The sequence below is a fragment of the Hakea prostrata genome, chromosome 3, assembly GCF_041222555.1.
Source record: "Hakea prostrata isolate BN-2017 chromosome 3, UWA_Hpros_2, whole genome shotgun sequence".
Lineage (NCBI taxonomy): Eukaryota > Viridiplantae > Streptophyta > Magnoliopsida > Proteales > Proteaceae > Hakea > Hakea prostrata.
This window is the reverse complement of record NC_142602.1, coordinates 53,359,608-53,431,696: the sequence shown is the minus strand read 5'-3', so window position 1 is coordinate 53,431,696 and position 72,089 is coordinate 53,359,608. Positions and strand designations below refer to the sequence as shown.

Genomic DNA, 72,089 nt, shown 5'->3' with positions numbered 1-72,089 from the left:
CACTCATTTATGCAGTGGTTACCAAAATATATAACCCTATATTTTGTATCCACCCTAAAAGTAATTTTCCAGTTTTGTCCTTGGGCATATAATTATATTAATAACTAATAAACCCTAACAGATATTAATAGTAAATCTAAGAAGAGGAGCGAAGGACGAAACGAAAAACTGAAACAGGGAATTAGGGATAGGGTAAAGGTAAAGTGTTTTAATTGTAAATTACATTTATATCCCTTAATTTGGTATTGTACCAATTTGGTACGATTTCAGTACAAACCGACGAAATGAGTACTTGAAACAGGAACCGTACCGAAGAAATTCGGTTTCGATAAGTACAGTACCGAATTTCGAACAGTGCGATTTTAAACGGAACGATTAAACTTTTTCGGTACGGTTAAACGGTTTCGGCACGCAATTGACACCCTTAACGTAAGCTGGCCTAGATAAAACTTAGATGTCACCAAAAAATTTATATATATTTGATCCTATATATATCCCAGTTAGTCCATTTGACTCTACACCAACATAGGTGGTCTATTGGAGAATGCTTTTGAGCTAGAATTTTTCCCTTTTTAATTAACTTGGAACATGGTTGTTTTGCCTTTCTTGTTGACTAATACTTATTTACACTCTTTGAATTCCAAAAAAAAAAAAACTTATTTACAAAATGGATGTCAAACACTAGAGACGAGAACATGTAAAGTACTTGCTCCAAAAGAATAAAAGAATGTACAGAAAACCAAGAAAAGGAATGGTTATATTAAAGTCGAAGAGTTGTAGCAATTAAGGACAAACTTTTTTTTTTTTTTTTTTTTTTTTTTTTTTTGTGGGGTAAGAATTCAAGACAAACTTCATGAGAGTAGCTTGAGGTGGTATGATCATGTCCAATAACGACCTATGGATGCACTTATAATGAAAAGCAACAATTTTCTTCTGTTTTTTTGGTGAAAAACAAATTTAATGATCAGATGAACAAATACTGTTAGAAAACATACAAAGTATACGATTTACTTAATATTGAACTCCAAAACTTAATTATAATGTTCTTGTTCAATCATGCAAAAGACTAGATAAGACACTTACCTCCAGCGATGGAAATTTGTTTTTGGAAGACAATTGCAAGTTCTGTTGAGAGGTTGTTATAATCACAATATTTTGTCAGAGCTGAAACGTACCAGAGGTACTTTCTTTAAGGTATTTAGACACCCTAATTTGTGCAATACGGGTACCCAATGTATCTTCACCCCCAAGATCAGTCAGCCCAAACCTTTAAGGTTGCACCCTTGAAAGGTTACTTAAGGTGTAATCAAATTTTGTTCATTGCTTAACTGAATAACAATAGGAAGGGGGAGAGAGAGAGAAAGATGATGTGAAAATTCATTAAAAATGAGCTCGAAAATGAGTTTATATAGAGCTCCAAAGGTTGTAGTGAAAGGGTAAGGTCATCTCCCTTTGTGAGGATACCTATTCAACTCAACTCTTTACAGAAGGTACCTATTCAGTTGACCTCCCTAAGGGAAAGTGCTTCTCTAATAGCATCTCCACACTTCCACTCAGTAGTGGGCTTTTCAGATTAGGGACCATGATAAAATGGGCCTTCCGGATCAAGTCCCCAAGTCTCAAGTCCCAAGTCATATAAATTATTAATATTAATTAATATATAGCTATATAACCATGGCTGAGTCACACCAGGGTTTAGGCTTGGGTCGCGTTGCACAAGGTTCGATCCTTAGCTCCAAAAATATATTATATAGATCCTTACTATGTACAAACAAGATAATCAGCTCTTTTCTACCCGATGTGGGACTAAAGTTTTGTTATAGAAATCATAAGATAAAAGACATGATTAAAACATATATTTAAATTAAAAAAAAATAATGATATACATAAAGTTTTAAATATATTTCCAACAAGTTCCTCTTAATGAAGGGGTCGTGGGTTTGACTCTCGCAGAGGCATATTAATATCCCCATCCTCCGGCTTAATAAAGCCCTTTGTACCAAAAATAAAAAACTTATGATGTTTTTGACTAATGCATCGATTTTTTATTTTTATTTTTTGCTTTACTTATTATTAAATTTTTTTTCATTTTTTCATTTTTTTTTTCATTTTACTTTTGATACAGGAGGTTTCAATTTTGTAAAGTAATCATATGAGTCAAAATCCACTGCCCACAAGGGTAAAGGATTATGCTCCCCTCAAACCAAAATATAATCCTTTATTTTTATTTTTTTTTTCTTTTCATTTTGATGTGAATTTTTTTTCTTACAAGGATGCTATGCACAGATAAAAATCTATATTCCGCGTGGGTTTGTATTTGCATACAGGATTATTCATATTCAAAAATATGTGTTTCTAGAAAATTCAAATTTGTAAGTTAGTTGGGTTGGGATATGGATTTTTCAATTTTATATAGATATCCATTCTGGTGCAATCATAAAAATATGATTAAAAAAAATCATGTATAATATAATAAATAAACTTACAAATTAAATAAAAAAGGAAAAAAAATCATAAGGATATCAATAGGATTGTATATCGTTGACCAAAAAAAAAAAAAGGATTGTATATCAACGTTATTACTTTGTTTTCCCATTTTTGGGTACAAAAGCAATTTTTCTTATTTTTTTTATACATTAAAGTGCTGAAATTAAGTTTGGTTATATACTTATATAGCAAAAAAAAAACCAATTCTGTAAATATATATATATATATATATATATATATATATATATATATATATATATATATATATATATATATATATATAGGATTTCTTCCCCCTTCCCCTCTCTGTATCATCTTGTAATGGTTGTAACAATGCTGTAACAATGTCCTTCACCACAAAAGATCCAAATCTACCCCTGGTATCAGAGCCATTAAGGCGTGGTGTATGATTAGAACAACTCCGGTGTAACCCAAGCTTTCTTCGTGTAAGTCCGGTTACCCTCACCAATGCTCCGGTTACCCTTCTCCTTGTAATCTTATCTTTTCATCAATGCATTCTCATTTTCATCTATGCATGAAAGGGATGGCTCTGCCGACCTTTCTTTTATTTTTCTTGCATCATTTGCATATGGTCGAATTATCGCCTAAATTTCTTTCTGTTACGCATTTATTTTCATTATTGCTTTAAAATTCTTTATTTTTCTTGTATCATTTTCTTATGGTCGGTTATACCACCTAAGATTTTCTTTTAATTCTGTTATGCATTTCCTACTTATCATTTCTTTCATTCCTTTACCTTTTGTCCTATAATTTTCCTTCCGCATATTTTTCATTATGCCAAATATTGTTCATATTTTGTTCCATTCTTTTTAGTTTGGTATATTGATGGCTGGATTTTCCGCCTGTTGACTTACTGTTTTGTTTATATGCTTTTGAAATCCATACTTTTATTTTCTTTCTTTTAATTTTCTTCCTAATAGTTTGGCTAGGGTATCCGAGAAGTAAAAAAGACCGTCATGGTATGATTCCTAGAGGTGAGGCAGAAGGTGTGTAAATCCTCTTTTGTGCTAGGTCTTAGTGACGGGTGAAGACTTCTCTAAGTGGACCCCTTTCTTTTAGGTCGGAAAGAGAGAGCTTGAAAAAAATGAGTGTGTTTTCCCGAAGCATGTCTTCAACAACTGTGAACCAGCAGGAGACCAATTTGGCTTCCAATATCCTTAACCAAGAAGAATTGAATAATGACTTTGACCAATCCTTGGCAGAATGGAGTATGCCCAGAGTACCCAAAAAAGAGATTTACCAACAATCGATCTTCGGTTTTAGAGAAACCATTAAGACCGTTGAACAAACAATTCGTGTTTCTTCCGAATTGGAAGAAATCCCTCTTCTGCAGAAGCAAACAATTCTCAACCTTAAACAACAGTATAATTACATCCATTTTGGATGTGTCCAAATAGCAATTAAGCCTCTCCACCGTGAAGGGTTAAACACTTCCCTCATTTTGGCCCTTAGAGACCAAAGATTTACTCAATTTCAGGATTCCCTGTTAGAAGCGGTCAAGACAAGTCTTTGTCGAGGACCAATCTTCTTTAACCATTTCCCAAATCTAACAATATCCCTTGATGATAAAAACATTTTGGATTCATTAGTTGTTAACCTCCAAACTAGTGGTTACGACATGAAGCCTGGATCCATACCAATTTCCTTAGTTTACAGAATTCAATACAAGGTTATGAAATCTATAGCCCCTAAGGCCCTTAAGAAATCCACCAGAGGACGAACGGAGTTCTTTGAAGGCTTTGATTGCCAATCAAGAACGATTCAACCCAAGTACGTTCGTTGGGAAGAGGTTAGTTTTCCCGCACAATGGACCTTTCAGGCTGTGCAGCCTCAGGTCAGACCTGCCTCTACCATTGCATCAATAACCCAAGACCAATCTGGTCTGGTAACAATGTCTTTTGACCGAATGAACCTCTCCAGTAGGTTACAAGGTGAATCCTCACAGTCTATCAAATATCATCAACCATCCAGAGCTTCCTGCTCAAGCATTCCTTCGGACTCTTGTAGTCTAAGGTCTGAACCTACTATCGTGCTCAAAGAACCTTGTTACCAACAACCAAATTACCCATGGTGTTTACACCAAGGGAGACCAATATGAACAACTCGAGGACAGCCAAGCTGACCCGTGGTCACCGACTCCTTCGGCTATGGAAGTTCCCCCCAGGAATTCTTCATTAATGATGATTATGTCTGATCGACCTTTCTCGATCGATAAAGATTTGCTCCGGCAAGACTTTAGTAGCCCTGACAATGCCCTTAGGAAAGATTGGTTTAACGATAAATTTAACCTTTCTGAAAAAATTCAGATTCGTGATGCTTGGTATCATGACATGGAACAATACAAAATTAACATGAGATTCTTTGTCTGGTTTGCCTCTTATGCTGAGGAACATCAGATAGATTATCCATGGAATAATAGAACCATAAATCAAACAATTTACCCTTTCAAGAATTGCCTCGACAACAGAACCAACGAAACAATAACCTCTGACCATCCCCCAGAGGACCAAATCATATTAAAAATTGAAAGTATAGATGCTTTAGCTGCCCCTTTTAAAAACAAAGAAGGCCTTAAAGATGGAAGTCTTAAAAATATTGAACAATTAAGCAGATCTGAAATGCTTAACAAGATTGAATCCCGTTTAAGCAACCTCATCATTCTTGATACTACTGCAACACCTGCAGAAGCTTCTGCCTCCAATACCATTCACCGGATCAAAACGATTCAGGATGCATTTGATTCTAGATCTGATTCAAGTGTGCCCATCACTGAGTCATCCCATGAAATCAATACTGATAACACCAATACCTATCATTACCCTCGAATAACAAATAGCTTTTGTAAGTATAAAGATAAGTATCGGAAACGACACAAACCCTTTACACCTTACAATCGAAACAACAATACCAAAGCCTTAAACAATAAGCATACCAAGCCATTAAACAATACCATCAATATGATCCAAAATAAGGACATTACTACTCATAATCCTCACCATACTACACACACCCAGGATTTAGACGATCAAACTTTGCAAACAACAACTAATGACCTCAAGAGTGAAGTTAAACTGCTCAAAAGGGAACTTGTCTTCCTTAAAAAGCAACTTCCTAACAATCCCACCAATACTACCCTGCCTTGTGTCCCTAATCCGAACCAACTTATCAATAACATCCATTCCCAACAATGGCATGTTGAGGTTAATCTCATCATCAATAAATCATTTAAACTTTCAACCATTGCCTTAGTGGATACTGGTGCAGCCTCCAATTGTATCAAAGAAGGACTTGTCCCTACCCAATATTATGAGAAAACCACCCATAGACTTTCTGGTGCCAATGGCCAAAGTCTAGGTGTCAACTATAAATTGTCAAATGTCCATATTTGCACCAATCAAATATGTCTTCGACAAGTCTTTATCCTTGTCAAAGATATCATCACCAATGTCATCCTTGGACAACCATTCCTAGAAATGATTAAACCCTTCACTGTGTCTAACAAGGGGATTTCAACCAAAATCCAAGGTAAACAAATTTTCTTTGCTTTCTTACGAGAATCTCAAGCTCGTGAAATAAGCCAAATCAATCATATCCAAGCCAAAGAACACCAGCTCCAATTTCTACAAAATGAAATCACCTACAAACGTACTGAAGAGCGTTTGTCTCAACCATTTATCCAAAAACAAATCCAACATTTCAAAAATATCTTTGAAAAGGAGCTCTGTTCTGAATTTCCTGATGCCTTTTGGCATCGAAAGCAACACATTGTCAGACTACCTTACATCAAAGGCTTTTCTGAAGCTCAAATACCAACAAAAGCCCGTGTTGTTCAGATGACTCACGAGTTACAGGAGGCATGTAGAACCGAAATCAATGATTTATTACGTAAAAGGCTGATCGGCCCCAGTAAATCCCCCTGGAGTTGTGCAGTGATGAACACATTTATGTGTGAAATCTTAGGGCATAAAGCATGCATTTTATACACTTAGAGTGGAGTTACCTTGGGTTTTATGTTGTTTTTGCAGATTTTAGGACTTTTCAAGATTTAAGCAAATATTTGGAGTTTTGGGCTTGAATCATGCTATTTTACACGTCAAGAAGTCCATTCAAATTCTCAAATGCGAAAATGGGCCTGATCTGGAGCATGATGGGCTAGAGATGTGTGATTACGGGCCAAATCCGAAATATTGAAGAGATAAAGAAGGCAAATTTGATCTACGGCTGAGATTTTAAATCAAATCTACAGAGATATTATTGAGAGAGTCCAGATGGAAAAGAGTCCTTGCATACCTCAATATCTTATTTTCTATTTGGGATTTGATTAAAGAAAGAAAAAGAGGAAAAAGAATTATTTTCAGATAAGGATGAAGCAAAAATCCCGTTTTTGAATGCCTCTGTCCAGTTTCGATCAAACCCTTCATCGAACGGTCATCCGATGTCCGATCGTGCTGATTTTTGGAGGAGAGCTTCACGACTACTTAAACCTCAAATCCAACGGTGGGATTATGCATCTGATCTCTCTAAGTCGGCGCGATTAGTACGTCAAAACCCTAATTGGATGAGTCAGATAGAAACCCTGAGTTTTATTCAAATTCAGCCGTGCTTCATATCTCATGTAAACTCTATAAAAGGAGATCATATTCCATCAAAGGAGAACGTGTCTTAGAGCTTAGTAGAAGCATTCTTTCTTCTCTCTTCAGTTTATTTATGTTTTCTCTAGTTTTCTTTGCTTGCATTAGTGAGATTTAAATTTCTAGATTCAATGTTTAGGTTTAATCTTTTTATGTAATGCAATTCAAGTTCAAACTTCAAGTTCAAGATTCAATTTTTTTATATTCGTTTTTCTCTGGGTCTAGCAATTGCAGATTTAGATCATTCTAGATCTAGATCTGGTTGTTAGGGTTGGTTGAGATTCGAATCGTTTGTTCAATTCGCAAGTAAGTAACCTTCTTTATTAATCTTCTCTCCTCCCTCCATTCCCGCTTCTATCTACCCCTCTATATTCTTAATTTAGGATTTACTTTCAGCATTATTTATTATTCTGCCTATTCATTCATAATCTCGGACCACATAACCGGAGCAAGCCTACAGTCGTGCCTCTGCTTCTGGTGACGGGTGGTGTTGCATCTGCATTTTAGTTATTTCCTTTTCCTTTTATTGCTTTGTTTATTGCTTTGTTATTTACTTTCGTTATTTACTTTATGTTATTTACTTTCGCCTATTCATTCATAATCTCGGACCACATAACCGGAGCAAGCCTACGATCGTGCCTCCGCTTCCGGTGACGGGTGGTGTTGCATCTGCATTTTCCTGTCTTTTATTTATGCATTGATTGTGTTTAATTTATTGTTCGTTTCAATTCGATTGCATTAGATATATAGATTAGGATCGTTTAGTTTAGTTAATTAGTTAAAAAAAAAAATTGAATCATTCCACTCTCGCATTACTATTAAGAAGTTCAAATTCTAAGTGGCATATCTCCCTGAGATCGACCCGTTAGCTACACGATACCGTGCGCTTGCGGTTACTTTTAAAATTCACAAACATGCAGCATTTTATGTCAATGGTCCAGCTGAACAAGAGAGGGGTACCCCTCGACTTGTTATCAATTACCAACCTTTGAACGAGGTTCTCGAATGGATTCGGTATCCTATTCCAAACAAAAAGAACCTCCTTCAAAAAATACACCAAGCAACCATCTTCTCCAAGTTTGATATGAAGTCTGGATTTTGGCAAATCCAAGTTCACGAACAAGATAGGTACAAGACCGCTTTTACTGTTCCCTTTGGTCATTACGAATGGAAAGTAATGCCCTTTGGCCTTAAAAATGCCCCAAGTGAATTTCAGAATATTATGAACAACATCCTCAATCCTTACCAACACTTCACTCTGGTCTACATCGATGATGTCCTCGTGTATTCCAAATCCATTGAAGAACATATCAAACATTTAAACAAATTTCATCAAATCATGAAAAATAATGGATTAGTCATTTCTCTAAGGAAAATGGAACTATTCCAAACAAAGATCCGATTTTTAGGTCACAACATTCACCAGGGAACCATTGTCCCCATTGACAGGTCTTTAGCCTTTGCCGACAAATTCCCTGATCTTATCCTTGACAAAACCCAACTGCAGAGATTCTTGGGAGCCTTGAACTATGTTAGGGATTTCATCCCACAAATTGGATCCCATTGTGAGCCGCTTTATTCTCGGCTCAAGAAAAATCCAACGCCGCGGTCACCGAACCATACCAAGGCTGTCCAAACCATCAAACACCTGGTCAAGGCTATACCATGTCTTAGCCTTGCCAATCCTGACCTTCCCAAAGTCGTTGAAACTGATGCTTCTGAACTAGGTTACGGAGGTATCCTCAAACAGACTGATCAAGGGAAAGAAGTACTTGTCCAATACACCTCTGGAGTCTGGAATCCGGCCCAGAAAAATTACAGTACTATTAAAAAAGAAATTTTATCCATTGTTTTATGCATTCAAAAATTTGAAACGGATTTACTTAATCAGAAATTTTTAGTACGTGTTGATTGTAGTGCTGCAAAACAAGTATTGAAAAAAGATGTTCAAAACATTGCTTCAAAACAGATTTTTGCTCGCTGGCAAGCATTATTGTCCAGTTTTGATTTTGACATTGAGCATATCAAAGGAGAATTCAATTCCATCCCTGACTTCCTAACCCGTGAATTCTTACAGGGATGCAAAACTACCAATACTCCATCTTTCGATACCATCCAATAAATCCCCTCTTTGACCGGGACTGTTTAACGATTGTCTTTTCCACCATTCTTGAGAAATGTTAACCATCAGACATCTTCGCAAGTGGGCTCGTATCTATGAAGCCCGTATTAATGAAACCTCCCAGGAGATTCAGCGAATCCTTGCAAGAACTGGTTGGTCCAATTTTGATCTTGGTAATTATCAACGTCTTGTTTCTGATCTCATCCGATGTCGTCGGCTCCTAAGCCAAACACGGAACCGATTAAGGATGTATACTGCATAACTCTTTATCATTCAAGGCCTTCTGCCTGAACAATCCTTCCAGTTCCCAGGATGCGAAGATGGGAAACCGTTAACCATAACGGCATCAAAGAATGGTCCGTAAGCCGTGACGGTAATATCGGCACCCTTTTTCCCAGGGTAAAATATGGGTTACCGTTACTATTCCGGCCCCTGAATAGTCCGACGTGTCCGTCGTAAAAAAGGGCAACCGGTTCATCATTCTGGTTTAAGAATGGTCCAGCCAATATCCGGCTTGGTCAAATTGGATAAAATCAACCAGCCAAAACCCGGCTCAGCCAAATTGGGTTAAACAAATTGAACCAGACCAATAGGGAAAACAATGTCGATGACACATGGAATGCCCTGGAATGGTTCATCATCTATAATTTCTACATCCAACGGTGCAAGATGAAGATTTGCATCCAATGGTGTAAAACAAGCTTACCAAATCATGGCAACATCAACGGTGCAAGATGAAGATCTGCATCCAATGGTGTAAAACAAGCTTATCAAATCAATGCAACATCAAGGGTCAAGAATCAAGCCTCCAATCGGACGGTCAAGGTTGAAAGGAATCTTATCCCACCAACCTTATCTTCACTTTATCCTTGAAGATTGCTAGCAATCCAAAACGAATTAATCATGGCCATCAATCTGGATTTCATGGCATCCGACGGATGACCTTCTTCTACAAAGACCCTCCTTCTTCTATAAATTGAAGGGTGCTCTCAAAGGAGAGGAGGTTGCTTTCTTTGCAAGATTAGAGAGTTCAGAGGAGTGCTCCTCTAGGAATAGGATTTCTTCCCCCTTCCCCTCTCTGTATCATCTTGTAATGGTTGTAACAATGCTGTAACAATGTCCTTCACCACAAAAGATCCAAATCTACCCCTGGTATATATATATATGATTTCTTTTTTAGTTTTAGAAGTGGTGAGAAAGATATCCAGACCTTGGGCCTTGTATCTATCATGGCATCAAACAAAATTAATTGGAAGGCAAAAATCTATATAGCCGACCCATTTAGTTGGGACAAAACTTAATGTTGTTGTAGGGTTTTAAAATAGGAGGTCATGTTTTTATATTAAAAAGACAAGAATGCCCCTCTACCTTTTTAAGAGAAGAATATTTTTTTTGTGAGATTCTCAAAGTTGGTTCAAAACTATGCCAAATTGATGGTTTGTTTAAAAAATGAAAAAAAAAAAAGGGATAATTACTATTGCCCCCTTATACTTTGATTTTATTACTGTATCCCCTGTACTTTTCAAAATTACTAATCCAACATTTAACTTTGTCTACTATTACTATTGCCCCCTACCGTTAAGTTCCGTTAGTTTACTGATGATGTGGCATTTTTATATTTTTTCAAAAACTCCAAAAATATCCTTATACTTATCTCTTTACTTATTTACCATTTTATCAAGTTACAGTAGTACCTTTAATTAACTGAGGAGAAAAAACTAACTATAATCTATTTTGTTCTAAAAAAAAAACCACCAAATAAAGAAATAATGATTGAATAAAACTCAAATAGAAACCAAAGATGAAGGAAAATTGAATTCAACTCAAATTGGAAACTGAATCACCTAAAATATTTTCAAAATAAATGAAGTTTAGTGAATGTGGGAAACCAAATTGGATTTTCATTTTGATTTTGCTCATTTCTTTAATTCAAAATATATGAAATTTAGTAAAAGTATGAAAATGAAGCTTAGTGAAGGCGGGAAACTAAATCGGATTTAGATTTTGCCTAGTTTTTTAATTCAAAATAAAATGAAGTATAGCGGATGTGGGAAACAAATCGGATTTGAATTTTGCCCATTTCATTAATTCAAAATAAATGAAGTTAACCATAAAATTGGCATTTAATCTAATTTTTATAAATGGGATAGTATTATCTTTTGATTTCTTAATTTTAATGAAGGATAAATTAGACATTACATATTCAAACTTAACGGCTACTTAACACTATTATAAGGAAGAGGGGCAACAGCAATTTCGTAAAGAACATGATTTTATTAGTAATAAAGTCAAATTACAGGGGCAATAGTAATTATCTAAAAAAAAACATGAAATATACGGCTACTTAACACTATTATAAAGAAGAGGGGCAACAACAATTTAGTAAATAACATGATTTTATTAGTAATAAAGTCAAATTACAAGGGCAATAGTAATTATCTAAAAAAAAAACATGAAATATATGGCTACTTAACACTATTATAAGGAAGAGGGGCAACAGTAATTTCGTAAAGAACATGATTTTATTAGTAATAAAGTCAAATTACAAGGGCAATAGTAATTATCAAAAAAAAAAACATGAAATATACGGATTATACATACATAATTTGGACTTTCTGCCCCCTGCCCCCCTCAAAAAAAAAAAAAAAAAAGAAAAAAAAAAAACAAGAAACAAGAAACAGGAACCTTGTCATACGAGCCAATATAATTTATGATACAAGACCCCATGGATTCGTAAACTTTTACCTTCTTCAGATTTTTCTATTACAAATGATTTTTGTATTACAAATGTCCTCTTGTACCTGACTTACTTCAAATAGGAGAAAAAGACAAAGAAAAAAAGACTACTGAAACTTTTTATTAGTTAAAAATTTACCTAAAAAAACAATTGTTGCAACCCAATATGGAAAACGAAACGGTCTTCCTCCCTTGGTTTCTTTCTTAAAGTCAGAACAGAAACAGTGAGGTTAAAACAGGGCAACAAGGGAATTTAGAAAATGCATTAGAGATTGAATTATCACTTTAACACCGTTACTCTTAACGATAGAGGTATGTTCGATACATACTTGGAAACATAAAGGAGGTAAATATAATAGAAAAAAAAAATTTAAGAATGTAAAAATAATTGTTTGCAAATCCAAGGAATATATATGCAATTTGCTCTACAAATAAATTCTCGCCTTGTTCAATTCTCTATCAAAACAAACAATGAGACCAGAATATTTCTACTGAATGGTTGAAAATCCATATTCAATTCATCTTCATATCAAACATTTGTCAATCCAATCCGCTTGCATCCCTAATTGTGGCAAATTTCCCTTCCACATCAGACACAAATATTCAAATCCAACATATCAAACAAACTAGCCTTTTTTCTAACCTCAACCTTCTTAGACTCCTAAGTTTCCTTCCCACCGAGAAAGAAATATATAAATACAGTATCCTTCCACCCACAGTGATGGAGAATTTCTTGCTTATGTGTTTGCCTGTTTGGAAATCATGGAATGGCTACAAGGAAAGTATAATATCAACTTCATATGATAGAGTGTAAAGTAATAATGATACTAGATGTGCAAGTTAATCCTACCCATCCTATAAATGTGCTTGTCAGCCTCTTATGCAGAGGCAGTAAGAGAGACTGAGAATGTCTTGGATTCGAACCTCCATCCCTTCCATACCTTCCCCCACCCCCCTCCAATCCCCTCCTAGGCCGATAGGCCCCCAGTCCTAACCGGCCTGATGATGACCGGAAAAAAGAATCCTACCCACTGCAGATGGAGAAAACTTTTTCCCAAATATAACTGAACAGCAATGTACATATGACTAACCTAGTAACTTTGAGCTATTTGGAGCATGCAAATTGAACCCAAACACCAGGATTGACCAAGAAGGCAAGGTTAAGGGAAAAAAGTTTCAAAAAGGGATAAGAAAATGATGGCAAAATTAGAAGAAAAGGAATATAGAACAAAAATGGCTATAAAATAAAGTGAGGTGCAACACCTTCTGTTAGAATCCTTCTATACATCCCAACCATCTTTCCGACCACCAAAATCCCATTTCCGATTAGCCAGACTCCCATACATCTCTGAGAACTTGAGAACACAGTTGCTTCTTATTTGGTAGTGCATCTGTGTGTTCCGGCTGATTGCCGCCCCAGAGAACTTTGATGTGTCAACTGCCCATGCTGGCTTCACATACTCCACTGTCCTTGATGAGCTTGCATTTGCATACAAGAAATTCATAAGCACATCTTCACAGTTGAAATACTTATCTACCACCTCTCTCCCTGGTTTTGCTTCTTCACTCCAGTACCTCTCAAATGCTACTTTGCTATCAATAAATGCAGCTCCTGTCAATATCATGTTATAACCCCTGCGAGTACGGGCATACTTCTCGTCCCTGTACTTTAATGGACTCCCATTGATAAGACGTGGGTAGAACCCAACTATCCTATCAGGATTCTCCCGCCACGCCCTGAACCCTCGTTCAATGTCATCACATGTCATCATAATGTCATCATCAAGCTCAAGAACAGCACGTGTTTTTATCAATGGATCAACCCTGAATCGATTGTTCAGTGAGTTCTGCTGCTCTCTTCTGATCCTGACTGGCACAACAGAGTCCAAGTCACTTAGCTCAGGAGGTTGCCCTTTATTCCACACCACGACAATCTCTCTTACTGCTGAACACCTTGAATAATGTTTCACGTACATTTTCAAATTCCAGAGACGAGCATCATAAGTCATTGTTACTAGTGTAAACTGTGAATAGGAACCCTTATATGGGTAAGAGTCTTCTGCACCATTGCCACCATATAGGTATTTAACCCCAATGCACATTAGTACCATCCCTATCACAGATATTAGCAAGAGGACACATTTTCCAGCACATGTATTTGGCTTTATCCGGCCTCTGACCAATGTAATTGTCCTGTTCACCCGAGTACAGAATCGCCTCAACTTGGACGAGAATAAATGTGAGCGCTCCCACTCCCAGGCAGAGAAGGAATCACTTCTCTTCACGGAACTATGTCGACACCAGCTGAGGGGCAAAATACACTTTACGGCACCCAACAACACCCCGACTAGTACGATGAGAATAACCACAGTTGCAAATGCAACATAACCGAGGATTAATCTATGAACAGAATCTCCAGAAGGAACCCGATCACCATCCATGACACCAACCCACTCTCCTGAGCTTAGTTGTTGCACATCTAAGTGATGGTAACGAGCACCATTCCAAGCATTTCGACCCTTCTTAGCCTCTTCTGTGCCTAGTGGAACTTCAACTTCCTTGTATTCATCCTTAGTAAGAATCTCCACTTGGAATACACGCACTCGCCGCCCATATGTTTCACCACAATCTTGACCAATGCGGTACAGATTTCCATCATATATAAATGGCCTGCCACCATTCCGAGCACCAAAGCTCTTGTTTGTGTTGTAAATAGGGTTCTGCTTGTGGGGTTTCCAAGGACCTAGAGGTGAGCTACCATACCAAATTTCCAATTGCCCATTCTTCTTGGCACCAAAACCACTGTGATCTGATCCAAAAAGCCAGTAATGTCCATTATAGTTTACAACAATAGCATCTACCAGAGGTCTCTTCATGATAACCTTGTCCAGCGTCCAATGCAGAGGAAAGTTAATTGCTCGATAGAGACGGAGTTCCCCTTTCTGACTGCTCTCAGGCATCATGTATATCTGTCAATACAAAATCTAAGTGCTAAGGTTCTCGAGAGTTGGAAGAAAGACAGAGGGAGGGGGGGAAAAAGGAGAGGGAAAGAGAGAGAGTTTGACTGTAGAAGAGCCAGGCAACTAAGACAAATAATCTTACTTGATCATGATAGCCGAAAACATACGGATAAGAGAGATGCCAATCCTCATCCAAAGCAATGCCCAATTGCTGCCATGATGCACCTTTATCAATACTTTTTGCAACCCCAATGTCTCCTTGCAAGGTGACAGAGTTCTTGGTCTCATAAAACAGATAAAGATTGTCCCCCTGGTCACATTGGCAGATAAGTTACAGAACTGTTACGAAATGTACAGAAAAAACACAAGAACTTATATAAATACATTAAGCTGATCCTTTCATAAGATTACAGACTTCACATCTGTAAAGATACAAGACTGGAAGGTTGATGATAAGGAAGAATAAAAGCAATAGTTTATGAGTTTTTCATCTAATTTGTTAATGTAGAAAAGGAAAAAAGGCTTACTGAGAGTGAAATTCAGTATTTCTTTTTCCTTATTTTCTTTCTATTAAGAAAACCTTCTATCCATAAATAGATCTTTTTGACTGATAAGCCAAGAAAAAAACACGGAGTAATACCCTTGCCAATTTGTTTCAAACTTAGTCCCATTCTGGACTCTTTTCCCATCATTCCATTTTTTTTTAAGTCAGGGTGGACAGCAAGGAATTTGAGCAAAATATGATTTGCTGTAGTTTCAGTCTGAGAGCTAACATGTTCCTGATGAACGAAAATTGCTTAGGAATGGAATAGTTACTGAGCCTATGTGGGAAAAACAGAATGTATGGAAAAGGGTAGAGGAAAAACATGGAAGATACAACACACGAGAAAGCTTTCTCTATATGTGAATTCCATTTCTGTTGATTTGACCAATAACATTTCTGTGGTATTTCCAGCCACTCACTTACATCAGCTAAAATTTTAACAGACATTTCTTCAAAATTCTATGGCAACTATGGTCTCATTAACATTCATTTTGTCAGTTTTAAAGGTAAAAACCATGGGAAATGCATGCATACACACTCAAGCACACGTTATTCATGTCAATTCTAAATCTCTCAACGAAAAAATTGAACAAAACATGGGGGGTTAAAAAAGAAAGAGAAGGGCATGGGAGAAGATACAAGAAATTCAGTAATTAAAACGAAATCACAGTTTAAATGTCTTTAAAAACCATTGAGGCAAGAATAAAAAATCAAGCCAAAGATTTCGTAAACAACCTATACAACAAATTCCAATGAGCAGCTTCTCAAAGTAAAGGGTCCATCAATAAATTTGATGAGGCTAGACAACTATATGTACCATGAAGGGCTTGAACAGATGAGTTTCTACCATGCACTATGGGGCTTGATTTGTTTAAGATAAAAAAGGGTGTTCCAAGTGCACAAGGTTCCTGCTGTTGTATGGGCTGCGAAGGATCATCGCATATGTAGCCTTATCCCTGGTTTTGCTGAAAAGCTGTTCTAGGCTTGAATTTTACATTTAAAGATCATTGACGGTCAAACAGGAATAGCAGAAAACAATAAGGACATTTGAAAATTACTAATCAATTAACCCCTTCAAACACAAAACCAAGCATATTATCTACTTAGCCTTTTTATTTTTATTTTTTAAATTTTAATTGGTACATGATTAATCCTTCACCCAAAACCCCCTGAAGCAAACCCCCACAACATAAGGAACCTGCATCCGGTCTCCACTATCAACAACTGGAGATCTTCTCACAAAGCCAAGGGCGATACTCTAGATCATCTACATACCAAGCAAAGGAAAAATAACCATTTTTAAACACATCATCAGTCTGCTTGGGTTCAGTACAGAACACCTCAGACGCACAATAACCAACAGTAGGATAAAACTTGCAGTTCTGTGAAAATTCCAGAGCTTGTAAGAGAGAGGCAAAGCCCTAATAAGAAGAAGATTCAAGGGGCTCTAGGGCAAATAAAAAAAGGAATACAAAGGGGTCGTAGGTTTTTTTTTTTTTTTGGGTGGATGGGGAGGGGGATGAAACAATAAATTCATTAACCAAATGGGAATAGGGGGAAGGGAAAGAAAACAAAGCGAGCCAAAGGAAAGAAAGAAAGGCACGAAGCCTTACATGAAACTACTACAACAAACCTAGTCCCAATGAAATGGGGTGGACCACATGGATTCTTGCCTTCCAATTGGCTTTGTTTAAGGCCATACTAGATATAAGGCCTAAGCTATGCATATCCTTTCTCACCACTTCTCTTAAGGTCATAGGTCTGCCCCTAGCTCTTCTAATTCTTTCAACATGGATTAAATCACTTCTTCGTATAGAGGCATTTACAAGCCTCCGTTGAACGTCACTGTGCCACCTCAAATGACTTTCTCAAAACTTATCACTTATCAAAGCTACTCCTAGGCCAGCTCCAATATGATCATTCCTTATCTTAGAAGCCTCACAAGAAACTAGAACCACAATAATAGGCAAATGGACCAAAACCCAAGGCCAGTTGAGGTGAACAAGGTTGAGCCCCCCCCCCCTCTTCTCCCTATAATTGGTACCAAAAACCAAACCCAAAAGGCCCAATCCAAAGTTGGCTAAATGCCCTAGGATCATTTTTCCAGCCCTTTTGGGGCTTAAGAAGGGTATGGTTGGAATCCCCTCGATCCAAGGGTCATGGATCTATCTTTATTTATTTATTTATTATTATTTGGGTTAGTGTTTTGTGAACTATGACAAAGTCCCATACCATGTAAGACTTTAAGTTAGAGTCTGATAAGACCCCAAATACAGAAAATTAATAATGGACTTTTATTAAATATTGAACTAGAACAGAACACACTACCAGCAGTAGGACCTACACTACCTAAGAGCAATAGCCCTCTCCCTTACTTCCCTGATAACTCCAAAAGCCTGCTTAACCTACTCTCCCTTCTCTTACTAATAGTAAATACTTACCTATAATATCCCTCAATAGAATCACCCCAAATCCATTTCTGGGATCATAGTATTAGGCTACATTGAGGAGAGAGAGAGAGAATTAGGGTTGATTAGGGGTTATAAATAGGAGGTAAGATGTTAGGAGGAGTTAAGGATTATTTATGTGAGTGTTTGGGCAGCCGTAGGCTGAGGGGCAATAGTGTGTTGTGGGGGTGACTGGCACCATTGTTAAGCTACTATATTCGGGTACTTAACAAATTGAGGCAGTCTATATTTCTCAACTGTTTGCTTCCATTCTTGGCTGTTGTGCAGCAGATCTTGGATCTCTCTTGCCCGCCTTGCGAGTATAGACTCGTGAGATAAGAGGTCTATTAATACTCCCCTCCAATAGTTTCACCTTGTCCTCAAGGTGAAAATCTGGAAAGTGGTACTGCATCTCATCAAAATCTTCCCACGTACTCTCTCAAGGGGGAAGCCCTTTCCACTAAATCAAAACTTCCAACACCCCTTGAACAGAGAAGCGAATGTGGACTAAGTTTTCTGGTGTGAGTTGCAACTCGCCGTTCTCTCGCAAACATGAGGAAAGGGGTTGTGAAGCAATGTGTTGTACAACTGCTGGTTTCAACTGCGAAACATGAAACACAAGGTGGATTCGAGACTCATCCGGTAATCGTAAACGATAGGCAGCTGGTCCCACTTGCTCCATGATTTGGTATGGCCCGTAAAAACAATGACTAAGTTTTTCATTTGGTCGCTTGGCAAGTTTCTAAAAATGATAAAATGATAAGCTTAAGGAAAACCTAATCCCCAACTTGATAATGCACCTCCCAGTGATGGGGATCTGCTGAAGCTCGCATCCAATCTTGGGCCACCCAGATGTTAGATTTGAGAACACCTAGTACACAATTTCGCTCACGAAGGAACACATCAACATCATCGACCTTGGACCGGCCATCCTCCCATCGCAAAAGAGAAGGTGGATCATGGCCATACACAATCTGGAATGGAGTCATTTTAGTGGCCGAATGAAATGTCATGTTGTACCAATACTCCGCCCACGGTAGCCAATTAATCCAATCCTTCGGTTGGCGAGCGCAGAAACAGCGTAAGTAAACTTCAAGGTTGCGATTTACCACCTCTGTTTGGCCATCCATTTGAGAATGGTAGGCACTACCATACTTCAGGTGGGTGCCCGCTAATTTTAATAGCTCCATCCAAAAGTTACAAAGAAAAACACGATCTTGATCAAAAACAATGGATCGCGAAAATCCATGCAACCGGATAACTTCCTTACTGAATGAGACAACCACATCCTTCGCGGAGTAAGGGTGCGAAAGAGCAAGGAAATGAGCGTATTTTGAGAGACAATCAACTACTACCAGCAGTTTATCCCTGCCTCTAGTCTTGGGTAACCCTCCAATAAAATCCATACTAATATCCTCCCAAATGCATTCCGGAATTGGCAGCGGTTGAAGGAGACCAGCGGGCTTCATAGCTAGATATTTACTGCGCTAACAAGCATCACAACTAGCCACAAATTCGCAACAGCCTTCATTCCTACCCAGTACACCACAGCCGCCAATCGCTTATAGGTCCTGAAAAACCCTGAATGCCCACCAAATGGGTAGAATGATACTCCGACAGTAATTTGGGAATTAATGGGGATCCTTCGGGGATGACTAACCTGTTTTTATATAGTAATGTTCCTTGTTTACGCTGATAGCTGGGGTAGTCTTGGGATCCCTTCATCAAGGCTTGAATAATCTTCTGGTGATGGTCTGAGGCATGTTTGAGGCATGTACTTCAGCGTCTAAACCCTCACTTTCCTATCAGATTGCTGCTGTCAGAGAAAAACTGCATATCTCCCTCTGACTGTCGTGAGAGAGTGTCGGCGCCTTTGTTCTCGCTACTTGGACAATACAGAATCTCAAAATCAAACCCCAACAGCCTCATGACCCACTTCTGTTGATCGATAGCCACAATACGCTGATCCAACAAATATTTCAGACTTTTTTATTAGTTCGTACTTTGAAATGTCTCCCCATCAAGTAGTGACGCCATTTCTGGATAGCAAGCACTATTGCCATTAGTTCTTTTTCATATACGGATTTGGTTTGTGCTCGAGGTGACAACACCTGGCTCCAGCAAGCAATTGGATGGCCTTCTTGCATCAAAACTACACCTAACCCAAATCTTGAAGCATCAATCTCCACCCAAAACTCCTTTGCGAAATCGGGCATAACTAACACAGGGACGGTCGTCATGGCTGTCTTCAGGGCGTTAAACGCCATTGTTGCTTCGTCACTCCAGTGAAATGCATCTTTCTTCAATAAGTTAGTGAGCGGAGCATCAATCTTGCCATAATCTTTGACAAATCTGCTGTAATACCCGGTTAACCCTAAAAACCCTCTTAGGGCTTTAAGATTCTGTGGCTGAAGCCACTCCTCCATATACTTGAATTTCCCATAGATCCGCTGCTACTCCGTCTTTAGAGATGATGTGCCCTAAATACTCCAGTGTAGCAACCCCAAACATGCATTTTTTTTCAGTTTACGACGAGGTTGTGCTGCGTTAGTAGTGTAAAGGTGGTTCGTAAATGACCCACATGTTCCTCCATGGTCCTACTATACACCAAAAAATCGTCAAAGAACACCAAAATAAATCTTTGCAAATGCTCACGAAATACCTCGTTCATAGGTGATTGGAACGTGGCCGAAGCATTTGAGAGCCCAAATGGCATCCCAAGGAATTCGTAATGCCCGTTATGGGTACAAAAAGCCGTCTTTTCCTCATCATCTTCCTCCATTATGATCTGGTGGTAGCCTGCTTTCAAATCAAGTTCGATGAACATTGTGGCCCCTCCTAACTCATCCACAGTTCATCAATTACGGGAATAGAGAACTTGTCAGGAACCTAAGTTTATTTAAGGCATGATAATCCACGCAAAATCTCCATCCTCCATCCTTCTTCCGAACCAGAAATACCGGACTGGAGTAAGGACTCACACTAGGCCATATCAATCCTGCAGTTAACATTTCATGTACTAACCTTTCGACCTCGTTCTTTTAAGAGTGTGGGTAACAATAGGGCCGAATATTAGACAGTGTACTTCCCTCGGCTAGCCGTATCCTATGGTCCTGTTTCCTCCTTGGCGGCAACCCCGTTGGTTCCTCGAACAGTTGTGTGAATTCTTTTAATAAGTTCAATACAGCCACACTCTTTTGTCTTTCCTTATCTTTGCATTTCGGGCATTGAGGTTGTAGCCAGTATCCATCACCACCTGCCCAGACGAACTGTAACACCCTTTTCAATGTTGTTTCCAGTCTCAGTAAAGTCGGATCCCCACACAGTTTTACGGGTCGTCCATGCCACTCAAAACTCATGGTTCTCAAATGCCAATTACTTCTTACCTCACCTAGTGTCTACAACCATTCTACACCCAAGATTATGTCAATACTACCCAAATTGAAGGGGTAAAAATTTTGTACAAAGGTCTCACCGCCCAAGTGAATTGGAACCTGTCAACAAACTCCAGTCCCTTTGTTAATCATGCCATCCCCCAAGGCTACCTGAAAATTTGTTTTTTGTACCTCCTATCCCAAAGGCTCCACCAACTCATGAGCAACGAAATTGTGCGTTGCGCCACAATCAATCAGAACAATGACGTCGTAGCCGTGGATCTGCCTTGTCACTTTCAAAGTATGTGGGGATTCGATTTCTACCAGAGAAGTATGCGAAAGTTCCATCTCAAGCACAGGTTCTATTTCGACTGCTCCACTTTCACCGTTGTTCACTCCTACCGTCGCTACAATATCTGGTTCATCGTCATCTTGTAGTAGCAGTAACCTTAGTTGCTTTAGGGGACATCGATGGCCTTTGGTATACGGAGCGTCGCACCAAAAGCATACTCCTTGTCCATTTTTTCTTTAATTTCTTCCTGGGACAGCCACCGCGATCGTCCGAAGCTTCCTGTCGCCATAGGAGTTGCAGATCGAGTCTGAGAGGAAGAAGAAGAAGGTTCGAACTTCTGGGTTGGTCAAGCCGGAATGTTGAGTCCCTAGTTCATTCCGGTCCCTTGAGTCGTAGTGGTTCCTTGACCCATGCCGGTTCCTTTATAATTGGTGTTGGGTGGGCCCAAGTTAATATAACGTTGATTTGAGTTTTGGACTATTTGAGTGGGCTGGGCCCAATAAGATTTCTTAAGTTTTCCAGCCCAATTCTTTGCCTCTACTGCTTGGGCCAGATCCATTATTTGGCCCAAATTAGTGGGTCCAAATAATTGAACCTCATCTCTCACGTCCTCATTTAACCCAGCCAAGAACACACCTTTCAGCCATTCTTCGTCTACAGCTCCGGTAGCCGTCGTAAGAGACTCAAACCCGTCTCTGTAAGCTGCAAACGACCCAACCTGCTTGTGGGTGATCAATGCCTCTTGAGAAGTCTTCAGTTGCCCAGAACTAAAATGCTGGATCAACGCCTCTTTCAATCTCCTCCATGATAGTAACGGTTGGTGCAACTCGCAAAAACGAATCCACCACAACGCTGTTCCTTCAAAGCACAAGGTGGCGGTTTGAAGATTCGCTCCATTGCTCAATTTGTACAAGTCGAAATACCTTTCTGCTCTCGCAGTCATCTCCCAGAAAAATCGGCATTTCAAGTTGCCTAGGAAAGAATTCTTTCGATTTTTCTGTTTCACCCATTCTCTCACCGTGATAGGGTGTTCCTTCGATCTCAGTCATCTCTGCTGTTTGAGAATCGACTGATTTCCCTTTTAAGAACATAAACCTCAATTCTTCTCTGAATTCGTCATTGGCCTTTTCCCCTTTTTCTATCTGATGTGGTAAGGCCCCTACTTGACCTTGAATCTCTTTAACAATGACTTTTAATTCTTCTACCCTCTGTTCCATTCTGCTTTTTACCATTTCCCTGACATCGTTTGGCTCTAATACCAAATTGATAAGACCCCGAATATAGCAGATTAACAATGGTGGAATGACACACAAAAGTAGTAGTAATAATGGACTTTTTATTAAATACTGAACTAGAACAGAACACACTACCAGCAGTAGGTGAACCTACACTACCCGAGAGCAATAGCCCTCTCCCTTACTTTCCTGATAACTCCAAAAGCTTGCTTAACCTACTCTCCCTTCTCTTACTAATAGTAAATACTTACCTATAATATCCCTCAATAGAATCACTCCAAATCCATTTCTATAAGGCAGTCTGTATCTCAACAGAATCACCCCAAATTTATTCCTATAAGGCAGTCTATATTTCTCAACTGATTCCTTCCATTCTTGGCTGCTGTGCAGTAGATCTTGGATTTCTCTTGCCCTGCCTGCGAGTATAGACTCGTGAGATAAGAGGTCTATCAGAGTCCAACTTACAAGGACTCCTTAGAGTTAGTAATTTGATTCCTTCAACATGACTGCAAAAGTAAGAGTCCAATTAGGTAAGAGTCCTTTTGTTATTATTATTAGTTGATTCTCAGAGTTAGTTATCTGATTCCTTCAAGATGTCTTAAGAGTCCAATTAGGTAACAGTCTTTTTATTATTAAGTAGTTGAGTCATCTGTAAGGGAACCATTTTTGATAACGTTCCCAGTTCAAGTCCTAGTCAAATTGCTTAAGTTGTAAGGCTATAAAGCCCTCCCTCCCCCGTTATTAGGTACGTTGAATTGAATAAAAAATCTGATTTGAGGGATGGAGTTGTGGTCTTCTGGGGCGGGCAACGGCGGAATTTGAGAGTTTTCTGCAATTATTTTTCATCTTCTTCAAGCTTGTGGGAGTCCAAGAACTTTTGAAATTCCAGCAGCCTTAAAGTGTCATTCTTCCCCATCAAGTACAACCCCAGCCCCTTCGCTACCCTTAGCCACCTTCTCAAACCCTAAAACCATAATCCTAATGCCCTTATCACCCCTTTTATAATTTTCTGGATTTTTTCTGAAAATTTTGGATTTTTTTCAAACCAAAAATTCCAGGTCAGATCTATGGCAATCTAACCGTTAGATTTGTCCCGAACTTCAGGAACATCATTTCTCTAACCCTAGTGACCTTCCCTCCCAGTTTCAACCTAATCGGACCAACCAAAACCCTAGTCTAACCCTAACCCTCGTCCCATTGAAACTCTCATAACTCCCAAGACCCTCAACCAAACACTAAACCTATTTAGGATTAGCATCCCCACCCCTTCTCCAACACCCAATCTCAGTCCCAATCAAATCTAAGAATCCCAAACCTTTAGGACTCTTCAAACACAACCTAATCCATCTAGAACTGACCTAAACCTATTAGACTCAACCTGAAACTATAAAACAGCTAACAACAGCCCCTTCCCAAGCCCAATTAAAACTCTACAGCAGCATTCTTTAAGCCCTAATTTATATATTCAGCTCTAGAATTCCAAAACAGCAGCAGCCAAACCATGGTATCACCCCTCCCAAGCCCTAAACCCCCTTACACCTAAAACCTAAACCCATTCCCAGATCTGAAACTGAGTACAAGGAGTTAGCCTCATCCGCACAGTGTTTTGAGTAAAAACAGCTGCTGTCCACTGAGGTTTCAACCTAAACAGCAAAGGGTTTAAACCCTACTTTGCTGCTGGTTCTAATTGAGAGGATCCTGGAAGGCTAACCCAGACCTGGGTTACATCACCAGTAGGCCAAGCTAAACTAGCAGAGAGGGCAACAGGATGTTGACTTCACAACCTGTGGGTTCATCGCTTTGAGGCCTTTAAGAAGGAACAATCAGGGCCAACAGCGACAAGCTACAAGAACTGCAGGAGGCAGGCATCATAATCATTGCTAAGAACTATAGGAGAAGCAAAGACAGAGAATGACGGCCACCCTTAAAAGTCCAACTCCACACCTTCAATCAAAGCAGCGAAAGGGAAAGAGAATCAGATGAAGGGGGGGGGGGGGGAGGAAGAGAAGCAGCAGGAGAAGAGGGGGGAGAGAGTGAGAATGTGTGTGTGAGAGAGAGAGAGAAGGAGATGACAGACAACAATATTTGCTGAGAGGCTGTTTCTTACACCTTGACCTTAGGCTACAACTGTGGCCACCAGCCACTGTGCCAAGGCAAGAACTGCATGCAGTATTGGACACACTAACTGGGATTGGTTACAGAGATTCATTCCCTCCAATCAGTTCTATTCAGCATGTCGTACTTGAAACAAGGCCTAAACCATGCATTTCTTTTTTTCACCACTTCCACTGTGTTCGTTTTATGCCTTCCCTGAGTTCTTTTAGTACCATTTGTTTCTATTAGGTCACTCCTCTGAACTGGAGAATCACAACATCTCTGTTGAACATGGCCACACCACCTCAGACAACTTGATTGTAACTTATCTTAAGTCAGGACAACTTCCACACCCGCTCTAATATGACCATCTTTATTTTATCCATAATGATTTTACCACTCATCTATCTCAATATCTTTTTCTTTGCTAACCTTGGCTTATCTATGTGTTGCTTCTTGATCTCCTACCATTATGTGCCACACATCTTAGCTGGTTTTATGATTGTCCTATAAAATTGTCCTTTAAGTTCTAAAGGAATCTGACAATCACATAACACTCCAAATGCACCTCTCCACTTCATTCATTATCTCTTAGACATCATCTTCCTTAGAGTTTTTTTCATGGCGCCCACTTAAGTTGGGCTTAAATTCTTGACTGTCCCCTTAAGTGGGAAAGATTTCAAACTACCCACAATTCACTTTTTTTCAAAATTCCAAGTTATATTTCCCTTCACCTCATGGGCAAAATGGTCATTTAAATTTTAAAGTTAATAGAAAAGTCAACCATGAGTAACTTTGTATTTTTACAAAATCTCACTTAATTTTTTCAAATTCACAAAAAAACTCCCTGGTTCACTCACTTCACCCTTCCCCTTGCCGGTGATCACCGCGGCAACCACCACCCTCTCCCCTTGCTGGAAAAGAGCAACCGAGACGCACCACGTTCAGAGTTCAGTGTGTATTTGTATTGCTGCTGCTAACAGACACTCCCAGTAGTAACCTTAACCTCCGTTTGGGCCGTTTTAGAAGCTTTATACTAGAGTCTCTGCCACCGTTAGATCGTCATTGTCTCCTACTTGTCAGGCAAGACAAAAGCCGAAATCACTGGAATTCATTGTTCCTTCTAGGGAAACTTCATTCCCTGCACGTGATATCTTCCAAGTTTGCGGCCTATATAAGACCCCATTCCATCTGTTCTCGAACCTACAACCATCCCAAGCAAGATTTCCCATTCTTGTCAGAACTTTTTCCAAAATGCAACCTACCTTTTCCACTTCCTTTTTCTCTCCTTGACCAACAGAATTTCTCACAAGCTTTTGGTGTTTTTCTTACAGACAATCTTTCAATATTTCATGGATTCCAATACTGTTTGTTGAAGTATACGTAAATTTGTGATTTTACTGTTCACGTGAACAGTAAAAACAGCTTTTACTGTTCACGTTACTGTTCACGTGAACAGTATTATGCTTATATTATGGACTATTAGATCAGATATTCATGTGAATTGATCTTCTCTACCTATTACCTTACTCTTACACGTTCCAGAACTTGAATACCTTTGTTACCTCTCTTTTTTTTCTCCTATTCGTCCTAAGGTTGCAGATTTTTTTTTTTTGTGTTCTTTCTTCTTCAAGTTTTGGAAAACTGATTTGAGTGATATCTACCTCAATTTAATGTCTTCACTTACACGTGACTCAATCATGAGTACGGCTGAATCAAAAGGATCTCAAGAACATCATGTAAACGTTCAAATTACATCTATCAAGCTCAAAGGTAGTTCTAATTACTTGTTGTGGTCACAAGCGGTTCGGGTGTACATACTTGCAAAAGGTAAGCTTAAGTTCATTGAGGATGAACCTCCTGCTGAGACTGACAAATCTTATTTTAGTTGGATCCAAGATGATGCAATCATCAAAATTTGGATGTGGAATAGTATGGAACTTGATATTGCGGCGAATGTTATGTTCCATAAGACTGCAAAGGGAATATGGGATGATTTGCAAGAGACTTATTCCCAAGCTAAAAATATGACTCGGATTTTTAGTATTTATGAAAAGCTATTTCAATTTCAGCAAGCTGACAAGTCTCTGCAGGATTATTACAACTCCTTTAAAGGCATGATGGAGGAGTTGAATGTCTTTCAACCTCTCACCACTAATATAGAGAAGCTTAAGGCCCAACGGAATGAATTTTTTGTGTCTAAGTTTCTTGCAGGATTGAACCCTGAACTGAAATCTGTTAAAGGACATCTTCTTGCTGGTGAGCATGTCCCTAATCTTAGTGAAGCATATTCTAGACTTCAACGTATTGCCTTGCCTGAAGGGAGTTTTCCAAAAAACAGTTCTAAAGGAGAAAATTCAGCCTTAACTACCTCTTATGGAAGGGGACGTGATCGTGGTTTAGGGGGAGTTAGTAGGTCTTCTGGAGGTCGTGGTGTTCAACTGTCTGATAAGACATCTCGACTTTGTACTCATTGCGGTAAAACAGGGCACTTAGTGGAAGCTTGTTGGACCAAACATGGAAAACCAGAGTGGGCCAAGCACCTTGCCAATCATGTCGTTTCTGATGGTGGTACTGATACTGTAGCAAACAACGATAGTGGTTCTGGATCTTCTTCAGAGGACTTGTCTAAGACTTTAAGAGATGATGTAAGCCAAATCCTTCGCCGATTGCAAAATATTGAAACTAGCGCTTCCACATCCCCTAGTACTTCTGCTGCCACACTTTCTCATGCAGGTAACACAACACTTCTCACTTCTACTCCACCCCTTGGATCATCGATTCAGGGGCCTCTTACCATATGACTGGTAAGTCATCACTTTTTAGCTCTTTTTCTAAATCTACCACTAAAAATTCTGTTGTCATAGCTAATGGGACTTCCACACCTATTCTAGGCTCTGGAAGTGTTTCTCCTACACCTTCTCTTACTTTATCATCCGTACTTCATGTTGCTAACTTTCCTTTTAACTTATTATCTGTTAGTCAATTAACTAAAGCACTAAACTGCTTTGTGACTTTTACTCCCACTTATTGTGTTTTCCAGGACCTTCACACGAGGAAGACGATTGGTGGAGGGTGTGAAAGGAACGGACTCTACTATCCCCTATTGCGGCTCTTTCTGATGATTGTGTAGATGCTCTCCAGTGGCATTGTCGTTAGGCCATCTATCTTTACCTAGATTAAAAATTTTATTTCCTTCTTTTAAATCAGTGTCTAGATTAAATTGTGAAGTGTGTGAGTTAGGAAAGCATCATCGTGCCACCTATCCTCCACGCTCTATCTCTCGTAGTGAGTCCTTATTTTCTCTTGTTTATTATGATATTTGGGGCCCTTGTAGAATTAGTAATAGGCATGGTTTTCGATATTTTGTTACTTTTGTGGACGATTTCTCCCGTCTTACATGGTTGTATCTTTTAAAGGATCGGACAGAGTTCTTAACTACATTTAAAAGTTTTATTCATGAAATTCGGACTCAATTTTCTCTTCCTATTAAAATTTTTAATGCTTTAGAATATGTGCAACATGAAATACCTAACTTGTGTGATTCTCTTGGAATGATTCATCAAACCAGTTGTTCATTCACTCCCCAACAAAATGGAGTGGCTGAACACAAAAATCATCACCTCTTGGAGGTTGCACGCGCTATTTTGATTCAGATGAATGTTCCAAAAAGTTATTGGTGTAATGCAATTTTGACTGCTGGTCATTTAATTAACCGCATGTCTATGCCTTTGCTTTCTGAAAAATCTCCTTTTTCAATTGTTTTTCCCAATAGAGAACCGTTTTCAGTTCCACCCAAAAATTTTGGTTGTTTGTGCTTTGTTCACATACCACATCCTTTGGATAAACTTTCCCCCCGTTCTATTAAGTGTATTTTTCTTGGGTACTCACGCACTCAAAAAGGTTTTCGCTGTTATGATCCGATTCTTCGCAAACAATTTATAAGTGCGGATGTGACCTTTTTTGAAGACACTCCTTATTATCTAATTTAATCTGTGTTTATTGAAAACTGTGTTTTGGATGATACTCCTCCTATTCCCTCTTTAGTTCCTTCCACTAGCAATGTTCCTCTACAAGTTTATCAGCGAAGACATAAGTTGCCAGAACATATTGTGGATAGTAGAGTTCCTCCTACAAATATTAGCGGCTCTCCTTTAGTGGAGCCTAAAGCTGGCCCTACAGATGTTCCTTCTTCATCCTCTCCACCGGCGGATTCTTCTAGTGGAGATCCCACTCTGCCCTCAGATGACTTACCAATTGCTTTAAGGAAAGGTACTCGTACTTGCACTTTACACTCTAACATTGTTTATCCTGATTCCAATTTTGTTTCTACCTCTCATCTCCCTCCTAGCTTTCGTTGCCTCGCTTTGTCTATGTCTACCGTTCATATTCCAACCCATCATACCGAAGCTCTTAAAATTCCTGGCTGGAAAGCCGCTATGGATGTGGAAATGGATGCTTTACATTCTCGTCATACATGGTCTTTAGTCAACTTACCTGCTGGGAAAGATGTGGTCCGCTGTCGGTGGGTGTATACTATTAAGTACCATTTTGATGGTACGGTTGAAAGGCTTAAGGCCCGCTTGGTGGCTAAGGGCTATACACAAACATATGGTGTAGATTATTTTGAGACTTTTCTCTCCGTGGCAAGACTTAATTATGTCCGTGTCTTGATATCTTTGGCTGTGAATTATGATTGGACTCTTTTTCAGCTTGACATAAAAAATGCATTCTTATATGGTGATCTTCATAAAGAAGTTTACATGGAGCAACCTCCAGGGTATGTTGCTCAGGGGGAGGATAGTGTTCGTGTTTGCAGGCTTCATAAAGCGATTTATGGACTCAAACAATCTCCACGGGCTTGGTTTGAGAAATTTAGCAAGACTGTGGAGTCTTTTGGTTTTGTACAATGTTATTCTGATCACTCTATGTTTGTTAGACGGCAGGGTGATTGTGTTGTCATTATGGCAGTTTATGTTGATGATATTGTCCTTTCAGGCAATGATGTTGATGCAATCCATACAGTTAAGGCACACTTACAAAAATCTTTCCAAACCAAAGATTTAGGTGATCTACAATATTTCTTAGGGATTGAAGTGATTCACAATAAAAAAGGAGTAAATTTGTCACAAAGAAAGTATGTGTTAGATCTTTTGACTGAGACTGGCATGAGCGACATTCCCATGGATCCTCAGTTGAAGTTAGGACATGATGATGGTGACTTGTTAGATGATGTCCATCGTTACAGGAGTCTTATTGGGAAACTTATTTATCTTATTGTTACTCGTCCTATTATTTCTTATTCTGTTGGTGTGTTGAGTCAGTTTATGCAGTCTCCTAGGAAGGCTCATTGGGATGCAGCGATGAGAGTGCTTCGGTACCTCAAGAGTGCACCCGGAAAAGGGCTCATCTATCGACCAAATCAGAGTATGGACTTGGTTGCCTTTTCTGATGCAGAGTGGGCTGGATCCGTTATTGATTGCCGGTCAACCACAGGTTATTGTACTTTCTTGGTGGAAATCTTGTGACTTGGAAGAGTAAGAAACAATCCACCATTGCTCGATCTAGTGCTGAAGCTGAGTATAGGGCTATGGCCCACACCGCTGGTGAATTGATGTGGCTTCGTTCATTGTTAGAGGAAATAGGATTTCCAGTTTCTACCCCTATGAAAATGTTTTGTGATAATCAGGCAGCCACTTACATTGCTAGTAATCCAATGTTCCATGAGAGAACGAAGCATATAGAGGTAGATTGTCACTTTGTGCGTGATGCAGTGAAGAAGAAGCTTATAGCAACTCCTTTTGTGAGCTCTACTGACCAACTAGCTGATTTGTTCACCAAAGCTCTATTCAGACCAAGTTTTCGGTCTATCTGTTGCAAGCTGGGCATGGGAGATTTGTATGCTCCAGCTTGAGGGGGAGTGTTGAAGTATACATAAATTTGTGATTTTACTGTTCACATGAACAGTAAAAACAGCTTTTACTGTTCACGTGAACAGTATTATGCTATTGTTTTGATTATATTTTCTATTTCTAATGTGGGAATCTTGCTACATAAGTTTTGGGAGTTTTTAGAAAGCATAGTTTCTATTTTCAGAACTTTCTATTTTAGGAGTCAGGAAGTTACTAAAGCTGTAATATTTTGTTTCCTTCTTCTAGAGGACAATTACTTGTCTCTCAAGTTGTATTAGATTCATTAGAAGCTATAAATAAAAGTGCTCTGTGATTCTAGACTCTTTAGCTAAGAATCACAGGTCTTTTCTACTGGTTCTTCATCTCTCTTCTCTTCTTCTTCTTCTCTCTTTTCTCTGTTCAAGTTCAACTGTTATTTTGATTGTTTAAAGCTTATTTTCTAACACTGTTAAAACCATCACCATGAGCACTGCTTTGAATAAACCTAGCATGTCACCAAGCAGAGCCTATGTTACATTTTGGCAGGAAATGGTGACTACATAAAAGGAGTGGTGGGTTTGGCCAATGACTTAGGAAGGTGAAGAGCTTGATGTTAGTCTTATTTGCTCTTTTCCAGCAAGGTGAGGGGGTGGTGTTTGCCGACAGTGATCTCTGGCAAGGGGAGGGGTGATTAACCGAGTGAACCAAGAAAAAGTTTTCTTGTAAATTTGAAAAAAATTAAGTGAGGTTCTGTAAAATACAAACTTATATTTCCCTTCACCCCATGGGTAAAATGGTCATTTCAATTTCAAAGTCAATAGATAAGTTAACCATGGGTAACATGGAATTATGAAAAAAGTGAATTGTGGGCAGTTTGGAATTTTTCCCACTAAAGTGGGCAATCAAGAATTTAGGCCCAACTTAAGCGGGCGCCATGAAAAAAACTCTCTTCCTTATCACCTTCATCAGCTTTGGAGGGGCTCCTATCGGACTAGATTAGTAATGGTGGTTCCCTACCATACACCACCTGAAATGGAGTCATCTTGGTATTGGAATGGTAGGTGGTGTTATACCAATACTCTACCCAATGAAGACAATTCGTCTAGTCCCTTGGCTGTCAAGCTCAAAAACACCGCAAATATATTTCCGATCAGTGATTCATCACTTCTGTTTGTCCATTAGTCTGTGGGTGATATGCGCTGCTAAATTTTAAATGAGTGCCAGATAACCGAAATAGCTCCATCCAAAAGTTGCTCATGAAGACTCGATCCTTATCCAAGAAAATGGACTTGGGAAACCCATGCAGCCGGATGATCTCCTTGGTGAAAAGTTCTGATACATCCTTTTCTGTATATGGATGAGTCAGAGAGGAAATGCCCATAATTGGAAAGACGACCACCACCACCAACACCGTGTCTCCCCTTTTGGTTCTTGGTAAATCCCCAATGAAATCCATACTGATATTTCCCAAATACGGTCCGGATTGTAGGAGACCAGCTAGTTTCATGGACTGATGTTTGCTGCACTGGCACATCTCACAACTGGCCACAAAATCTCGAATTGCAGCTTCATCCTTCCTAATACACCACTCCTATGAGTCGTTTGTAAGTCTGAAGGAACCCTGAGTGACCACCAAAAGGGGTCAAGTAAAACTCAGGTAACAACTTTGGAATCAACTGTGAGTTCTCTGGTATAACGAGCCTGTCTTTGTAAAATAGAGTCCCATGTCAGAGCTGATAATTTGGGAATTCTTGAGAGCCCTTAAGTAGAGCCTGGACCACCTTCTTCTAACAGTCTGAAGCCTGCATCTCTTCATCCAGCCCCTCACTTCCTTGCCACACTGCTGCTGATACGAAGGACAGCTGTACCTCACCACCTGACTGCCTGGACAGCAAATCAGCCACCTTGTTCTTGCTTCCGGGTCAGTAAATGACCTCAAAGTTATAACCAAAAAGTTTCGTAACCCACTTTTGCTGATCCTCAGCCACAATAGGTTGGTCCAATAGAAACTTTAAACTTCTTTGATCGGTCCTCACCTTGAAGTGTCTCCCAAGCAAATAATGACGCCACTTCCAAACAGCTAACACGATTGCCAATTCCTTCTCATACACTGACTTGGCTTGGGCTCGAGGAGACAACACTTGACTCCAATATGCAACGGGGTACCCCTCTTGCATGAGAACAGCCCCCAAGCCAAATCCTGATTCATCTCCTTCCCGATTCGGAATTTGACTTTCAAAGCCTCCTTGAAGCTTGCTCAGTCAAAAACTAGCCATTTCTTCTGGAAAAGCCACTCCAGGGCTTCGCCTTCCGCATGTTGGAGAGCCACTCCCAACGTTTGCTCCTCCTCGATTGGGTTTTCCCAGCAAACCAGCAGAACCTCTACTACCTATCCCTGCACTTCTTCTAACTCTAGCTTAACAATGACTGACACCTTTACCGCACAGTCAGTGCTTAACACACAAATATTCAGCAAAACAGAGTAACAATATGAACAGAACCAGAGCAACTTCACTAACCTTCAGTTGAAATAGAATAACAGCAACACTCGGAACAGCCCCAAAACTGAAGTTTGCTTTGTTGATTCATCAACTCTCTTCTTCTACAATCTACCCCAAGAGCAGCAGCTCTCACCTGCAAATAACCCCTACGATCTTAAACCTACCTTGCTCTCCTCACACTCTCAATGTAGCAGGCCTCCTCCCCCCCCCCCCCCCCAAATCCCTTCTTGCCACCTGGACTACTTTCCCAGCTTCATATCAGATCCGTACTTTACTACATGGATGTGGCTGCCCCCCCCCCCCATTTGCTTGTGCCACCTATCCACTACCTCTCATGATCCCCCCCCCCCCACCCTTTGCTGGAGTAGCTGAACCCTGTGGCCCCTTTGACTCTTTCGGGTGTACACCTGAGACACTAGGGGTCCATCAAACCTGTAGTAGAATGTCTATCACCATAAGCACTTGCCCAATTAGCATCGAAGTATTCTGCATTGTCAATATTCTGCTGAGCGTGATGTATGAGTACTTCCCTTGGAGCTTCTTTTAGGTACCGCAAACTTGACAGACCCCGAATGAATTTCTTGGGTTAGTGCACAAGCATGCTGCCAACAACAAAGGAAATGTCTGGTCTAGTGATGATAGGAGAAGTACGTTTTCCAACAAGCCATCTATACTGATGTGGGTCTTTAAAATCCTCATTGTCACTAGGACAAAGCTTCTGATATTGATTCAATTCCAAAGAAGTGTTGGCTGGTTTGGCGGCAAGAAATCATGTATCAGAGAAAAAATCAAGAGCATTTTTCCTTTGGGATAAATCAATTCCTTTTTTACTGCAAAGAACTTAAAATACCAAGAAAGTATTAAAGTGTACCTAAATCTTTCATCTGAAAATGTTGATGTAGAGAACTTTTTTACTTCATTAACCCAAGTAGCATCATTGTGATACACAATAATGTCATCCACATATATGAGCTGGATACATTTGCCTTTATTGCTATTCATGGAGGGGATTCTAGTAGAGACTCTGGTCAGTTTCACACTTTCATGGTCGTGGTACTGGCTTTATTGGTGGGGTTCCAGCGGACAACTACTTGATAAATCAGCACGTTAGTGCACTTACTGTGGAAAAATCTAATCATACCATTGACACATGTTGGGGTAAACATCAAACCTGAATGGGCCCATGAGTTAGTTGGAACTACTACCACAGATATCGCCAATAACAAAACCAATTTAATATTTTCCTATGAAGCTTCTTCCCATGGGCTTTTTTCTTGTGATGACTGCAAACATCTCCTTAAGTGTCTTCAGTAACTTGAAATCAACACAACCTCCACCTCCGCTGCAACCTTACCACCCATGGATCACTCTGCCTTGTTTTCTTCCACTTCTATCCCTTGAACTATTAACTCTGGTGCCTCATTTCATGTGATTGTAAGTCTGACCTGTTGTCTTCTCTTAATAAAATTAATCATTGTTCCCCAGCTTTACTTGCCGCCAGACCCATCTACACAGGTGACAGGTCATGGGACAGTATCTCCCACTCCTTCCATGAACCCATCCTATGTTCTTTTCATTCCTAAATTGCCCTTGAATCTCTTATCTGTTAGTCAGCTTAACAAATCTCTTGACTGCTCTATCACTTTCTTTCCTTCATACTATGTGTTTCAGGGTCTACAGACTAGGAAGATGATCGGTGGAGGGCTTCTTCAGTCAAGTTTATATTACTTGGACTTTATCAGAATGTCGACTGTTGCTGTGGCAGTATCCACAAAAGTATCCTCTCTTCAGTGGCATTTTCATCTTGGACACTCCTCTCTTTCAAAACTAAATGTTGGTACCTAACTGTCAGTCCCTTAAGAGCCTGGAATGTGAAACTTGTGGACTTGGGAAACACGGTAGTTCTTCATCCCCAGCCAGGAGTGGTCCTCGTATTTCATCCTTACTTGATTTAGTTCAGTATGACATTTGGGGTCTATGTCATGTCCAGCAATTTCTTACTTTTTTAGTTTTGTTGATGACTACTACCGGTTGACTTCAGTTCACTTATTGAAGGATCGGTCTCTATTTGTTAATATTTTTAAAGGCTTTTATAATGAAACACAAACTCAGATTTTTACTTTTATTAAAGTTTTTCAGTATGATGATGCTCTTTTTTTTTTTTTTTTTTTTTTTTTTTGGATGAATAGAAGTAAGATTAAAGAGTTTGAAAGGGGAAAGAATATACCCGGGGGGGGGGGAGGAGAGAGGGGAACAAATATCTCACAAGAGGGGGCTAGAAGAAAAGCACCAGACCTTAGTTAACAACAATGAGCCTATTCCTTAGGGTGGGGAACCTATTGAAGCCTAGCAAAAACATCAAAGCAGATGCGTTCCATATCAACTCCAAGGATCTAGATTTGGATGTCCATCTCCTAAGGTTACGCTCCCACCACAAATGATGGGGGTGGCACTAGAGACCATTTTATTAACCCGGTCACAAATAGAATTGCCAAGGAAGGTTCTCAAAATCCAAGACCAATCTCGAGCGAAGCCCAAGGAGCGCCTTAAATGGGGCCAAATGGAAGTGAGGGAGTGGACAAAAGGACAAGTTAAAAGCAAGTGGTCGAGGTCCTCAAAACCAATCCAATAAAGCATAAAATTAGGGTTAGCAGGGATGTGGTAGCTAATGAGGAAACAATATATGGAAAGGCCAAGGTTAAGGGCTCTCCAGAGGGTCAGGTAGTGGCGGGGAATGTGACCTTTGAACCAAACCAGAGGGGCCCGAGGGACAAGGGAGGGGGTGCGGCCAAGGTTCCAAGCTGATGAGGTAGTAAAAGATTTAAAGGGGGAGGGGGTCCAAATGGTAAGGGGGAGGCAAGGCCAAATTTGGGTTGAGACTTGGGTGAGGCATGGGAGACCAAGAGTCGTCAGTGATAAAAGTGGAGAGGGGGCAGATATGGGAATCCGGGCCTCATAAACAAAGTGGGGTCACGGAGGATGAAGAGAATGCCCATCGGATGCCAATGGTCAAGCCAGAAGGAGTATACCCCATTAAACCAGATGGAGTCATGCTTGCATGCATCTTCCAAATGAGTTTCAGAAGACAAGCAATGTTGACATCTTGGATTCAGCAAATACCTAGGCCCCCCTCAGATTTAGAGGAACAAATATCAGACCAACAGATAAGGTGGAGGAAGGAAAAAATTTCGGTCAAAACCAGGATTTTGACCCAAGAAAAGGCTGAAAATTTTAGGTTTTGACTGAAATTTCGGTCAAAACATATGATTTTTTTTTTTGAAATTTCAACCCTAGATTTCGGGCCTTATATGACGTCCATTTCATCTGATTTCTTGCCTCCTACCTATTTAAAGCATAATAAACACAATGGAACTATAATTTTGCCCCCAAAAAAATCATTGAAAATCTATCATTCAAGTACACTAATAAATGACTCGTTCCGATAAGTACAAACTGTATTGCATACAAGCATAGAATCATCAACATACATGAATTGTTTGATAAAATGGTTACATATACAACAAGCCAACAAAATAAAAATGACCAACTAGATCAAGTCATGGTGTCTCACATATATTAAGTTGAAGCCCATATATCATATATACATAAAATAAAAATTCATAATTTAGAAAATAATTATTAAAATCAAAAAAATGAAAAAATGGTAGCAAATAATAAAAAAATAAATTTAACAAAACACAATCATAGATCATAGTCTTAGGCTAAACATATATTAATTTAAGGCAATACAAGATCATTTAAGGCATGAACAAAATAAAAATAAAAAAGGGGAAGTTTGGAACTGTTGGGTATGGCTTATGCTTCACATTCTATTGCTGCCGAAGTTTCCTTTGTAGCTGTTGTGGCTTATATAGGCCGCAAACTTAGAAGACATCACATGCAAGGAATGAAGTTTCCCTAGAAGGAACAATGAGTTCCAGTGATTTCGGCTTTTGTCATGCCTGACAAGTAAGAGATGATGATCTAATGGTGGTAGAGACTCTCGTATAAAGCTTCTGAAACGGCACAAACGGAGGTTAAGGTTACTACTGCGAGTGCCTGTTAGCAGCAGCAATACAAATACACACTGAACTCTGAACGTGGTGCGTCTCGTTTGCTCTTTTCCAACAAGGGGAGAGGGTGGTGGTTGCCACAGTGATCACCGGCAAGGGGAAGGGTGAAGTGAGTGAACCAGGGAGTTTTTTTGTGAATTTGAAAAAATTAAGTGAGATTTTGTAAAAATACAAAATTTCCCTTCACCCTGTGGGGAAAACAATCATTTAAATTTTAAAGTTAATAGAAAAGTCAACCATGAGTAACTTGAAATTTTGAAAAAAGTGAATTGTGGGTAGTTTTGGAATCTTTCCCACTTAAGTGGACAATCAAGAGTTTAAGCCCAACTTAAGTGGGCGCCATGAAAAAAACTCTAAGGAAGATGATGTCTAAGAGATAATTAAACTAGAATGAATGAAGTGGAGAGGTGCATTTGGAGTGTTATGTGATCGTCAGATTCCTTTAAAATTTAAATGACAATTTTATAGGACAATCATAAAACCAGCTAAGATGTGTGGCACATAATGATAGGAGATCAAGAAGCAACACATAGATAAGCCAAGGTTAGCAAAGAAGAAGATATTAAGATAGATGAGTTGTAAAATCATTATGGATAAAATAAAGATGGTCATATTAAAGCGAGTGTGGAAGTTGTCCTGATTTAAGATAAGTTACAATCAAGTTGTATGAGGTGGTGTGGCCATGTTCAACAGAGATGTTGTGATTCTCCAATTCAGAGGAGTGACCTAATAGAAACAAAAGGTACTAAAAGAACTCAGGGAAGGCATAAAATGAACACAGTGGAAGTGGTGAAAAAAAGAAATGCATGGTTTAGGCCTTGTTTCAAGTACAACATGTGGAATAGAACTGATTGGAGGGAATGAATCTCTGTAACCAATCCCAGCTAGTGTGTCCAAGACTGCATGCAGTTCTTGCCTTGGCACAGTGGCTGGTGGCCACAGTTGTAGCCTAAGGTCAAGGTATAAGAAACAGCCTCTCAGCAAATATTGTTGGGGTAAGGCAGCGTACAAAAATTACCCCCCCCCCCCTTCTTTCCCTTGGGATTCTGCTTTTGAGAAGCCTTCAGCACTGAGTTCACCCTTTTAATACGTTGTTGACCCAATTTAGTTGGGACATATCTGTGTAGCTGTTGAAGAAAGCTACTCTGTTAAGCTTTTCATGGATTTGAGGGATAACAGTGACCAATATTTATACCAGATAGTTATTCCAGTATTCTGTCAACCCTATATACATAGAAATTCTCTTTGTTTTCCTTTTGGATAAGTCCAGAAGCATCACCACAAGAACTATGTTTGACCTTCCAGAACCAAAACCAAACATTTTTACTTATCCAAAATTCGGATCAAAATATATTTGGACCACGAATTGCATATGGAACTTCTAGACACTATTTCTTCTCATCTGTTTGGCATTCCATATGGAGAGATTGGTTACGACAGTCACTCTGGACATAAAACCAGACAACAAATAAATAAACCTTACAAGGGGTGAAATTGTGAAAATTTTGCTACTCATCAGGAAGTGCATTCTTCCAAGCCCCGGTTAGAAAAACAGGGGGGGGGGGAAATAAAAATAAAAACAAACCCAAAAAAATTAGAAAAAGAATCACATAAACCTTAACTTCCTGAATGACTTGAAAAAGAGAAAACATTGGCAACCCAAGACTTCATTTGTAAAAGTAGTTGCAGTAAACAACAGAAGCTTAATGAGTTCAAACACTACAGGGTACCATTAGCATACATGAAAAAAAGGTAAAACCCCAAGAAGTGGGGTGGAATTAACAATAAAACCAGAACATTCACAAGTTAAATATTACCTGGACATAGAGAAAAGGATCAGCCACAAAATTGCTAGGAAAACCAGCATCAGACAAGGAAGCGCATGTGACAACAGGATTTGCAACAGGCCAAGCCGCATTCTCATCTTTAAACACATTCTTCTGTTCCCAATTACCGATTCAACAAATCAACCCGCCACCCAAATGAGTACGAACAAACCCAGATGAAAACAATAACAAAAACCCAATGAAAAAAATATATATCAGGAAAGAGAAAAATAGAGAGGACTCACGGACTCAATGGGTTTCAAAGATAAAGGTGAGTTTCCATAGAAAATGCCGATCGACCATGATCCTTCACTATCTTCGTTACAACCAAGCGAATTGAGAGCAGGGCGTTCAAAAGGGGAGAAAGTAAGCCACCCGAAGAAGGTGGCGACGAATCCGAACAGAAAAAAAGAGAAAACAAAGAAAGCAAACGTGTTGGAAAGGAAAGAGTGATCCCATCTCCACCTACACCAACACTTGAGACTCATATCGCAGCAACTACTACTGGTGGTGCTGCTGCTGCTGATACTGCTACAACCGCTTACAGGGCTTGAACCCATAGCAAAAACCTCAGAACCAACCAACCCAACTATAATAAACTTAACCAAATCAATCACAAATGATCAACAACGTCGACAAAACATACATTTTCCCAGAAAACCATTAACAAAAACACTACAATATCAGCATTTTAGATCAAAACGTCTCCGAGTGTTCGATTTTTTTCTATTATCTCCAACAACAAGAACAAAGCGGTCACTACCCTGCCGCTTCAAAAGTTATAAATGAATAATATTTTTTTTTTTCTCAACTTGACAGGGAAATTTATTCTTTTGTTTCCACATTGGTTTGATTTTTATATTTGAACTAATAAATCTGCTATTATCAGTCAATATATTTTTAAAGAATGGAGATTTGGGAATTTGGAATTGCTTCCACAAGCATTGCTTTCTCTATTACATTTACACAAAAAAATTAAGGTTGTTACACATTATTCTCTCGTGACTTGAAGTTAACTTTGTGATTAAAACCACGAGCGGCGGCCACTTGGAGTCGTGCTGAGCCATGCGGGCTGCACGCCGGCACCACATGGCCATTTGCTACAGAGACTTCCTTGCTTTTTTTATTAATTAATTATAGAGGAAAGGTGGTAGCTGAACGGACACTGAATCTCTTAACTAAACGTTTCTAAATATCTTCCATCACATTATGTTAAACTTTTATCCCCATTTGTCATTTAAATAATATTAAAAAAAAAAGTCTTTAATGTTAAACTTCTATCACCGTCTCTTTGAAAGCGATCAATGAATCTTGGATTAATCATCAATGAATCTATCGTTTTGATTCTTGAATTTCTTCCCGGCTTCTTGCAAAATTGGTTGTGATGGCTTATAATATTTCTTCGTCCCTTCCGCTGAAATTTACTGGTTCAGACTATTTGTTTTGGAGAATTCAGTTTTTTTCTCTTCTGAAAGGTGATGATCTCATTTGTTAACATCGGGCAGGGGTTGGTTTTCAAAATGTATGAAATCAATAGAGAACCTTCAACTCAAGCTTTCAAAACCCCATTAAATATGTTCAAACCAAATCAAGAACATGCCTGAGACATGCCATCGCTAAAGAACCCTAGAAAACTTCCTTTCCAAGGGGGCAGAGGTTACTCGAATTTATCCAGTTAAAAAAAAAGGGCCTAAGTAGTGGGAAGAATCTTAAATAGTTCAAACTTAATTCTATAGATTTAACGGTAAGATCTCAATGAGTGTTCGGTAAAATCAATCTATCCGTTCAGCTACAATTTAGCCATTAATTATTTATATCTCAATTGTCCTGGTGAAATGTGAAATTTTAAATTACCTAATAATACCTATAATCACTTGGCACAATATCTTTGCTCCATTGAGGGATTTTTTTTCTTTTCTTTCCTGGAAGTTGAGGTTCATTCGAGCCAGCTTGTGCGCACCTTGATTACATCCTAAGGGGGAGATGTTGTTTGCAAGAGTCACACTCATGACCTCTCCACTGAAAAACATGGATCTCTACCACTCTACAAACCCTGCATTGGCAACTCGGTTGAGGGATGACCAACATATTTATACCTATAGACAATTGAATCTATCTAGGCTAATTTACATACATCTTGACTAATCTTTAAGGGAGTTATGTAGAATTGAATTTTTAACCTCTTATCAGGTGTTGGTGTTGGTCTTTGTCAATTAAGCCAACCCCTTAGATCCATATAGCTCTTTTCATTTACTCATTTTATCACAATTTCTATCCATAGTGTCAGGTGCCTCTACTTTTCAAACATTTGCTTCCGTCACCTATTATATGATTGTATATGTATTATATCAATAAACATTTAGATCAAGGGATTGACAATCAACCTCAAATTTTGAGTGTTAAAATTTAAATCTTGAATCTATGATCTGTTAACAATCACTGGGGATCAAGATACTTGTCAATGTGGTTCTTCTAAGATGCAGGTTTGGCCCTTATTGTTCAAAACTACCTAGCCTACCCCTAAGCCGAAGAATTTTGACCCTAACCAAGTTAGAATGGCCTTCGAACATGAACAACATCTAGTGATTGACTTGTGACGACTAATCTAACCCAATTCAATGGCCATAGTCAAAAATGGAGCCCAATCCTAAATATATGTCGCCTTCAAAACTAATAAGATACTAAACGATCAAAGCTATGCGAGATTTGCCTTTTCAACTAATCCAACATCAATTCCTCTTATTTAGATTAATAATCAACCTAATTATCATTTTTTATGTTCAACAAAAAAATTTGTCCATTCAAGAAAAATTCATTGGACACATTAGTTCAATTTGTCACTAAAAACGGTTAAAATTACTTTTTATTATTTTATTTCAAAAATATCTCTATCAAAATATGAATGAGAAAAAAGAAGAAGTAATTTAATGGTTTTCAATAACAAATTGAACTAACGTGTCAAATAAAAATCTAATTTGAAGTATGTGTGTTTTTCAAACATAAAGTAGGGTGTTAGTGCTTTAAACTTCCATTTTGATGTGTCAGTGCAATTTGATTCTTTTTTTTATTTTTATGTAAACCTTTTATTTATAATGTATATAGTGTCAACTCATACCGTACACTACTTACTAAAATCGAAACCATACAATTTATTTATATATATCATATCATTTCAAATAAATATGACATCAAATCCATAAGATATAGTATTTTATCGGATGTCTCCGAAGAGACAAAAAATTTGGAGCATTTCTCGATTTGTGGTCATCCTTGCTCAAGGACCATGCTAATCTTTTCTATATCATTCCAATAAATATGGTAAGGTAATGATATGATATATTTATAATATTTGGTAGTTGATAAGATAATGTATGAGATAAATTTATAAAAATAAACTGGTTAGATTCGAAAAATAGAAGAATTGATGTAGATTTTGTTTTGAAACAAGATTTTTTTTCTTCTTCTCTTCAATCTGTTCTCAAATTTCTATTTATATACTTGGGGTTTAAAGTTTGTGAGCTGCCACCAAGAGCATTCCAAAAGATAATGATATTCTATGCAAAACACTCCAATGTACAGCTTGTTCAGATATGGTGAAAGGAATAATCAATTGACAACTTTAAAGATAAAGTACAAAGCATGATAAAGTCATTTTTAAATGTATACCTTTACTTTTAACTATATAATTTCTTTTTTTTGGGTACCAAGTAAAAAAAAAAAAAAAAAAGAAGAAGAAGAAGAAGAAGAAAAGAAAGAAAAGAAAGAAAAGAAAAACAAAAAACAAAAAAGAAGAGAAACCCTTCTCTTTGGAATGTTTCTCACAGACGTAGTCATATGTGATCTTATGTGAGCATTACAAGTTCAACCTTAGCTCCAGCTTCACGAACGTTAAACTAACAAAAGTCAGCGCAACGATTAATCTCCCATACACAGTGTACGAAGATACAATAAATACATCAACATTTCTGATCTAAAATTCAAATTTTTTTTTTTGTTCTTTGGGTAAAATACCACTCTTGATAGGTACTTAAGTTCAGGTGTAGTAAACACACTTTGAAGATAAAAAATGAAATCTAAAGTCAATTTTCTCTCAACTTAGTCATAGACTCATAGTCTTGAAAGCTCATTATTTGCTTAGAATGCCCTTGAACATTATTTCTATGGGTTGTGACTTGTGGGGTCCGGATTCCCACAACACAAGGTCAACACAAGGTTGGATCTTGATTTTCTGGATTTGTGTAATCGTGATGTTTTGCGTGGGTCACATGTTAATATATAGACCTATTTCTACAAAAAAAAAAAAAAAAAATCAACACAAGATCGACTCTCCCATGTGTGATTTGACAATAAACTTGTATTTCAGTCATAGTCAATGTTTTGATAGCTTGAGAATTTTGTAATGAATAATTTGAATTGATAATAAAAATGAGAATTAATTTTTTTTTTAAAAAGAATGATAATTAATGTTTTCGTATTAAATTCATTTATGCCCCAATCCTATGGTTGTGGCCTGTGGGGTTTATATTTTATGAAATCGTAAAAACTGATTATATAACAATTTACATGTTTGAGTCTCCATGACTATATAATTAAGTGATTGTGGGCCACAAGAATATTTAGTCGTCTGTGTAAAGAAGAAAACTCCCTTGACTTTTTTTTTTTTTTTTTTTTTTCTTCAAGAAACAAGTTATGTTAACTTCAACGGTGGTTTTATTGGTAAAAAGTCAACAGTTCCCAAGTCGAAGATTAGAATTCAAATTTCTTTGAGGCCAGGGGATAGCCCTGTGTATATAGTTATATGTAAAGCCTCCATTCCAATATATAAAATCGCATATTTTAGGAAAAAGAATAAAATACAAAAAGAAACAAGTTACATTGCTAGCCTTCCTTGTATTATTCTCTCTCCCTCAATATAAAATTGCATTTTTTAGACGGAAAACAAGTTACATTGCCAACCTTCCTTGTAGCATTCTCTCTCTCTCCAACCTTAAAAAAAATGCATTTGAGGCATCTATATTCTATCCACAAGAGAAATGTCTCACATTATGGGCTTGGGCATGTGTATGGATTTTAGCATGTGTATCCCAAAACGAAGGCCAAATACATGAGGGGCCACAAGGTAAGCCAGCATTGCCATTAACTATATTATCAAATGCTTTCCAAAGCGACCATCGAATCCATGAGGGTAAGTCCCATGTTTTCCAATGTAGCATGGTAACTAGATGACTACTAAAGGGTGGGGATATCCCACGCAGACTACCATGAGGAAAATGCACTCGAACCTTTGGACCGGGTTCATAATCTTCATCGATTGCCTGATCGGGACCCACCGAAACTTAAATTGATGGTCATAAAGGCCCGCATTTCGGGGGACGGGGTAAGATCTCTCGAACCATGAGAGGTGAATTGACACTACAAATACATGAGGGAACTTGCGAGATTAGCGATGCAATGAGGGAACGGCGAGATGGACACCGCGAATACGAAGGAAGCCCACGGGACGCTCCGAAAGAGATCGAGACTTCACCGAAAATGGAGGCAAGGCCTATATAAACAAATGATCAACTCACCCCTGAGGTATCCGAGTACTTTAAACATTGCCCGTGTTTTCCAATGTAACATGATAACTAGATGACTACTAAAAGGGGGATTTCCCATGTCATGAAACTACCCAACCAGGGTCATAGAGAGGTGGGTAAGCTATGGTGATTGAGTGGTTCGAATAGAGGCACATGTGTGAGGGGTTGGCTCCCAATAGTATATACACCATAGTAGGTAGTGAACCTGCTGCATTCTTGATATTATCATGTTATTGCTGGCATGCAAATATTTACTCATGCATTTGATCTTCTTGCGTATTCTCCTCACGAGTTTGGTGGAATTCATTCTTAGAAAATTTATTTTTTTAGATACTAACATTGGTATAGAGCCCACGAGAGGGTTGGACGGTAGTACAAGTGAGGCGGATGGTGAAAAGGAGATTGCGGGGGATGCTGTGACCTTGCATGATGCTCTTTGCGCGTGAGTTATACTAGTTCATTTTAATTTTAGGGTTGTAATCTAATGTATTTATCATTAGATCTTGATACGATGCTTTTAATAATAATGACTATTTTTCGTACATTTTTTATTATGTACTATGGGTTGTACATGATTATGGTGCTGCATCAAAATCCAAGGGGATGAACCAACCCATTTAGGGTGGCATGTTACAACTAGTCTCCAGAAATGAGGATTTTTTAATGAAATAATTTGATTTAATAGAGAAAATTTAATAATACAATGATAATTAATGGTTTGCCATTAAATTCTTGTATGGCACAATCCCATGATTGTGGTGTTTACATGTGAAATTTTAAAAATTTATTATATAACAATTTACATGTTTTTGTCTCTATGACCTTAGATGAAGGTGAAAAGATATGTGGACCACAGGAATATCTAGTGGTCCTATAAAGAAGTCAACCTCCTTGGTTTGTTTTTCTTTCTTTATCTTTCACCAAGGAAGTTATGTGTACCACACGATAGATCTAAGTCTTGAGTACTCAAACCTATAAAAGGCTAACCTCTTAGTTTTAGTTTTGCTTGTGCATAAATGAGAATTAAAAATTGACTAAATAGCAAAAGGGATTGAAAACAAAATGAATTAAATGAGCCCATGAATTGGTATTAGTCCTTTTCTTATTTAAGAGTAGCTCCTTAAAGTTGATACAATTTGAACATGGTGATCACATTTTATGTAGGGAAGCAAATTTGGTCCTGGTGACTTGAGCCTACCCTAGCTTGTTTTGAGTACAAAATAAGATTTAAATTGGAACATCTCAACCTTGAGGGTGGGTGGATGGGGTTGAGATTCGATTGTTCAAGCCCAAGCTCATGATTGGTTTAGGCTAGGTTGGTACATTAGGTTGAGTTAGGCTTGGCCAGCTTACATTGATTTTAATGCTAACTTTTATGATTGATTACTTTTTGTTAAGTTAGGATTAGGATTTGAGAAGAAGATGGAAAAGAAGATGAGAAAGGCAAAACATAATTAGAGTGGTTACGATGGAGTGTGCAATCTATGTCCATTGTTGAACGTGTGCTCTCTTAGTAGTTTACTGATCAAGATAATATACCTCTTATAGAAGTTTTACAGAGAGTCTTAGATTGATCAAGTTGTGTTCGTTGGCTGAAAAACCACTATGCAAAAGTGGAGATACACTTGAAGCTCTGTAGTAGGGATGTCAATGGTGTGGTTTGGAGCGGTTTCGAGTTGGACTTAACGGCTTCAGGCTCAAATACACCTAGCCCAAACACGGCCCGTTAGCACGGTTTTGGTTTGGTGCGGTTAGGGTAATAGGTTGACTAATGGTTTGGGCTAACAATTTATAGTATTCAAGAAAAAGAACAAAAAGAAATAGTTGAGCATCCTGTAACAAAAGACAAAATTCTATGGAAAGCAAAATTGATATTGATCAATTTCCATTAAAAAAATGAAAAGTCATTTCACATCATAAAAATTTCACCCACCTTATAGAAATCAAGAACTCAGATAGTAAGTAGTAACATAGAAACTACAAGCTCATTCCTTAGGCTCTATCAGATAGTCCTCTTGAAACAAATCTTCAAACTATAAACCCTTTTAAATTCCAACTTATGATTTGATTGATTGTCTTGAAATTGAGTTCTTGTTTTGTGAGAATGTTGGTTTTGTTCCCTTTCTATGAAATCTGTCTTTTTTCTGTGTTGGTATTTAACTTCATATGCAAAGAAATACCTCTGGATTGGATAAATATTTACTTGATTTAAACAAACTTGGTACATTCAATTGGGCATCTATACTAAATCTTTCTAATTGTCCTTACAAGTAGTAGAAGACTATTTGACCTTCGAATTCATACTCAATTTTTTTGATAGTCTATACCAACTATCTAGTTGTAATATGATGATTCAAATAATATTTAATGTAAAATTATAAAATGAGTTGCGGTTTGGGTTTGGGTTGGTGTGGGCTCTGACACCCTCAGCCCAAACACAACCCATTAAGGTTCGGTCTGGGCTGGTTTGAGCTATAATGTGCCGGTGCAGATCGTTTTTAATAGTTTAGATTGCAAATTGACACTCCTACTCTGTAGGCATGTTAATACATATTTTTAAGTTACTTAAATTAAAATTATGAGACATGAAAGAAAACTTGAATGGGAGCACTATTTTGACTTTGAGTCTGGGATTTTAAAAATGGGTCAAGTCAAGAGGCCAAGCTTCGTGTCTTGGCATGGTAACAGATCAAGAACAGCTTAGAACACCAAATCTTCTGCATCTGGTATGAAAGATGGAAAGCTTGATTCAAACCATATATTGTTAAAGATGGGTCAAAGTCAAGAGGCCAAGCTTCGTTTCAACCCATGTACACATTAAAATAAGATAGTGAATAGATTTTTAAATCATAAAAATAGCTATAGATACATTGTTCAATATTTAAAGGGCTTGGGGGCAAGGGTCCTCAAGAGCCATCCTAGGAAGCCAGAGCACATCATTTCTTAAAGTCCATACAAGAGAGAAATTTGATAAATACTCTCCTTACTTTGAATTTCGATCTTCTCTTTGGAGGGGCTCTTCTAATAAATGTCCAATAAATTATAGGTATTAACCACATGGAATACTTTAATCCAATGGATTTCTTAGTATTACAATATTACAAGCGTTGAATCTTATAATTGATTAAGCACTCATTAAAAAGATTTCTCGAAGGAGAGAAGACAAATATCCTCCGTTGTCTAGTTAATTTGCGTATTTAAAAAACTGAGTTTTCCATGTTAACTTGATTTCATTAAATTCGATTTAATGTTTTGGAAGAGTCAAACAAGATCAACAGGAGTCGTGCCTTCTCCAATTTTTAAGTACTCCCAAGTTTTTTTTTGTCTTTTCTTTCTTCAAGGTACGTTTTAGGTACCCAAAGTTAATTTATGAAAAAAGTCAGAGAGCATGAATCAACCTTCGAAATCCCTTCCACTCCTATTATATATGGTAGTGGCCAGCTTGCTTCAATTTTTTCCTTTTAATATAACCACTAATCCATCATATTTGCCTGAGGATTTATTTTAATAATTCGAGTTGTTATTTCGTTAAGCGGTATTATTTGATTTGCAATGTCCAAGTATACTCGTAATGGAAGTAGAGGTCTCCATAACGAGTTTCTTTGCTGGGTGGGAGTGTGGAGCTGTGCTCTTATACTATATTATGGCCCGGCCCAATGAAGTGATTTGTTTACTTATTTTTATTTTTTATTTTTTTGATGAGAATAAATTTAGATTAAAACGAAGTTAATGCTGAAAGCACTTACAAATATTACATATAGTGCTATTACAGTCATCCATCTGTAAGATTCCTGTTTCTGCATCATATTCAAAATATAATTGAAGCATTGGGTTGTGGAAATCCAAAATAACCACCTGTTTTGATATAATAGCCAGGTTCATTAACTTGGGGAGTTCCTTGAGAGGTCATTTTGCTCCTGTAGGATTTGGTAACATTTGTGTGATAAAATGAACGTTTGTCCAAACTTCATTTATCGTTATCCCTTCTGCTGTTGCCTTGTCATTCCTATCTAGATGACATCAAGCATTGTCTCTAGGATTCCCTTTTTCTTCTTGTTCCCAAAATTGACCGACTGTAAGTATCCGTCGCTACACATCCCATTGTTCCAACTGACTACTCCTAGGTGCTGGTGATGTACCCCTGCACAAAACAAAATATTTTTATTAGAATGTAAGAACAGGTTACACCAGTTTATATATGGTTCATTTATCATAACATTATTAATGTTATTTGATTGTGGGCTCGGAGATGTGTCATCTCCATTTATTTGTAAGTTCAGTTCTTTGATCCAATAGTTTGTGCTAGATAGCACAGTCTGGGGATCGGGTGTTTTTTGCATAAACACCCTCAAATTCCTTTCTTTCCATATAAAGTAGTAAGTGATTATGAACACCACATGAACCACACTGAGCTGTATTTTTATCCAATCCTATAAGCAACTCTTGATATTGGCTTATAAGGGATGAGTTATGCCAGTTTTCCATACGTAGCCCCAGTGGTCCTGCCGTATGAATCCTTTTTCTCCAATCGCATGAAATGAAAATGTGCATTATTGTTTCTTCTGATTTGCCACATATTACGCATTATGCGTTAATGTTTGACCACCGAGCTAGTTTGGCCCTGACTGGAACCCCAACGTTTAGAATTTTGGGTGTATGGGAAGCTTCCACATGTGGTTCCACCACCTCGTGAATTGATACTGTTGGATCCCTATTATTTGTTTGACCAATTCCTTAAAGTCTAGTTTGACTGAAGAATCTCCATTTGGAGAGATTAATGAAGACCAAGAGTCCTCATGATTAGTCAAAATGATTGGCAAGGTTATTACAGGTGTTAAGTTTAGAGACAACTCTCTGTTATTGTTCTGTAAGTTTTCTGCCACCTCAGCAACGGTTGCCCTCCTTGTCCATCTTCCGAAATCCTAGTTCACAGTTATGCTTTGTGCTTGACTTGGCTTCTATGGGTCGAACCAGAAAGAGGTGCATCTTCCATTCCCTATCTTCCTTGCCACCATGTTTCTTAGCATCGGAATGATGCTCGTAATACTATTCCAAATCCATGATCCTTTTTTCTTTGAAACCATTGGATCGAACAAACTTTGGTTTTTGAAATATCTTGCTTTGAGGATCCTTACCCATAGTGCATCCGGATTTGTGATTAATCGCCATTCTTGCCTCAGTAGTAATGCCGAGTTCATGTCTTCCATTTTCTTGAATCCCATTCCTCCCACTTCTTTTGGTAGATAGAATTTGCTCCACGAGATAATGTTCAATTGTTTACTTCTATGGAGTTGGCTGTTCCTGAATCGGTGACAGATTGCATCGATTTTGTCGCAGGTTTTTTTTGGAAATCTCAAGCATTGTATTTAGTATAAATCCATTGATTGAATTGAAGCTTGTATTAGCACCCTTCTTCCTGAAAACGAGAGGTTGGTTGCCTTGAAATATTATTTGTATCTCATGTCGTTCTCTCTAAAATCATAGTAAAATTTAGATTAATTCATATGTTCGTAAATATACATGAATACCTTTTTGATTCATTCAGATAGAATCTACAAGAAGCGGGTCCCACATAATAGATTTTATCCCAATGCCTCACATGCATCACACATATTTATGCATTTGAAGATTCCCCTCACACATATCTAAAGGTTATCTATACAAAAGATGAGAATGAAAGGATATATTTTTTTAATACAACAAGTTAATCTATATAAACCCCATCCCCATCTCAATCAAAGGTAACTGGTCTTTATTGAATTCTATTCGTAGCATCTATTATTCAATTTTTCCTTGGCTCTACAACTTCTTAAGTTTAAAGCTTTTTACACCCCCACCTCATTCATCGCGGATGATGTTGTTTTCATCTATTGATTTGATCATTGGAAGTGACTAATTGACTAATACAGCCATCTGCTTTCATTGTTTTTTGTTCTTTTCATTTATTGAATCGGATTCATAGAATTTCAACTCTGATTCAGCCGAAAAAATCAAATAGCATGACTGTCAGACAAGATTCCAGACCGTCAAATCTGAAATCTCGGTCGAAATTTCGATCTAGTGGCCCGAAATGCTTTGCTTAACAGCTCTACGCATTAAATGCGCAGGACTGAAGCAAAGTCCTATTCTGATGGTGCTATAAATCTAACACTTGTGAAATAATGCGGGCAAATTTAAATGTAAATATAATTTTTTATTTTATTTTATTTTACTAAATGTCCCTCACTCTTTTTTTTTTTTTGGTAGAAAAATGTCCCTCACTCGATGTATGAAGATACAGCCAATGGATTTTGCCATCAACTTTGAAATATCTTCCAAAACATCACTCAAACATCATAATTTTAGTTCATAGATATTCCAAAATGATACTCAGTTACTGTAGGGACACTCATTTTGTTCTATTTCGTTCGTTCAACTTCTGACATAAATCGCCAATGCTGGGTTGCTTGGTTGGAATTAAATTTATTAAATTGGTCTTCTCTTTAAAGTTAATCATTATGATAGTTACTCATCACAAATGACGGATTTCAAAACATTTTGATTGTTTCGAACCATTTTGACATTGGTCAGACCAGTTATCCAAGTGCATGACCATTCATAAAACTTACGGATGTCAATGTGTTGGGTGCATTCGAGTTAGTCTAAATGCAACTCTACCTTTTAGGGATCTAAATCATGAACTCAAATTCTATCCAACCTTCCAAGGGTTAGAGAAGCCCAAACCAAACCCTACCTTGTGAAGTAGGGCTGCAATAAAGTTGGGTTGGGCCAGGCTTTTACAATCCTAAGCCCAACTTTATATATTCTAATCTAAGTTCATTCTCACCCTGACCCTACTTCAGGACAAAGGATTATTATCCTTGACCCTAGGGTCAAACCAAGCCTATTCCCACCCTGATTGTCTCTGTCCCTAGTCCTAATGGCCCTATCTCTAGCCCTAATTGAACCTATACTTGGCCCTTGTCTTGATTGGCCCCAGCCTTGATTGACCATATCGTTGTCCATGTTCTTAATTCATTAAGATCAAGCATCAATGACAAAATTAGGGTCAGGATTAGGACTAGAATCAAGGCCAAAATCCAGCATGGTTAAAGCAAAAATCATGGATGAGTCGAGATAGGCTTGTCGGGCCAAAGAGTAATCTCAGACCCACCTTCGGCCGTAGTTTGGGCCAGAATATTTTGGTCATATCCAGCCTTCGGTGCGAAACTTGCACCCCTATTGTGAAGGTTCTCTTAAGCCCGACGTACCCTCATTTGTCGTGATAAGATCAGGTTAGCCCTGATTTACTTTGACCTAGGCCAAGGATATTTGAGCCCTTGATCTTTTAGTTAAGAAATGTTAGTGTTTGTCAACTGAAAGTGAGCTGATCTCTCTGTACGTAGTTAATAGAATCCTCAATTAAATAAGTATTCAAACTCAGTTTATATACAATTCTAATTCAACTAAATTAATATAGGCCACAAGGTCAAGTTGGCTTGATGGCAAAATCTAAACCCTACCCAACCTTTGTCAAGACTAATCATAAAAATAGATGCCACTACATCTCTGTCTGTCGCAAAAAATAGGCGACATTTATTTGGTATCGACTGGGAATTTATTTTATATTTGACACGCTTTCAATTCTTCACCCAAAATAGCCGTATATATTGGGTGACCATTCATTAAAAAGATGTTGGTAAAAATCCTGATATGTTTTAGCGATAGAAATTATGAGAGCGTCACCAAAAATCATATCTAGCAATAGTAACAACCGATGTAGAAAACCATATTTGGTTTTTCTTTAATAAAGAAGAGAACTCTATTCATCGTTATGCCAAAACACCATATACCTATAATAACCAAATGCTTAAAATACGTATAAATAGACATTTTATAATGCATTATTTCCTTTTAATATTTAAAAATATCAAGATCCCAGCATATATGCATTGTTTTCATCTACCAAAAAAAAAAAAAAAATACAGAAAAATACCTGAAATAGTCAACTAAATAAAAATGGCCTAGAAAATTGAGACGGTTACAACAATATTTTAGTTCATTCCTCTCATCTTTTGTCCACCAGCAGCTTTAAAAGCCAAAGCAAGTATCTGAAACATGTCAACCAAAACCTGGTGAAACATTGATTTTGAAACTTTCGAAATAGTAGCAATGCTTTTTAAGAAGTGTTGTTGTATATATATATATATTTTTTCCCAAGGCCTTTTGGAAAAGCATTGCCGGATATACATCTTACCTAGGGGTATAAATGAATAACCGAATTTCACTCCAAAATTTGCATTCATATTCGTTTAGTGGTATTCGAATCCGTCTAATTAGTAATAGAATGCGGATATGGTAATACTCATTTCTTACCGATTATTATCCGTCCGATTAAATTATCCTATTAAGTTACTTATTTGTATATATATATATATATATTTATTTTTTTTAATTTTTTACTTGAGACATGTGACTATTTTTTAAAATTTTTTACTAAAATAACTACTAAAGTTGCTAAATTTTTAAATTTCAAACCTAGCTTTACAAATAAAATGGTAAAAATGTCTCAGGGTAGTTGAAAACTTGTATTCAATATGTATTTATGCCAATTTAGAAGAATCTACTTAAGAAAATAATTATCCAACTATCATCTGAATCCGACTGAGTCCGTTTGAAAATCGATAGGATATTATCTGAATCTATTAGAATATAAAAGGATGCGAATATAAGGGTGTCAATATAGTACCAAAACCGTTTAACCATACTGTACCGTGCCATTTAAAACCACACCATACCCTACCGATTTAAGTTTGGTACGGTATGTACCGAAACCGTTTTCTGGAATTCGGTACAGTACAGTTTTGATTTCAGGCAGTATATCATCGGTATATACCTGTATGCCATACCGAATACCGAACTGTACCAAATGCTGTTTTTCGTACCGTTTCATACTGTATTTAAGGTTAGTGTTGTAATGAGGATCAAGTGCCTCTCCTCATTATACAGAAATCTGATGGCAAAAAATATCTCAAAACAAATCTAGACGCCAAGCATATTGCACCCTCATTGAAAGAGTACATGGTGATGCTTCTGCTTCTATTTGTTTACATAATTCTGTATTTGTAGTGGTTCTGATTTTCTGAATGTTGGGATGAATCGATGAATCAGATTCCGATAAGTTGCTGATGTGAAAGACATCTTATTTGTATTTGGAGGTCTTAAATTGAATATCAAGTTGTTTCTTTTTGTTGTGTCATTGATCTAATTTCCACAACTAGTAGGTCTTCTAGTTCTAATGAAATATTGAAAGATTATTGATTGTGGAGTCGATTCTGACCCTCCATGGATATTACCTTCAATGCTGAAAAAATGGGTGTGGAAAGAATAAATGAGACATCCCTCCCCTGTGGGGTCGAGATACTATCACTTGACTTGAATGTAACGACCAGGTCAGAATGGGGCAACCTTACCATTGGACGAATGTATGCCCTCTGAATTAGTGGAAGTGCCTCAATGTCAGGATTCAAGTCCCCCATTGCAAATATTGTGTTGAAATTAAGTTTTTTTTTTTTTTTTTTTCATTAATGGCTGCAATAAGTCATTAAGTTAATTCTTCTATTCGATTTATACATTGCTGATATTTGTACATCTTTGCAGGAGGGAAGCTTAAAGCCATATGTGAAGTCAGAACCTATTCTTGAAGTTAACAATGAACCAGTGAAGGTGGTAGTTGTTGATAGCTAATAGGAAATTGTTTTCAACTCTGGAAAGAACGGTATGTACTTATTTGCATATTAGAATGATCAATACTATAATGCATACAAGTTTTATAGGAACTCTCAAATGCAAGACTTGAAGCAGATTAAGATCCCAGAGGAATGAATGATAGGAGTATGTCTTCTAGACTATATTATTTGATTTTATACCGAATTCATACCGTACCATAAACTGAACCGTTTTGTTTTTATCATACCGATTTCATACCGAAACCATTTTAAAATATCGTTTTCATACCGTACCGTATAAATTTGGTACGGTACATTACCTGTATGATAGTTTGAAATGTGGTACTGTACCGTACCAAATTACTGATACCTTACCGTATTGACACCCTTATGCGGATATGGTATTACCATAATCTAATCTCTTTACACCCCTACCTCGCTTTTTCTATTAAAGTCAATTTTCTTCCAGGATGGCTATTGTCTTGAAAGCTCATTATTTAAGGGTGTTGTTATGGATTCTTCAGGCTTGACTCCAACAGCTCAAGTTGACCTTTCTAAGCTCTTAGTCCGCCTCCCCGCAGATATGATTAGACAATAAAGTTCTGTTTTAGTGATGGTCAATGGTTTCATAGTCTCTAGAAAATTTTTAATGAAATAGTTTGATTTGATAGAAAATATTAATTAATAATAAAATTTGTAAGTAGTAGTTTACCATTAAATTTTTATAACCCAATTCTATGGTTGTGGGATTTCTACATGAAATCTTGAAAACTGTATATGACGATTTATCTAGATGTCTTGGGACGCCCTCTCTTTCCATGGGGGCCGCGGATAAATATGTGATCACAAAGACCCTTTAGTGGTTCCTTTTTGGTGGCAACATCTTTGCTTGTTTCACTTTTTTTTTTTATCTTTTAAAGTTACATTGGTCACCTCTTTGGGATATCATGTCTTTTTTCTGTGTCCCTCTCTATAATCTTTAATCAAATAGTCTTTGTTTTGGTATAACTTTAATCAAATAGTCTCTAACGCATAAAAGTTATATGAGTCATTAAGTACGTAAATATAAATGACTACATTTGAGGCATCCAAATAGCTAGAATCCACAAGAAGTGGGTCTATATGCATGATATATATGTTCATGCTTGGATAGTTGCTTACTCACGGTTGTTTATGTTATCAGACAGCAAAAGATATTAGCTGATTTTACTTGCTTAGGCGTGCAAAGAGATATTCCGTTCTTTTCGTCACTTTGCTACCCTATGTTGTGGTCGTCCTCACCTACTTTCATAATTGATCAATCCCTTGTTAATATATATATAGTCATATAGAAGAGAATAAATATGTGAGTCACAAAGAAAATTTAATGGTTCCTTTAAAAAAGCCAACCTCTTTGTTTGTTTCATTTTTTTTTATCTTTTAAAAAGTTACATTGGTCACCTTCTTTGTGATATCATGTCTTTTTTTCTTTTTCCTTCTCTACAATCTTTAATCAAATAGTCTCTAACACATAAAAGTTCTATGAGTCATTATGTACGTAAATATAATTGTCTATATTTGAGGCATCGAAATAACTAGAATCCACAAGAAGTGGGTCCATATGCATTATATATATGTTCATGCATGGATAGATTGCTTCACTCACACGAATGTTTAAATATCGCATATGCAAAAGATGAAAATGAAAGGGTATTTTAACTTTTAAAAGAAAGATGTGAAAGTTATTGATCATTCCGTATTTATTAATCATCAACTTTTGCTAACCCTATGATAATGTGGAATCTATATGACCTAATTCTCAAAATGTCTTCTTCATTTATTCCCAATCTATTGTTAGTCTAGAGTCACTTAGCATTCCCAAAATCACCATTATATGTATAAAATGAGATGATTAATGCATGAACACTTTGATCTGCTTTATTAAGCAAGTTCCTTGCTTCAAAAAGATATGAATTTGCACAGGATAATTTTTTTCTTTTCAAATTAATAATATTTAGAGATCAAAGAAGGTGGTGGGGTCGGGAATTTCTATCTAATTTGCTTGAGGTGGGAGAGAATAGATGCCCAGTTGCCCACTATACATATGGTGAGGGCTTTGCTAGAACAATCTTGAGTTTTTCCTCAAAAACTTAACACAAACCATGTGAAAATTTAGAATACGATGTGAACATTCTCAAGAAGTGATAGAACTCAATAATAAAATTTTAAAAAATATAATAATATAATTCATACAATAAGGAACCAACATTCATTCCCACAATCATAGTTGCCCCCAGTACGCCCAATCCCATTGGCTCCTACTCACATATATGCAAAAGAAATACATCAAAATCTAAACCTAGGATATTAAGAAGTGTTTGGCTTCAGTTCACTTTTTATAGTTGTTGTCCAAAGAGTATTATTCTGAGAACTCCCCAGTCTAGTTGTGCTATTTGCTAAGAAATTAGCAGTCTTGTTAGTCTCTCTATAGAAATGGGTAATCTTCTATTAAATGCTGTTGAGAACTTGTAGAAGAATTTGCATGGATACTTGAAAGGTTGTGGCAATCACGATATTTTGTTAGAGCTGAAACATACTAGAGGTACTTTCTTTAAGGTATTTAAACACCCTGATTTGTGCAATACGGATACCAAATGTGTCTTCACCCCAAGATCAGTCAACCCAAACCTATAAAGTTGCACCCTAGAATGTTACTTAGGGTGTAATCAGGTTATGTTCACTACTTAATAGAATAACAACAGGAGAGAGAGAGAGAGAAAAAGAAATGGAGAAAATTCATGTAAAAAATGAACTTGAAAATGGGTTTATATAGAACCCCAAAGGTTGTGGGTGAAAAGGTAAGGTCACCTCCCTCCTTTCATGAGGGTACCTATATAGCTCAACTCCCTATAGGAAGGTACCTATTCACCTAACATTCCTGAGGGAAAGTGCCTCTCTAATGGCATCTCCACACTTTCACCCAATAGTGAGCTTTCCGGATTAGGGCTCATGACAAAATGGGCCTTTCGGATTAAGGCCTATGACCCACAACCCAAGTCCCCAACTCCAAGTCCCAAGTCATATAGAATTATTAATATTAATTAAATATTAATGCTATATAACCATAGCTGGGTCACACCTGGGTTCAAGCTTAGTTCGCATCGCACAAGGTTCAATCCTTAACCCCAAAGATATATTACATAAGTCCTTACTATATATAAACGCGATAATTAGCTCATTTCTGCTCGATTGAGGACTAAAATTTCCGTTAAAAAAATCATAAGATAAAAGACGTGATTAAAACTATATATATTTTCCAACAAATGTTTGCAAGGGGGAAGATTGAAGGCCTCTCTTCTACTGGAGAATGAGTTGAGGTATTTCCTTTGATGTATAAGCACAACCACAACCATTGAATCACGTTCAATCCAAAGCTTTTGCACCTCCAACATTTTTCGCCCATTCTAGACCAGAATCCTATATCATGTAAATCTCAATACTGTCATTATAAATAAAATAGATGACTTACCTATTGCAAGTCATCAATTGAACCTTAGATGTCTACCGAAAAAGAAAATTTTAACCTCAAATCATATTCGTTTGAAAAAAAAGTGTTGGATAGCACCAATCATCTCTTATGGAAAAAGCAACTGAAATCAATTTTTATTTGCTCAGATCTGATGGGGCATCTCGATGGTATTGTGACAACACCAAAACCAATCATTACCAAAGAAGACAACACTACTACCAATATTGAATTCATTGCATGACGAAAATAGGGTCATGCCATGCGAGCTTGCATTAATGCCACCTTAACCGAATCACTGTCTTCCTGCATTCTTGGTCATCAAATTGGCAAGGATGTGCAGGATGCTCTTTCTATTCTTTTTCAACAACAGTCCACTATTCGATGGAGCCTTTTGCGCAGTGAACGATGATTACAAGAGGTTTTGCATCCATCATTGGTTATCTTCATCGAATCAAATCTATTGTTGACCGATGCCGAAGCGACAAAGAATCAAGGCCAAGCAAAAGAATGGATTGAAAATGGAGAACTTTGTCTCTCAAAAGTTTCTTCAGAAACAACAATATTTAGCTGCTTTCAAAAGACGCAGAAAACACGATTTTATAGTGCCAAGAAACCCTAAAACGAAAAAAATTACAAAAATGCCACTAAAAATATAAAATGCCCAACGCCCTAAAAATGATCTCAAAATGCGAAAAAACGATGTCCATCACCGTAAAGCTATGTGTACTTGTCACAAGCTCATTTCAGATCAACATGACAAATTTCATCCCATTCCGAGTTCGGGACCCTGAGTTACCTCATATGCCACCCCATCTGCATCATTTTCTCCCCTACTAGAAAAAGATTCGTCCTCAAATCTGCTTCATCTTCACTCATATCAATCACTTCAGGTGCTGTTCCTTCCAAATGATAAAGTGACATATCTACTACATTAAAAGTGACTGAAACATTGTACTCATCAGATAGTTCAATCTTACAAGCATTATAATTGATGCACTCAAGAACTTTGAATGGCCTATCAGCTTTAGGGTTTAGTTTTCCAAACTTGTTGGTTGGGAAATGCTCTCGCCGGAGATGAATCCCCACTAAATCACCTTCTTTGAAGGCAACCCTTTTTTGTGCTTATCCACTTGTTGTTTGTATTTCATATTCTATTTATTGATTTATTGATACGATCATTAACCTGTGAATGCAATTTTTTGATCTGCTTAGCTTGCTCTTCTACATCTGAATTGAATTGCTTGTGAACTAGCAATGGTGTGAGGTCTAAAGGAGTAATCGGATTATGCCCATAAACTACCTTAAAGGGACTCTTGCTTGTAGAGTGATTCTATGACTTGTTGTTGGCAAATTCTGCTTGAGGTATCACCAAGTCCCATTGTTGCAGATTATCTCCAATCAAAGTGTGCAACAAATTTTTGAAGCTTTGATTGACGACTTATGTTTGCCCATCTTTCTGAGGAAGGTGAGAGGAGCTAAACTACAGCTTGGTTCCCAACTATCTCCATAGGGTATGCCAAAATGACTAAAAAACTTGACATCATGATCCGAAGTTATGGACTTTGGAACTCCATGTAGCTTAACAATTTCCTGCAAAAACAAATGAGCCACCTGAGAAGCATCAAAATTTTTGTTACAAGGAATAAAGTGTGCCATCTTTGAGAATTTGGCTACAACCACCATGATGGAATCTTTACTCCATTGTATTCTTGGTAAACCCAAGACAAAATCAAGACTAATATCCTCCCATGGAGCAATTGGAATAGGCAGGAGCATATATTAACTAGCATTAGTACTTTTGTTTTTTGCCACATGACACACACGACATCTTTCCACGAGTCGAGTCACATTGCACTTCATTTGAGGCCAACGAAAACGTTCATACAATAAGCCCATCGTCTTCCACTCCAAAATGCCCAGCTAGACCTCCTGCATGACTTTCAATAATGAGGGCCTCCCTCAAAGAGCACTGAGGTATACATTGTGAAATCCAGCCCAAACCCTAACTTGGACACCCAGTCTGTTTTGGATGAAGAAGAGCTTGATTGATGTTTGACCTTGAAGTTGGACCTTGATTACAATGTTGATATCTTTGGAAGGTCCTAGGAAGTCAGGTCAGACCTCTCCCTTAGTGTAGATCTGAAGTCCCAAAGTGAAGGAGGAAGACTTTGTGGGCCATCTCAATTGAAGACATGGTGTTTGACCTAAAACCCATGGAGATTGATGATGGAGTTCCCTATTTGGAACCTTATCTATTCTAGATTTGAACTGCTTCTTGGTGTTGAAGAGCTTGGTTGATGGACTTGAGGCCTAGTTGGACATGTTTTGAAGGGATCCCTCCATACTAGGTAAGTTGCTTGTTGAGTTGGGAGAGGCCCCATTGAAAATCTTGAGGTTTGGAGCTTCAATTCCCTAATTTGGGCTTGCTGTCAGCTTGGGTCGACTGAGCCAATCGACCCATAGTGACAGGGTCAAGGGCAGTTTTGTAAAATTGATTTTTAGGGTTTTTAAAGCTCTATTTATTAGAATTTCATGGTTATCAGCCCCATTATGTTTCTAAGCCTAGAATTGCGGAAGAACCTTAGAACTTCTTCTTTGAAGCCAATGAAGATCCCCAAGCATCCGTTAGAGTTTCTCCGTCGAATCTTCTTCTTCAAATTTAGTAATTGATTTGTTTCTTTCTAGATCTACTCTCTCTTCTATTTCTTCTAATTTTTTTGATTGTGGGGGAAGGTATTACACTTATATAATGGCCTATTCTCTGATCCTCATAGTCTTAGAGTGAATCCCCATTCACTCTATGTTTCTTTGAAGCCATATGGTGAGTTTTCTTATATTTTGATCTTTCCATGAGGACATGAGTTACTCTCTCTTTCTCTTCTATCTACCTATGTGATTGTGAGGAAGGTCTCATGACATTGCTTTTGACCTCTCCTTATATCCCCATAATTTTTGGGTGAATCCCTTTTCCCTTTTCCCTTTGTGAATCTACTCTAGGTTTATTTTGAAGGAAATTTAGGGTAACCTTCAAGAAGGGGTATCCATTCGAAGACCTTAATTTCTTTTCATGATTAGACCCTTCCCAATGCCTATTCTTTATTTTGAAATACTATTCTTTCTTTCCTAGAGTGAATCCCCATTCTCTCTAGTCTTTTCTGTAAAACCCTAATTTTTATGGTTCAATTATAACTCTATTTCCATTGGCCATGTTTGATGCTTAGACCTTCATAGGTAGTCTTAGTATGTTTATGGGGAATTCCCCTTTGAATTTTGGAGTAATCGGAATTCAAACAAAGAAGTTATGACCGATTTAGGGTTTTCTGTTTTGTATTGTTCACTGGGTCGATTGCCCAATAGACTCAGTGTAACAACCCCCATATTTCTAACCCGGAGTCCGTATTGCAGGTCCGAGAACTTTAAGGTCTAGTCGGGTTAATTTGTGGAGTGTCCGGATAGAAGTCCATGATCCATACCCTGAACCCATGGATCTGGATTCTCTTGATGAAGAACCTACCTTACTTGGAAGTTGGATCTCTAGATCAAGACAAGTGGTGTCTGGAGATGTCCGGAATGAAGGTAAGACCTCCCCCATGTGTTGATTAGGGTTAGGTTGTGTTTGGGTTTCAACCGCTTGAGTAAAACACCCTTGTATAGCAATATACTAGGGGGCGGTTGCTTGAGGCGGTTGATTGAACCAAGTGACCGCTAGGTTCTGGCTGTGGGAAAATACCCTAAATTGCCCCTTGTTCGTTATAAATAGTAACCCTCGCCCTATTAACCCATTATTATATTCGAGATTTCTATTTTGGGCAATTAGGAGGTAGTGGAAGCGTGCTAGAAGGTGGGCGAAGTAATGTTAGTGATTTGGAACCTTTTCCCTCCTATTCTTGCTGATTTGGTTGAGGTAAGTGAATCTCCATTCACTCAGTCTCTTTCTTCATCTATTGAATAGTGTAGTTCTGCTCCCTCTTTGGTTGTTCATGATCCTCTTGTTATGCTATCCCCATTTTAATGTTATTGATGAGATCTTGTCCAAAAATGAATCCCTGCATTCGTGGAAAGGATGAATCTAATCAAGGGGAGGATTTTGGGTGATAGGTCTGCATTAATTTTAGGGTTTCATTTTACCCCTTGGTTATAGACGTGTTAGGTTTGAAATTCGGATTGAGATCATCCCAAAACCGGATTGAAATCGGATGATCAAAAGCCTGAATTTCAAATTGAGCATTCTGTTTTCCGGGAGGTTGCTCAAGGCGGTCGCTTGAGCCAAGCGATCGGCCCAAGTGACCGTTGGGTCACAGTAAGAATGTGGCTTTTGGCTATTTGTCTGTTTGACTCATTTGGCTTATATGATCTTGTAACCCTATTTATAGGTGTTCTCTGTTTCTACTGAAAGTCTTATAATTGTTTGTGGATTGCATTTTAAAGAGCTTTTACGTAATTCATGTAAGGATATACATTCTTGCCTTTATGCAATGACTTGAACATGCTAGATCAATGTCTTTCTTTACTATTCTTTAATTATATATCTTGCTGTAACGGTATAAAGCATGTTGATCTTATTTTATACTTGTTGTTTCTAATGTTCTTGTATATACTTTATCAATTATGATCGTGGTATGATGATGATTGGTGTATTGTGGTTCTGATGGAAATGGTATTCCATTGGGATATCTTGGCTTGAGATATCAGAGGGCTGTGGTATGGGACACATGCTCATTGATGCCTCCAACACTATCATGACTACTGGATGACATACTTAGGGAGAGTCTAGTATTGCATGGCTAGGTACCCCACATACTACTACCCTTTTGGTAGGGGAATTGAAGCCGGATGACCCGTGACGATGGTGATGTGACTTTGATTCATCCTACAGTGGTAACCATCCGTGTGGAGATTTAGTGGTCCACTGTTGTTCATGCAATGGTAGGGTTGCATATCTTAGGGTTCGGCTCATGGACGTCCAAGGAGTGGACCGGCTGTTGTGAGGAGTCATGAGAACTTTCCACCCCAACAATCTGTGGATGACCATAGGGTTAGGGAGTGGAGTCCAATAGCGGTAGCCAGTCCGTGAGGGTTCTCATTCCTAGGTTGCGAAGGATACGGAACCGAGTTGGTTGGTGCCATAGGGGAAGTATCTGGACTTCATGTAGTGTGTTACCATTATGACTTGCATTGGATTAGAAACCCCGACATGCCCAAATACTCATACCAATGGTCGTGGTAAGAGAGTGTTGACTTAAACTCCAACCATGGATTGTGCTAGGTGTGGACTTACCCCTTTACCCAAGATCCCAATAGAGGTATTCAGTCCATGAGGGATCAGAGTGACTAGACCTACCCAGAGGAGGCCTGGTGTATATCTTAAAGCATGTCAATTGTTAGAAACTTGCACAATTGGATCTTAGTAGCATTCATACTTTTGCATATCATACATATCATATATGTATTGCTGATTATGTTGACATATGGATGAGAATTATGTTATTCTTACTGAGTTCATCAGAACTCCTCATTCATTTTCTTTGTATGTATTATATAAACTACACAGATGGTTACACAATGATGGAAGTTGGAGGTGATCCATATGAAAGTCCCCTCTCATATGAGGAAGATGTGGCACCGTCAATGGGATATGGAGATAGCTTGTGTGGGAGCTCCTATGAGTGCATGGAATGTGCTTATAGCACCTATTGATGGATGGAGGAGACAGGTTGCCAGACATTTTGTTAACTGTCTAGAGAAGAATTGGAGAACCCCCTTCCTTGCTAAACATGAATTGCATTTTATAGCTTTAGATAAAGAAACTGGAAAGAAACTTATTTAGTTATTTGATTGCTTTCGCTGAACTCTTTATTCTTTTTTATCATTGATTCTTTCATTTATTATTTTATTGGAGTATTTGGACTCCTTTAATCTTTCTATTAATTATTGCACTTATTCTTGCTTATGATTATCTATTACTTGCATTTATTATTATTGATGGTAAGACCGTGGATCCTGTGATGGTTCACTCCCACGGGTTGTCGGGTGGGTAACCAAGACCGGCGGGTGGAATGTAACCCACAATGATAGTAGTTGATTTTTATGCTGTTTTGCCTCCGTTTCGACTCCAATCTTTTGGATTTGTTCCTTATGTTCAATACATGTTTGTTTAAGCTTGCTTAGGTGATTTTGGTCTTGATCTCTGATCTCTCACTTAAATGTTATAGATTCAGAATTTGAGGCGAGTACTCCACTCACAATATGCATATTTACATACCTTGTTATGATATGATTCGAATGCATGAGTTAGCTACTATTGTTTTACTTTCTTTACGTTATATTACTTTTGTAACTACAGTAGTAGCATGTTCATATTGTGATTTGCATATTAGAATTGATTATGGAGTAATGGGAATGTGTTTTGGGATATGATGTGGATGTGAATGTGAATGTGAATGTGAATGTGATATGTATGGAATCATGATATGATGTGAATGCCTAGGTTGTAGTTGTGGAATGGGGAATGCCTTTTTGGCATTTCTATCTTTGGACACCAATGGAGGTGGTATTGAAATGCTTTCCTATGGTGCCCTTTGGCGCTTTCCCTGACTACTGGTTGACATACCTAGGATTGGTCTAGAAGTGTATGGCTAGGAAACCCCTGTCATATTTGACCCTATCGGAAGGGCAATTGAGACCAAGTGACTCGTGGCAATAGTGGGGACTTGTGGGCGCTCAAGACCGGTAACCAACTCGTGAGAGGACATGAATTACATTGTGGGGGCCATTCATTGGTAGGGTTGCATGTGGTAGACTTGGGCTCATGGGCGCTCAAGATTGCAGGAAGCATGAGAGGACATGAGAGCTTTCCGTTTACTATGTGTGGATGACCAAGGTACTAGAAAGGATGATGGGAAGCAAGGAATGGATGTATCTAACCCTGAGTAGATGTGACTTAGTAGATGACTTGCATAGGGCTAAGACTAATGGTGATGTGAGAGAGTGTTGACCTAAACCCCAGCCAAGGTATGTCCGGGAAGGTTTTAGGACCCAATGACTAAATGGAGAACCCAAGATGTTGGGAAGGCTGAAGAAGAGTGATTTGAGACCCACCCAAAGGAGTATGGTGCTATGACTTAAAGTGTGTCTGCCGATAGAGACCAACATACATATATATAGAGTTAGAAGCATACTTGCATCTATTGTTTCATATCATTGCATTTATGATTGCCTTGGATTGTGTGTGAAGATGTTTATTGTGATTGGACTACTTGTTAAGTTCTTTTTGAGCTTACCCTTCGGGGGATTTGTTTTTAGATGCTTTTGCAGGATTGGAAGATAACCTGTGCTATGGTACGAAAGACCCTTCCTTACTTGGTGTAGCTCTAGAAATCAATGAAGAAGGTTATGACCAATGGTGTGACCAGCACATAGGTTTGGACTACACTGACGGCTCCTATTGACGGCAGCCAGCATCGTCTTATTTGCTGATGGGATCGTGAGCTAGAAGCTGACCCAAAGTTACAAGAGCACAACCCTACGGTGAAGAAGATGAAGACTAAAGAAGAAGAAGAGCCGACAGAAGTTTTTGATTAGTTTACTCTTACTTCTTCTAGACTTTTACTTTTATTTCTAATAGCTTAGATCTTGTTTTAGATTTCGATCTACCTTCCGCGTTTGTTTGTGGGGTATATTTCCGCTATACTCTATAGCTATCTTTTGATTAGTATCTTGTTTTCCGCACTATGATGTTCGTTTGTGATCATTCTAAGATCTTTTCTTGATTTTATTATTAAATTATTTGAATACAATGATTTGTTCTTGCTTTTGATTATGTTATTATGCTAAGTGGATATGATCATTTCTAAACTTGATATTCGGGGTTGTGGATCACACCTCCGGGTAATCCAGATAGGGTACCGGCTGGAGGGATGTGACATACACAATCTGTTTTCCTTGAAAAGAAATCCCGCTACAATATGAAATTGTTGAAATGGACCTATTTTGCACTTCTACCAAATGTCTCCAAAATTGGGATCATCATCAGACATCTCCTTATAAGTGTTGAATCCTAGAACTCTCACTTGCATAGTGGAAAGCAGAGAATGTTTTCTGCTCAAAGCATTTGCCACCCAATTCAATACCCTTGCTTTATGTTTGATGGCAAAGGAGAAAACTTGAAGAAACTCCACACATTTCGCATGTCTAAAATTTAGTTTATGTTGTCCATTAATGTACTTCAATGCCTCGTGATTAGAATATAAAATGAACTCCTTTGAAACTGGGTAAGGCTTCCAATGCTCCAAACTTCTCACTATGGCCTAAAATTCTTTTTCATAAGTTGAATATCTTCTTTTAGCTTCATTCAACTTTTCACTAAAGAATGTTATAGGTTTACTTCTTGGATTGAAGACACCCCTAATACCAATTGCTGAAGCATCACAACCATCTAAAAAATTTCATTAAAATCTGGCAGCACTAAAAACGGGGTTTTAGTCACTTTCTACTTCAACAAATGGAATGCAACTTCAACCTCCTTAGTCCACATAAACCTGCCTCCCTTAATACAATCTATAATAGGTGTAAAGATGGTGCTAAAATTGCGAATAAACTTGCGATAAAATAATGCCAGCCTATGAAGTTTCGAATCCCATGAAGATTCATTGACACCACCCAGTTTGTAATTGCCTTTATCTTGCTTGGATCCATCTGAATGCCATCTTTTGACACAATATACCCAAAGAAGGTCACTTGATCAGATAAAATAATGCCAGCCTATGAAGTTTCGAATCCCATGAAGATTCATTGACACCACCCAGTTTGTAATTGCCTTTATCTTGCTTGGATCCATCTGAATGCCATCTTTTGACACAATATACCCAAAGAAGGTCACTTGATCAGATAAAAATTGACACTTTTTTATATTGGCATATAACTTTTGCTCTCTCAAAATCCCAAGCTCTCTCTTCAAATGCTACAGATGTTCCTCGATTGAAGCACTATAAATCAGAATGTCATCAAAGCAAACAATAACAAACTGACCTATAAAAGGATGAAAAACCTGATTCATTAGTCTCATGAAAGTGCTTGGAGCATTGAACAAATCGAAGGGCATAACCATCCACTCATATAGACAGTCTCTTGTCTTAAATGCTATCTTCCACTCATCTCTAGGTCGCAATTGAATTTGGTGATAACCACTTCTTATGTCTATTTTTGGAAAGACAACTACTCCATGTAACTAATTAATTAAATCATCAAATAGAGGGATAGGATATCTATACTTGATTGTGATTTTCTTGACAACCTACTATCGATGCGCATTCTCCACGACCCATCTTTCTTGGGCACCAATAAAGCTAGAACTGCATGAGGACTCATGCTCTCTCGGACTGCTCCTTTCTTTTGCAGCTCTTGCACTTGCCTCTGCATCTCCTTACGCTCTTTTGGGATCATTCTATAGGCTACTTTATTGGGGATAACAGGTCTTGGAATGAAGTCAATGCAATGTTGAATGTCTCACATGGGTAGCAACCCTGTTGGTATCTCCTTCGGTACAACATCACCAAATTCCTCAATTAAAGGCATGACTTGCAAAGGAATTTTTGAACTGTCATAACTCTGTTCCATCACAACATATGCAAAAATCTCAGGTGCTTTAACTGCCTCCTCTTGGAATTCTGACGTGGACAACATACTATTCTTTGTCTCTTTTCTTAAATCTGAAGGACCAAGTGTAGTGGTTTTGCCATCCTTCTTGAAGGTGTAGGTGTTCTTGAATCCATCGTGTTGTGTTTTTATCAAACTGCCATGGCATTCCTAAAAGAATATGACAAGCATCCATGGGATCACATCACACCATATTTCATCAACATATTTCTTCTCAATGGAAAATTGCACTAGGCATCTTTTTGTCACTTCACCTCGTTCCCTTTCTTAAGCCATGATAGCTTATATGGTTGAGGATGATCCACTGTTCTCAGTCCCAATTTTTCACCATGGTAGTGGACACCACATTCTCGCAGCTCCCTCTGTTTATAATCATATTGCACACTTTTCCATTACTAGTGCACTTAGTATGAAAGATGTTATGCCTAAGTCACGATTCATCATCTGCTATAATGGTGTTTAAAACACTTTTAACAACTAGGGACTCATCAGTATTAGCATAAAATATCTCTTCCTCACCTAGATTATCACCTTCTTCTTCACCCTCGGATTCATCAAAGACTAGGGCGTCATCAAAGTTTGGGTTATTAGTCACAACCTGTCGATTTGGACAATCAGTAGAAAAATGCCCAATTCCCTGACACTTGAAACATCGCTTGGCTGCAGCTCCTCCCTTGCTAGTTCCACTACTTTGACCCTCTTTGGATGTTGCAGGTTTAGAATTCGCAACCTTAACTATTGATGGTGTTGAACTCGTTGTAGAATTCATTGATTTGTTTGGAAATCTGTTTTAGAATTTGTTCTCATAACCCTTGTGTCACACCCCACCCGTCGGTCTCGGTTATCCCCCCGATAACCCGTGGGAGTGAACCGTCACAGGATCCATGGTCTTACCCATCAATAATAATAAACACAAGTATAAACAATCAAGAGCAAAAATAAGTGCAATAATTAATAAAAAGGTTACAGGAGTCCAAATACTCCAATAATTCTCCAAGAGAGAATCAAAGGAAAGAATCAAGAATCAAATGTAATATCGACTTCAGCGGAAGCAAAATAAATAAAATAAATAATCTTCTTTTCGGTTTTCTTTTCTAAATCTAAAAACTGGTTTTATAAATTAGCAAGTAAAGGGGTCCTCCAATCTTTCTCCATACGATCATCAAAATCCTGGAACTCCGTCTCCGTCGGGCATCAATGGGTGCTAAAAGCGCACACCAAGCATCTTCATGAGGCTTCATGCTTGGAAGTTCATGAACCACTGTCTGTGCTACATCAGCCTCATACGAGAATGCTCTTTCATACAAATCCTCTCCAACTTCCAACATTGTGCCACCATCTGTACAACTCATATAATATATACAATGAAAGGAATGAGTTCTGACGAACTCAGTAAGGAATAAACAATTCTCATATATATGTCAATACAATCCATGAATGCATACATGAAATGATATGGATGATATGCAAAAATATGAATGCTACTAAGATCTAACTATGCAAGTCTCTAACAGCTGACATGCTTTAAGATATACACTAGCCCTCCTCTGGGTAGGTCTAGTCACTCTGATTCGGCAAGGACTGGTTACCTCTGTAGGGATCCTGGGCAAAGGAGTAAGTCCACACCTGGCTCTCAAACCATGGCTAGGGTTAAGTCAACACTCTCTCACCACGACCATTGGCAATGAGTACTGGCGCATGTCGGGGTTTCTAATCCAATGCAAGTCATAAAGGTACCATACTATATGAAGTCCAGATACTTCCCCTATGGCACCAACCAACTCGGTTCAGTATCCTTCGCAACCTAGGAGTGAGAACCCTCACGGACTGGCTACCGCTGTTGGACTCCACTCCTTAACCCTATGGTCATCCACATATTATTAGGGCGAATGCTCTCATGACTCCTAACGATACCCGGTTCACTCCTTAGACGTCCATGAGACCAACCCTAACGTATGCAACCCTACCATTGCATGACCAACAGTGGACCACTGAATCTCCGCACGGGACTGGTTACCGCTGTAGGATAAAACAGAGTCACGTCACCATTGTCACGGGTCACCCGACTTCAATTCCCCTGCCGAAAGGGTAATAGCATGTGGGGTACCTAGCCATGCAATTCTAGACTTTCCTAGGTATGTCATCCAGTAATCATGATAGTGCTAGAGGCATCAGTGAGCATGTGTCTCATACCATAGCCCTCTGATATCTCTAGCCAAGATATCCCAATGGAATACCCCTTCTATCACAACTACACTACATCACTCTTTATCATACCATGAACAGTTGTGCAATATCATAAAGGATGAAGTACATCAAAGAAAACCATTAACAACAAGTATACAATAAGATTCACATGCATTATACAATTACAGCAAGTTACATGATCAAAGAATAGTAAATAGAACAGCTGAATCATCATTTATATGTAATTGCAAAGAATGCATGTCCTTACCTGTAATTTAGTAGAAGTCCTTTAAATTGCAATCCAAACACAATTATAAAACTTTAAGTAGAAACAGAGGACACCTATATACAGGGTTACAAGAACGTATAAGAGTCAAGAGTCAAAACAAATCCAAAATCAAACCTACACAGTTACTGGAAACCAGCCGGTCACTAGTGGTGGTTGCTTAGGTTAAGCAACCTCCACAAGTGACCGCCCCTGTTTTAGACAGTTTCCAACTCCGAAAATCAGACTTTTGATCATCCGATTTCAATCCATTTTGGAATGATCTTAGTCTGAATTTCAATCTTAAAAGCTCTAGAACAAAGGGGTAACAAGAAACCCTAAGATTAACAAATATTTATTATCTAAATCATTCCCCCTGATGAGATCCATCCATTAAACAAATGCGGGGATTCGTTTCTGGACAGGATCTCATCAAGAACATTGAAAAGAGAGATACAACTAATCAATTGGGTAACCACTAACAAAATGGGGATGGGTTGATATCAATTAGAGGTTAAAAAGAAGAGAATAGCAGATGGAGATTCATTACCTTATCCAGAATCACCAAGAATAGAAGGGAAGAGGTTTTAGATCATCAACAACACTTTGCCCACCTTCCAGCACTTTTCCACTACCGCCTAATCGCCCAAAATAGCAATCCTGAACATAATAATGCATTAATAGGGCGAGGGATGCTATTTATAACGCACAGGGGCCAAAATAGGGCATTTTCCTGCAAGCAGAACCGGGCGGTCACTTAAGGCGGTCGCTTGGTTTAATCAACCGCCACTAGCAACTGCCCCCAAGTATATTGCTATATAAGGGTGCTTTGCTCAGGGGGTTGAAACCCAAACACAACCTAGCCCTAAACAACACATGGGGGAGGTCTTACCTTCATTCCGGACATCTCCAAACACCACTTGCCTTCTACCAGAGATCCAACTTCCTAGTAAGGTAGATTCTTCAACAAGAGAATCCAGATCCATGGGTTCTAGATATGGATCATGGACTTTTATCTGGACACTCCACAAAATTAATCCGACTAGACCTTCGGGTTCTCAGACCTGCAATATAGATTCCGGGTTAGAAAAACGGGGGTTGTTACACCTTGTCCTTTCTCTTGCACTACCCTTCCACTTTCAAAGCCAATCTGCACACATCCTCATAATTCCATACTGTTGCAACTGAACAACATCTGAGATTTTAGATCCCAGCCCTGCCAAATATCGAGCAATAGTCTGCTCATCTTCCTCTGGCACTTCGCACCGCATTCGCAAGTGATCAAACTCATTAGTATACTGCTCGATAATGGAGTCTTTTTGTTAAACATTATGGTACTTAATGAACGCCTCCTGTCTGTAATGAGTGGGCATTTTTTTTTCCCAGCAACTTCTTCTTCTTATCCCATCTGTCTATCTTCGCCTTTCCTTCTCTAGCACGATGTTTCTTAACATATTCCCACCATATGGAAGCATGTTTTCTCAATTTAATGGCTACTAATTTAATCTTCTGAGCCTCAATCAATTCTTTTATATAAAAAACTCGTTCTACTGTATATAACCAATCAATGAACTCATCAGGATGAGCCTTACCTTCAAAATTTGGAATTTTGATCTTCATTATGATATTCTGAAAAGGGTTTCATACTCTCTGATTCTGTCACGATTCAGATTGGCGAAAGGCTTGATGCTCTCTTCTTCTTCATCGAAGACGTCCTCCGATTCCTCTACTTCTTCAAAGTGAAATTGGATGCCCAACAATGTCCTGCGCAAGTTGTCGTTCCAAATCTTGGATCCATCTTCTTTGCTCTTCTAGTTCTATGTCTCGCAGGTCTCTATGCAATGATTATTCGTCTACTATAGGAATGCCTCCACAAGCACCTCGTTGCCCCTGACCATCACGACTCTATTCAGCCATTGGTAGAAGTAACCTAGCGCTCTGATACCAAAATGATG

General features: G+C 38.3%; 1 protein-coding gene and 1 non-coding gene across 3 annotated transcripts; both read right to left on the bottom strand.

Moving 5' to 3' along the window:
* Positions 1 to 13,113: 13,113 nt before the first annotated feature.
* Positions 13,114 to 40,041, bottom strand: LOC149022475 (glucosamine inositolphosphorylceramide transferase 1-like). 2 transcript variants are annotated; one of them, XM_089150555.1, is made up of 4 exons: positions 39,480 to 40,041; positions 39,226 to 39,345; positions 15,100 to 15,267; positions 13,114 to 14,966 (listed from the first exon to the last, which is right to left on the bottom strand). In XM_089150555.1, exons 1-4 carry the CDS (start codon positions 39,792 to 39,794, stop codon positions 13,278 to 13,280), a joined length of 2,292 nt encoding a protein of 763 aa, XP_089006681.1. In that variant the 5' UTR covers positions 39,795 to 40,041; the 3' UTR covers positions 13,114 to 13,277. The 2 variants fall into 2 exon arrangements, with proteins under 2 accessions (XP_089006681.1, XP_089006680.1); XM_089150554.1 differs by having other exon boundaries at positions 39,226 to 39,348; positions 39,480 to 40,040.
* Positions 40,042 to 42,469: 2,428 nt separating this feature from the next.
* On the bottom strand, positions 42,470 to 42,574 carry LOC149022474 (U6 spliceosomal RNA). The gene has a single exon (XR_016172688.1). It is a non-coding gene; the product is annotated as a U6 spliceosomal RNA (small nuclear RNA).
* Positions 42,575 to 72,089: the final 29,515 nt, after the last annotated feature.

Excerpts from the sequence above, each read along its gene's own strand:
- LOC149022475 (XM_089150554.1), bottom strand. The coding sequence starts at position 39,794 with ATGGGTTCAAGCCCTGTAAGCGGTTGTAGCAGTATCAGCAGCAGCAGC. Across the intron at positions 39,349-39,479 it reads CTTTGAAACCCATTGAGTCC|AAGAATGTGTTTAAAGATGA; the intron begins GTGAGTCCTCTC and ends AATTGGGAACAG. Across the intron at positions 15,268-39,225 it reads ATCCTTTTCTCTATGTCCAG|GGGGACAATCTTTATCTGTT; the intron begins GTAATATTTAAC and ends CAATGTGACCAG.